The 72,089-nt window shown below is 43.3% G+C and overlaps 1 pseudogene; it reads left to right on the top strand.

Moving 5' to 3' along the window:
• The first annotated feature begins 54,195 nt into the window (after positions 1-54,195).
• LOC133759258 (large ribosomal subunit protein eL39-like) lies at positions 54,196-54,350 on the top strand (annotated as a pseudogene).
• The last annotated feature ends 17,739 nt before the right edge of the window (positions 54,351-72,089 follow it).

The raw sequence follows: 72,089 nt of genomic DNA, 5'->3' as shown, positions 1-72,089 counted from the left end.
CCTGTTGGAGGAATTTCTTCCCAGCTATAAGCTTGGTCACGGGTAGCACCACCAGTCCAGCTCGCAGCTGTAGAGGCTGAGATGTGAGCACGTGGGGTTCACAGCAGAAGGATCCACAGTCTCTTCTGTGGCTTGGGGATTTCTGCCCAAAGTCCTAGAATCAAAGGAAGATGAAAATCCCAGCTGTTTGGAGCCGGTCCAGTTCCATCTCTATTTGTGTCCTTTCCGTGCGGCTCTGGCTGACTCCTGCTGCTGCTCTCTGTGAGAGAGCTCTATCACTGTCCTTGTCATAATGAAACAAGAGCTCTGAAAACAAGTTTCCCATGACAAGCTGCAGAGAAATAAGTAAGAGCAAGAAAGATCTCTGCTACGGCAAAAAGAGTAGAGGGAGACAACAAAATGTTCAACACTGAACTTAGGGGTTATTTTATCCCTTCCCCTTATACTTCTTTGAATTTTCTGGATTTTAAACCTCAAAATCTTCTTCTTTCAGAGAGAAATGAAATATCTGCATATTTTAAATGATTTTAAAACCTAAAAATAAAGCAAGTAGCCACATGAGGGTTTTTAGGAAAATGTAGAAAATTGCGTTCAATTGCAATTTTTTCTAGTGTTCCTTCCTGGTGAAGAACCCCATGATTTAAATCTATTTTTGTAACCTGAAACATCTTTGCCCTACACTTTAAAGAAAACCAATAAACAAATATCTTAAAAATTCTTTTTAACTATCAATAAAGTGCACAAGCTGTTGACTGGCACAGCAATGACCTTTGGAATACAGAAACAGTCAGCAAACTTGGTGTCACAGGTAACAAGTCAGGCAAAGGTGATTCTAGCCCTAAAGAACTTGAATCCGGCTGATCAGAAACCTCAGCACAATCTGGAGTCCGTTTTACTGTGGCGCTGGAAACTCCAAGGGCTGAAATGTTCCGCCTCTGTCAATGTACAGCAGAGAACAATGGCAGACGCTGTGACACGTTGGGTTAAGCTGCCACTTGGGCTGTCTGCATCCCATATTGGAGTGCCTGGCTTTGAATCCTGCCTGCTCTGCTTCCCAACCAGCTTCCTGCTCCGTGAACCCAGGGAGGCAGCAGTTAATGGCGCAAATATGTGAGTCCATGCTGTTCACATGGGAAGCAGTGATGGAGTTCCTGGCTCCTGGCTTCCAGCCTTAGCTGTTGAAGACGTTTGGGGGATGAACCAGCAGATGGAAGACTGTGTGTGTGTGTGTGTGTTCCTTTTAAATAAAAATAAACAAATGAACTTAAAACCACAAGTGCAGAACATCTTTTCAGTCAAAGAGAGAAGCACTGGCAGTGTGATGGGAGATTATAGACTTCTTTCCTGGCTCTTCACATCAAAATAGTTGTGGCTATTCATATCAAAATGTCTCAGAAGGCTTTTCAGAGAAATTTAATAGATATTCCTCAAAATCTGCAGGATCGAGGACTGGGGAATGAAGCCACCCCTCTTTCGGATCCAAACGATGGAGAGCGTATGGCCATATCATAGAAAATTGTCATTGAACAGTGTTTTACAGTAGGACTTTAAAACTTGTATGTTCCTAGGTACCACCTGGGGATGGTCAAATACAGACTCTGATTCTGTAGGCCCCCATGAGACTTGTGAGTTCACATTTTTATCAAGCTTCAGATGATGTTGACACTGTTGCGTGTACACCATATTTTGCATATGTTGAACTTGACTCAGAATAGACTTGTAATGAAAACTGTCCTTTGATACCATTTTCCACCATCATCTCACCACGTACACCTCTCCTGTATGTAACAGAATAATAACTGTTGGCAAAGATATGGGTTAGCTGGGGTCTTCCCTCACTGCTCGTGGGAATATAAAATGTGACATTCACTTTTTAAAGCAACTTCGGCAATTTCTTAAAATATTCAACATGAATTGAGTTATTCCAGTGTCCTCATTCCTAGAATTATTGGCTCAGATATTTTCCTGCAATAAATATGGTTCAGCCAGATGTTTTCTGGGAAACTAACTAGAGATAGCTGTGGTGTAATGAAAAGAGGCCTTATCTTAGAGTCAGAAGTCCCAGCTCTGACTCCTAGATAATCTTTCTGTTTCTCTCTGAGGCTCGTTCTCCTTTTCTGTATAATCAGGATATGAAAACTTACCTGACACTGTAAGGGATATTCCCTTGAATTAAAGGCTATGTAAATGCCATGGACCTACACAAATAAGTGTTATTATCTAGGTTAATGTCTGTAATTTATTGAGTGGTGACTGAATGTGCCTGGCAGCACTGTAGGAGAGGAGACTAATATGGAAACTATGCTGTACAACACCATTTTTACAGAGAGATGGAGCAGGAAGAGGCAGCAGGTCTTAAAGATGTTGCCATGCAAAATAACATGGTGTGAACTGGGTGTTTAATTGCTAAAGAGATCCAAGAAACAGCTGGCTGAGATTGTGGGGAAATAGCCCATGAAGACTGGCAGGAAGTTGGTATTGAATGAGAGCCTGAACACATGGGGGATGTGGATTGACAAACAAAGAGCTTTAGCTATCTCTTTTTCTCATCTATAAAATTGAGATTAAAATAAAATCCCACAGGCTCTTGTGGGATGAAATGAGATGATGTATTTATAAGCTTAGCACAGCATCTGACACACAGTGAGTACTAGCTGCTTACATTTTTAAGTTCTTACTTTCTTTTTATTAGATTGGGTAATGTAAACCTATGATTCAACAGAACAAGCCAATTTAATAAAATATGCATTTACAAGTCTTGCTTTCATTTCTCTGCCTTTCCAGCAAACCCGCCTTTCCTCATAGACGAATACTCTCAGCAACAGATCCAACTTTACCGAGCTGCTTTCTGCAGATGCTGACACACGCAGACACAAAGCTGTGTTCTTAAGTGCCCCTTTTCTTACACAAAGGTAATATAGGAAACATTGTTCTGAATTTCAATTTTTCCCTTTCCTTTCATATAAGAAACTTTCAATGTTTTTACTGAAACTGAATGGTATTTTAACATGCGGCTACACCACAGTTTATTTATCCAATCCTCTATCGAAAGAAACTTGTATTTCACCTTATAAATATGCTACAGCGAATAACTTTTACATACCCACCATTTTATATGTGTATGCTTAAAATTATAGGTTAAATTCCCTGAAGTGGGAAAAATGCTTTTATGATTTTAATAAACAAATTTCCCATGATCCTGGAGTTGGTACCATTTGGCACTTCTGCCTATCAGCTTCCACACAGCCTTGCCAAGTTTGGATTGATACCACTGACATCATGGAACCCACTATACTCTTGTTAGTCTGTCTAAACTTTCCAGTCTATGTTGTGATTTGTTTGCCTGTTCAGGTATCAATAACCCTCTGCTTTAATTATTAAGGCTGTATAATAAGCTTTATCACCTGCAGGGGCTAATCCCTCCTCATTGGCTCTTTGTAGAATGTTTCTGGCTATTCCTGATTATCTATTATTTTTTCCATGTGTACTTTAGAATCAACGTTCCCAATTCCAGGAGTGGAAGGATAGGAGTATTTATGTTTACTTTTATTAGTACTGAATTAAATTTATAAATTAAAAGGAATTGATCTCTTCATGATTTTTCATTCTCCAATACATAAACATGATACGTCTTCCCACTTGTCAAGTTCCATACTGAGACATTACTGAGCACGTCCCAGGCTGAATGAAAAGGCTAGGAGACAAAGGCTAAATCCTACAAACGGAAAGGGAAAGCTGATTAAGTTGTCCGGAAATCAGGGAACCGTGGTTCTGAATCCTGGCAAAGTGGTAAAAGGCAGGACTGTGTTAGGAAGGGAAGAGTTGAAAAAAAGAAAGCCATGCTGCTTTATCTTGGTTATTTCACTTAATCCCCACTGCACAGATCATTACAATGTAATGATATGAAGACTTGCCCCTTAGGATTATTTTATACATAAATACAAAGCACTTAGAATAGTGTGTGCCACATGCAGAGTTCAACAAATGATAGAGATTACAATGCTAATGAGGATGAAAAAAAAGGGACGTACAAAATAATTTGCCTGATGTCTTACAGATCCCTACTTCAAACCCAGGTCATGCAGTTTCTGAAGCTCCTGCTCTGCACTGTAACATTTTTACCTCTGGGGAAGTTCATTAAATTCTGTTTAATAAGAGTTTATTAAATATCTGCCATAAACAACCTGAATGTTGTGTTCTATTCCAGAAGTCCACTGGTGAAATCTCATTAATTTATAAATAACAAAGCAACGTCAGCCTAAGTGTGAAAAACAGAAAGCATTTATCAGCTAGGGTAGCCAGTTATAGGGAGAGACAGAGTGCAGTGTCGGGGATCACTGGAGTATGAGCACATCAGGTTCATCTCTTCTGCCTCTCGCTCACCTCTCCACATTGCTGGGTCTCTTGGTTGCCCCTTCTCTCATCGCTGCTTCTCTGTGTCTTTGGCTTCCAGGCTGGCCTACAACCTCACCTCTAGCTCTTCAGTTTCAGTTAGTAAACTCCCCAGGAACATTCTCTGATCAGCCAGGCTTGGGGGCCATATCCTCACACTGAGACCACACAGCCAAGGTAACAGTGATTGGTGTTTCTCCTCCCCCCTCTCTCAGAATCACAAGGTTGAAGTGGAAGATGTATTGTCTTCCAGTTGAGAGTTGGGGGCTGTTCCCAAAATGTGAGGGCTGTAGGCAGGGAGAACAACTAATGACAATGGCAAAAGTGAACCGCAGCACAGCCATTCAATGGACTACCACACAGCCATTTAAAGTAGGCTTTGGGGTGTTTGTTTGGTGCAGGGGTTAGGTTGTTGCTTGGGATGCTGGCATCCATATCAGAGCACCTAGCCAGGTCTCAGCTACTCCACTCCTGACCCAGCTTCCTGATAATGGCTCCCTGAGAGGCAGCAGGTGATAACTCAAGTACTTGGATCCCTGCCATCCATTTCTTCCATGTCTTATAATTCTTCATGAGATATTTCTAAGACCCCCTCTACTGACTTCAGTTTTTTGTTATAATGTTTTCCATTTTCAGGAGTTCTGACTGATTTTCTGTTCTTTAATCATAGCATCCTGTAACTGACTTATGATGGCAGTATCTTTTCCTGTCTTTATGAGACTATACTATAGTTTTATTTGCTTGTTTGAAGTTTCCTGTTCCCTGGAGAATGATTTTTTTCTCTCCTAAAGTGTACATTTTTCCCTCTCTTGATTTTTTATTTTCTTTGGGGGTGTGGTGGAGTTGTGGGTTTCTTATGTGTGTGTGTGTGTGTGCCTCTTCCTTGCATATCTAAAGCTTTCCTGAAATACAGGATGGCCTTTTATTCCATGTTCACATTTCATTTCATGGCGAGGTGTTTATCAACTGTGGAGCTTCAGAATAGGGTGACCAGAGTGTGGGGTGGGGTGGCGAGGTGGGATTTTTTTTTTTTTTTTTTGAGGACTCCCAAATGCCAGTATGTAGCAATCTCTTCTCCAGAGAATTCTACAGTTTCCTGTCTGGCAAACTTCCTGTAGACAGACAAAGATAATTAGGCAGGGCTCAACATACTTCGAGGAAGAGGAATAAGTGGTGCTGAAGTCCCAGGGTTCAATACATAGGCTTACTCCTCCCCTTCCTAGTCCCAGCCCCTCTTAGGAACTTCCACTTCCTGGGGGGAGGGGAGGACTGGGAGATGTGTGGTCCCTTAGTCTGGCAGAGTGGACAAGGAAACTTAGCGGGAGGTCTCACTTCTCTGTGAAACAACCTTGTGACACTTTGCCTATTGCTTCATGAAACCACCCCGGTGTCTGTTGGATGAATTTCTGCCCTTGTCATCAGAATCCCTCTCTACAGCCACTTAAGCATGGCTACTCCACCTCCTCAGTCAATGAGCTCACCTCCATCTGCCTTCCGTCCCTCAAAGCTCGTTGATCTCTGTTCTTTTTGTCCTTCGAGGCTAATACTTTCTTTTTAAAGATTTATCTATTTATTTGAAAGTCAGAGTTATATATAGAAGGGGAAAACACCCAGTTAATACTTTTAATAGCACAATCATTTTGGTGGATTTTCTGTAGAGAAAATATACAAATACAATCAACCCATCACGGTTAATTTGAAGTCCTACTTCCTATCTTTATTTTTGAACTTTTAAAATGAGCACATACTGTGTTTATAATGGAGGGAAAACACTTTCACTTTTTAAGTGAGTAATTAAATATTTGTAAGAAAAAAGACCAAAACTTTAGATAGAAAAATTGGCAAAAGAGTTATTGTGATGTTTACATAAAAGATGTTTACAAATGGTCCCTAAATATGAAAACAATACTTCACTCCTAATAGGAGAACTACAATCAAAACTATACCTAGACACAATTTTTCGCCATTTTGTCAGCGTATACATTTCACTGATGTGTAAAAGAGAGTAACAACTGTGGAGGAAGAAATGAATTAATTGGAATCCTCATACATTACTGGTGAAAACATAAAAGTGTTTCATTTACTTTATAAAACACTTGGGCAATATCTTAAAATGTTAAACAAAAACTAACTATATACCCAGCAATTCCATCCCTAGGAATATAACAAAGAGAAATAAAAATACATATTTATACAATGTTTTATACATGAATGTTTGTGGCGGGATTATCTACACCGGCTAAAAAGGGAAACAAACCTATATCCATCAACTAGTGAATGGATAAAGACAAGGCCTCGTGTTCATGCAATGGAATACTATTCAGCGACAAAAAGGAACAATGTAGTAATGAACACTACAAGCTTGATGAACTGCAAATACACTACACTATGCGATCAAAGACAGACGGTAAACCACATATTGTATGACTGTGATAAAAATCAAGTTTAGAGAGATTAAAAGGAGATTATTGATTGCTTGAATCTGGGTGGGGAACAGACACACAGTTTCTCTTTTGTGGGATGGTGATGTTATCAAGTTAAACTGTAGCGAGAGTTATATAGTGCTGTAAATTTCCTTAAGAACATTAAATCATCCAATAAAAGTGATTGGATCCTATATTAGACTTAGTAAAGCTACTAAAGAAAAAGACGGGAGGAAAGAAGGGAGTGAGGGAGAGAGAAAGAGCGAGAGAAGGAAGGGATTGGGGAGGAAGCAGGGAGGGGCAGGAAAAGTTCTTGGATTTCACATTGTGAGAAGAGAGGAATCCAACCAGGAAAATCACCATGGAGTTAACATATCTGGTTTGAGAGGAAACAAAGAACAAGCTAGTTTTTTAGTGTGGTAAATAGACAATCTGTAAGCCTTCACAAAGGAAAGAGGCTCAGGTTTTCCTTGTTCTGGTCCTGGGGGAATTGAATAATTTAAAATAAAACATAACAGAAACCAATGTTTGGCTGAATTATGGCAACAAGTAGAATCTGTATACTTCAGATTAAGCCAGTCTCAGTGTGCGTAAAACAACAAGCCACAGGAATTTTTACGAAGGAAAATAAAAGAGATGAATGGCTCAAGAAGTGTTCTTTTTATGCATCTCGAAGTGGATCACACAGGAAGTCCCAGGGAACTAAATGAAATTTTAGAACTGATTATCACAATCTGTATTTATTGAAAGGGCCATGTCATGAGAGCTCATTTGGCTTTGTCTCCCTCTATTGGGGAGAGCGCTTGAGGAAAATGATAAGCCAACTCTGCCTTGAAACATTATAACAGAAAAACTACAGGAAACCGTTTGGGAATCCAAAGGGCAGAAAATCTTGTTGACAGACAGACTCTGCAGAGAGCCTGACAGATCATTTAGTGCAATGACTGCACTCGATGCTGCTTCTGCCCCACTGCAGAAGTCAGCCTGCTGGTAAATCCCCAACAACATCGTGAGTGCCCGCACAGTGACAGATTCCCTCTGGGGTCCTGGTTAGAGATGACGCCGTCCTCAGCTTCCCTGTTACACTAAAACTGAGCATCCTTGGGGTGAGTGCTGGGCACAGCTGTTAAGATATTGTACGGGGCACCTACATCCTGCATCCTGTATCACAGCACCTGGCTTCAGGTCCCAGCTCCATTTTCAATTCCACCTCACTGTTTTTGCACACTCTGGGAGGCAGCCAATAACAGTTCAAGTACTTGGGTCCCTGCCACCCATGTGAGAGACCCAGATTGAGTTTTGGGTTCCTGGCTTCGACCTGACCCAACCCCAACTGTTGTGAGAACTTAGAGAGTAAACCAGCAGATGGGAGATTGTGTGTGTGTGTATGTGTGTGTGTCTTTTGAATAAATTAGAGGAAAAAAAATGTTGAAGCATTTTTTTTAAATAGAACATTCTTTTTTCACTACTCAACTCCACCAAATGACCTCACTAGTGATGGGAATGTGTGCCAGTGTCCAATGACTGGGTTACAACCAGCTGTACCCCTGGCAAGCTGCACAGCCTCAAGGAAACCACTGCCATCCCAATTTCCTCATCTGTAACATGGAGATGCCAACAGTAGGACCTCCTTCCTCATAGGGTTGGCTGTGACAGTTAATGAGATAATACAGATGCAGTGTGGACAGAAGCACCTGACACCTACAAGAAATTCAGTAGTGTAGGGTAGGATTTCTCCCAGAAAGGAAATGCCAACAATGGTTATTATCTTCCACTGCTATATGAAAGGCGTTCTGCTAAATGCACATCACATCATCGAATTTTCTTAACAACTCTGTGACGCAGGCTCTGATCCCCACTTACAGATGAGAAAACTGAGAACCAAAGAAGTCAAGTGATTCACGATAGTTCGCAGAGGAAATATAAAGATGGGATTTGACCCTGGGTCTGTCTTATGTCAAATTCTAGCAAGCTTCTTGGAGATAAGTTTAAAAAATATATTATTACCACCTTTACAATTGATCATGAATGACCTTGCAGAATATAGTACAAGAATTTAATCCAATAATGAGAGAGGTCTTGCAGAGATCCTCTCAGAAGTAAAATACCGAAAGATACGCTGATGGACTGATAGGACCCACGACTTTAATTCAGGAGTAACCCAGGAGATTTCTGTAAACAGACATGTAAATGTAGCATATTTGGATGAAGCACAACAGAAACTGTGCTCAACAGAAGGACAAGAGAGGGATGTGGAAGCACGGAGGCGGAAGCAATTAATTCTGGTGGAATGATAAGGGAAGGCCTGGGGGAGAAACTGCAAACCAGCTGAGCCTGGTAGGTTGCGCAGATTTTGATTATTGGAGAAAGTAATGGGCATTCTGGGCCATACACAGGTGAAGAGGGAGGAACAGTCTGCCTGTTTGGGGACCAGGCAGGTGAACAGTGAAGGAGACCGCAGAATACGGTCATGGAAAATGAGACTAGAAGGCTGGCAGGGGCTAAGGGTTGATCACAAGGCCCCTAAATGCCACTTTAAAAGATTGAACTGTATTAAGAGGTCAACAGGGAGCCATTGAAAGTTTTATGAAGACAACTCTAGCGGTCGCCTCAAAGATATGTTGGTAAAGCGGATTAATGGAGAGAGAGACAGGTGAGAAGAAAGCAGAGGGGAGGGGTACCCAGAAAGCAGTCCATCGCTTCCTTCCAGGCAAGCACAGGTATTTGTGAGCATTTAGGAAACAAATAAACTTTTCATGGCTTCCCCAAGGGAAAGCCACTAGTGTTGGGGAAGTGGAGTGTAGGGTCCCTATTCCCTGTAAAAGCCTGCAGAGCAATGATGTTTGTGTTGTTTTACAAACTGCTGGTGTCACACACTGGCAATCAGGCCAGAGAGAGGAGAGAACACCAAGTGGGGCGTCTGTACTTTCCTGTGATAGGGTGTGAGCACAGGGGCTTTGTCCCTTGTTCGCTACTCAACCTAAGCATCTGGAACAGCAGGTGCTCAGTGTTTGTGATTTGAGTAAAAAGGGGATGGGCGTTTAGTGCAGTGGTTAAGACGCCACTTGGGATGTTCTCATCCCAGGCTTTGAGTCCTGGCTGTTTCCAGTTCCAGCTCCCTACTACTGTGCACCTTGGGAGGCAGCAAGTGATGGCTCAAGTACTTTTTTTCACCCCAGAAACCTTTTTTAATGATATACAAACTTCCTACATTTCCTAAACGCAGAATTAGGAACAAAATGATCCCTACCACCTTATGTGGGAGACCCAGAAGGAGTTCTTGGCTCCTGGCTTTGGTGTGGCCCAGGTCTGGTGTTGCAAACATCTGGAAAGTGAACCAGAAGATGGAAAATCAATCTCTGTTTTGTTCTCTCTCTCTCTCTTTTCCTACCAGTCAAATAAATAAATGAGAAATTTTTCAAATGAGCGAAAAAGTAAATAAAAATTATTTTTGTGATTTTATTTGGAAAAAGAAAAACTTTCACATAGGTAAGAAAAAGGAGAGGAAGAAAAAAGAGAAGAAGGTCTGGAATACCTCTTTGGAGATACCTGCTTTCCTCCTTTTCAGGAGACCCACAATTGTGTATAACAAGCCTGAGAGGAAATCCTTTCCCATATCTGAGCTACATGGATTTTCTTTTTCCCAGTTGTGTATAACGCTTTCCTCTCCCCTGCCCTTGGTAAAGATGAAGGCGAGTTCATCATAATAATTGTTTACTTATTGGAGGCAAAAAAAAAATGAAGCTGTTTCTGTTCTTGCTCTTATCACACACTGTTCACCAGAGCACGCCTTGTAAGCCGTGAGCATTAACAGTGTTCTCTAAGAATAGCATTTTCTGGGAGAAGGCGCAGGGATGGTTGCTGGGTAGAAGATACACATGAGACCACCCCAGTTAAGAAGTCAAGGCAATGTGGTGCTGCCTGGGTAGTTAGCCTGACCTGGAGCTTAGATCAATCCATGTGTCAGCTTTCTGACCTTGAATTCTTCTAAACCACAGGTTCCTCCATTATAATATTTGAATCATAGATACTTCTAGCCCTATAGGATTGCTTCATGGCATAGAGCTAAGTTAGAGCAAACAGCTAATGTAGTGCCCACACACGGAAGTGCCTAGTAAGTGGAACCCTTATTTTAATGTGCAAATGATACAGTGTACCAAAATGCTCATATTTCCTTCCATCGAAGTCAGAAAAGCTTTTTTTGCAAGATCACTAGTGATTTAAAACTGGAACAATTGCTCTGCACACACAGAGAAATTTATAAACTCAAAATTTAAAAGAAATCTCTACCATGTTGGGATACTTTAGATTTGTTATGTGGCAATGCCCAAAGGTACATAGGATGTAGGGAGTGGAAATGAAAATTGAGGTCCTAAGGCAGGGTCTGTTTAAGTTGAAACTAGGAGATATGTTGTGGTAACAACCTCATGGCTCCTTAAAGGGCTCCACACTTGAAAAGAGGGCCCCGTAAGGTTGACATCACAATATCATTCATTCGTTCAAATGACTACTTACTCCCTGTCAAGGTAATGAACAAAACTGGCCCAGAGGGTGAAAGGCCTCTGGAAAGAAGAGGAGCTGACAACCAGGGGAGCTGTTATGAGCTCAAAGAAAGCAGAACTGGTAGCAGACTAATAACACTCTAACTCAGCCAGTACCCTAGATACAGAAGTCTGGTACTGCCTTTTCCACCCAGTTCCTTATGGGACATTGCTGGTTGATTGAATCAGTGCTCCCAGTTCTCTCCATCTGCTGGTATCCACTGCACTTTTCAATCAGCCAAGAGACTAGTAGAGACTTGAAAGGCACTTGTATGGTAAAGTTAACTCTCTCATGCCAAGAGAATCTGCTCACACAGTTCCAGATCAGCCTGCTGGCCTCAGGTAGATAAAGGTGAAGAAATCAACTCCAGCTGATTCCCAAACATGGGCAAAACCAACCAAAATCACCTTTTTGGCCCAGTCAAGTGTAACCTTGACAAGTCCACATAAAAATTTATGAGAACACGTGAACTGTTGCTCTAAGCTAAATTTGGGCACAACCATTTACACACTATGTTTGTGGTGATGGCTAACATAGACACACTCGCTTCGCCATCACTATTTACTTAATTCCACTGTGCAGAAAAGAATCTGAAATTCATTCAAATTAAAGTCTAAAACACGGTTGCTAAAGCTGAAAAAGAATGACCCCACATGATATGAGGGCTTAAGCTGAGAACAAAGACGTTAGTTAGAATAGTGGTCATGTGTCATGCGGTGATAAGGACACATTCTGAGAATTTTATTGTTATGTGATTTTGTTATTGAAAGAACATCATAGAGGGTAATTACATATGCCCAGATGGTACAGGTCAATCACTTGTTATAACCTTGATGCAATCAACAGCCATGGTAAACATGAGATGTTTGAGGCTGCTGTTGGTGTAACCTGATGTTCTCTTACACTATAGAACTTCTTTTCTTAGAAATAGAATGAGTACATTCTAAAATAATGATAAGAAGTATACTATAGTAAACTCGTAATCTAGTGACATAGCCATTTCTTATCATGATCAAGTATTATGGCTTGTATGTAATTACACACGCTATATTTTTATATGGCTGACAGCGTGGTGGGCTTGTTTACAACAGCATCATCACAAACAGGTGCACAGTACATTGCACTATGATGTTGCAATGGCCTTGGCCTCACTAGGTTATAGGAATTTCTCAGCTCCAGTATAATCTTCTGAGACCACTGTCATAAATGAGATCCATTGTTGATCAAAATGTGGGCATGTGGTGCATGAAGATATTTTTGTGTTTGCAAGTGTGTGTGTTACAGGAGGATACTAGAAAGGGGCATGTGGTATAAAACCATTTCATTAAAGGGAATCTTCCCTAGAATTCCAAAGGGTAAAACTAATAAAAAGCCAGCAATCTGCTTGAAGACAAGGAGTCCTCCCCAGGAACCAAGATGATTCCTTCAAAACCATAAAGGTATATAAGGACAATTATAAAAATCTAACTCTAAGTAAGAAATTTATTTTAAGATTCAATGCCACAAGAATTTTCAATCCTATTGAACAATGCAGAATGAGGCTTAAGATGATCTTTGGATCTGAATCTGCTGGACAAACAAGCAGGTGTGCAAGGATCCGGTATTTCCTGGAGCTTAAGAGACCTTAACCTGGTGTAGATAGGGACAGGTTCATAATTAAAACAGAGCTGAGTAATCCTTTTTATTTCCCTGTCCTCTCCTCTTGGAGTGGAAATGTATACCTTGTGCCAGTCCCACCATTGTATCTTGGAAATGTGCGACTTGTTTTTGTTTGTTTGTTTGTTTGTTTTATTTTAACAGGGTTCAGAGCTAAAAGGTTTGCCTTGAGTCTCAGATGAAATTTTGGACTTTTGGCCAATGCTGGATAATTAAGACTGGGATTTTGGGGGGGATGGAATGGACACATTATGTGTTGTAAGGTGAACATGAGGGGCAAGTGCTGTGGCTTAGCAGGTAAAGCTGGTGCAATGCAGACATCCCATATGGATGCCAGTTCAAAACCTGGCTGCTCCATTTCTGATCCAACTCTCTGTTATGGCGTGGGAAAGTAATAGAAGATGGTCCAAGTCCTTGGACTCCTGTACCCACATGGGAGATCTGGAGGAAGCTCCTGGCTCCTGGCTTCAGATCGGCACAGCTCTGACCATTGCAGCCAATTGGGGAGTGAACCAGCAGATGGAAGACCTCTCTCTCTCTCTCTCTCTCTCTGCCTCTCCTTCTCTCTGTGTAACTTTGACTCTCAAATAAATAAATAAAACTTTTTAAAAAAATATGAACATGAACCTTTGGAGACCAGAGGCAGAATGTTATGGTTTGGATATTCTTAAAGGTCCAAGTATCAATGGCTTGATCCCCAAAAACTTATATAGATGAATTAAGGGTGGAAATTAATCCAATATGGTGCCTGAAGGTGGAGCCACCCAATCTTGGATTTGAACATCTAAAACCATGAGCCAAAAACAATATTATTCTTCCATAAGTAATTCCTCCAGGATATTATAGTTAAAGCATTAAAAAATAAAAACAAAAAACTGTGGCTGGAGCCGTGGCTCATTTGGTTAATCCTCCGCCTGCGGCGCCAGCATCCTTTATGGGTGCTGGTTCTAGTCCCAGCTGCTCTTCTTCCAATCCAGCTCTCTGCTGTGACACGGGAAGGCAGTGGAGGATGGCCCAAGTGCTTGGGCCCCTACACCCACATGGGAGACTGGGAGGGAGCACCTGGCTCCTGCTTCGGATTGGAGCAGTTCCAGCTGTAGCGGCCATTTAGGGGGTGGACGAACAGAAGAAAGACCCTTCTCTCTGTCTCTCCCTCTCATTGTCTATAACTCTACCTGTCAAATAATACAGTGGGCACCTACACACAGGCATGGACCAGTTTGAGGACTCCAAATCTAATAGGATAGAGAAGCTTCCAAAAGCTGATAGTCTGGCCCAGAGTTTCAGAATTTGAGTAGGGCAAAGAGGACACCTTTATGGGAAAGAAAAGTGAGGACATGGGTGAAAAGCTGATGTAAGCAGGGAGCTTGATAAAATAGATATATCAAAACTGACAGAGCCAGGTTTTCATTGCTGAAGAAGGAAGTTGCAAATAGCAACAGAAGGAAAGCTACAATAAACTCAGTGGTGTAGGACTGGACTCAGATATCTTTGTGTGAACTCAAGAATTTTACTATATAGAAATTCTACTATATGGAAATATGCCTTCCAAACGGGCAGTGATACTCCAACTGCAATGAACACATCTGGCACCCAGATCTTGGATTCTAAATACCAATATTACAACTGATAGGAACCAGGGACTCCTTGGAGAACTGTCTGATTCCAGAAGTGAGACAGGGAAAGTGAAAGATGAGCTCACATATCCTATTGTTCCAGGAAGCAAGAAAGCATTCAAGAACACTGGAAACAAGTCCAAAGACACCAGAGTCTGTTTGCAGGGATCCTCACTGGGGAGAGGGAGGACAACTTCTGCTAAACTAAAAATGAGAATGGTAGATTATGACCAACTCAATACCATAGGCTCCCATAAGCCTATGCAGATATAAATAAATGATAGATAAATCAGAAGTTTGGGAAGAAATGCATATTTATGCAGTCTCATAAAGCCTCCCTACAAATCATTTTTAAGTAAAAAGGAGGAACAATAACTTTTCAGTGGAGAAATCTGGCAGACATTATCACAGTCAGGTGGTCAGAATAACTCATTATTACCAGAACAAATAAAATTATGTACTACCCGATAAGATATAGAGAGAAGAGCAGAGCAACTTAACCCAGAATTGTGGCATAGCTGGTGAAACCACCACCTGCAACATTGAAATCCCCTGTGGGTGTCGGTTCGAGTCCTGCCTCCTTCATTTCTGATCCATCTCCTTGCTAATGTGCCTGGAAAAGCAGAGGAAGAAGGCTCAAGTGCTTGGGCCCCTGCCACCCACACAGGAGACTCAGATAGACTTCCTGGCTCCTGGCTTTGGCCTGGTCATTGTGGCTATTTGAGGAATGAATCAGCAGATGGAAGATCTCTCTCTCTCTTTCTACCCCTCCCCCCAATCTCTGTCTCTAAAAACAGAAGATCAGAGTATCAGTTCTGTGATCTTCTTGCAAAAAAAAAATGCATAAATAGAATCTAAGTGTGAAGACTCATCAGTCATACCTAGACTGAAGGTCATGCTATGAAATAACCAGCCTGTTTCCTCAAAAATGAGATGAGATTAAAGTCAAGAAAAGCTTAAAGAACTGTGTTAAACAGACCACTAAAAAGCGGGAAAGCCAAACGCATCTGGATCCTTTTGCTGCAATGGCATTGTTGAAAAACTGGGGACTTAAGGGTTGGATGATAATGTAGCAGTGTTCATGTCTTTATTGTGAGGACTGAGTTCTGGTTTTACAGGAAAATTCACATTGATAGGAAAGATTCGGTAGAATATTTGGAGGATTATATTTCAGATTCGCAATTTTCTGCCCGTTGGTTCAGGCAGAGAATGTCCCTAATTCTTGTTATAAGTTGTATTCATTTCGCAATAAGGAACATTAAAACAGAACTTCATAATTAATATCATGGAGAATCTCTGCCTCCGTGTCGGTGATAGTTAAAGAGAGGAGCTGTGATCACGATAATATGATTCAAGTAAAATAAGACCTTTGCCCCACTCGCTTCTGGCAAGAGTCCCTCCGTGCTTGCGACTCCCTGAGCTACCACACTTGCTGAAGTGTCAATATTCCCCAACCTGCCCTTTCCTGTATTGCTGAGAAAGATATTAACCAACACAGCTCTTTAATTTCTTAAGAACTTATGTCAACAAGATCATGTTTTTTCTCAAGTCTTTCCACCAAATGCAAGTGTGAACTGTGGTTTCTTGTTCCTTTGCTCTAAGGCTCAATCAAATTTCCTGAGGCTTGTAATTTTGTTCCTCAGAATGCAACCCATGAAAAGATCCATGTGGAAGATCTTGGGGCTGGACTGTGCCTTCGGGGGTGTTCCTTTAGATTATCTATATGGTGCTGCTGACCCGGGAAGGTCAATGTCATTCCTGAGAAAACATGAGAGTTCAGCACGAAATCTGAAATGGAAGGCGTAGGCCGGTGAGAGCAAGACTGGCACCCAGGAAATTTCAGAGGGCAGCATGGTAATGTGAGACAAGGGGCAGGAAACTCATTCAAGGGCTCTGACTCTCTCTAGTTTAACTGACCCCTGCCTTTGCAGAGTCCATGAGATATAGACTGGGCTGAGCAGCTTCAGGCGGCCAGATGACACGATGCACCTCCTGGGATCTCTTTCTCTTTAAGACAGAAGAAGCCACACAATTTACCCAAGTCCAACTTGGACCTAGCTTTCAGGAAGCCTGAAATCAGAACTGTGGCCAGCAAGCCCTCTCATGAGCTGACCTCATCCCTCTTTACAGACACACAGGTCAGAAGACAACACCCCAAACCCTCCCAAATTCCTCTGCTCTTCTGCACCCAGTAGATTTTTGCGTATCTCCTTCCTTCTTTCCCATAATGTGTCTCATCTATTGCCACTGTCCTCTCATTTCCCATATCTCCATCTATACTCCCCAGTTACCCCGACTCTCCTAGCTTTAAATTTCTCCCTTTTTGCTAAACTTAATGGATTATTCTCGAGCTTTTCCTTTAATTTGCCTTTTCTACAGGTCTCCTTGAATTTTTTTTTTTTACCTTAACTTTTGGCTGTCTACACACTACTGGGTGCTGATTTACCTCATACTCCTTCAGCCAGCCCTTTTCAGTCTTTTTAATTTTTTTTTAAAAGGAAAGAGAGAAAGAGCAAGAGAGAGGAAGAGAGAGAGAACACTGTGTTCCATCTGCTGGTCCCTTTACCAAATGCTCAAATGGCCAGGCTGGACCAGGCAAAATCAGGGAGCTGTGAAACTCAGTCGAGATCTTCCAAGTGGGTGGCAGATACATAACCACTTGGAGCCCCCACTGTTGACTTCCAGGGCACACGTTACCTGGAAGCTGGAATCTGGAATCAGGAGCCAGAGTCAGGACTCAAACCCCAGGTGTTCCAATACGGGCTGCAGGTATCCCTAAAGACGTGCCAAACACTCACCTCTTCAGCATCTTTTTCAGGTTCCCTTTCCTCTTCCTAGTCATCAATTCTTACTGTTCACAGGTTTTAATCTCATCACCTTTTCTCACTCCATCCAGGCTCCATGCACCTGGTTTGATCCCAAAAAAACATACAAGTCTCCAGGTAATATGTACACCTTGGGGGAAAAAACAACTATATATATATATATATATATATATATATATATATATATATACATGTATATATATATAATATGTAAATCACATATATATTACTATATATACATATATGGTACACACACACATATATAAATATATAATATATACTTACATTTGCTTCTTCCAATGAGCTTTCCTTTCCTCTTATTCTCTCAGGAGTCCATGGAAACACGAAGACAAGAACTCTGGCATATGTTGCTGTTCCATAACCCATATGTCCAGGTCATGTTGCTCCCTGAACTCCAGTTTGTATCTCCAACGCAGACATCTCTAAACCACCATGTCCCGAATGAAATGCATCCTCTTCCTCCCCAAACCTTCCTCAGTTCCCCCATCGCGGGAGCAGAACCACCAGAAGATACCCCAGAAGACCTCATGGAGTCACTTGGACTCCTCTCTCCCTCTTCTCAGCTCCATATCCAACCCAGCTGCAGAGCCTACCATTTCTGCCTCCTTTACATTCCCACTGCTCTGCCTCCATCAATCTCTAGATGTAATTTCACGCTGCTGTCACCCCTGGAGCCACTAAGGTAACTTCCTATAGTCCCTGTGCCAGGTTTGAGCTCCTCTAAACCATTCCCACACTACAACGAGAATGATCTTTCTAAAATGCTAATGGGCTCATTTTCTTCCCCTTACTCAAGACCCTTCAATGACAGTACCTTTCTCATAGAATGAAGTCTAAATTTTAAAGATGGCATAGAAGGCACAGAATAGTGTGGCTTCAACATGCACTTCAGCTGCCATTCCTTCAATCTCTAATCACTATGGTATCTAATTCACTATGGCGCAGCCCTGCTGAGCTTTTTACAGATCCAGCAAGGTGCCATCCTGTTATTCACTTCTGGGACTGGGCACATGTTATTGCCCTAGGACTCCTCAACCTCCACGTTCACATCCAGTGAATAACACGGAGCCCAGAGCATGGATTGATAAGATGTGGTGGTTTCATGCTTTGTCAACTTAGTTAGGCTGGAATTATTCTTCCCAGAATCCCTACTCTGCATTGTTCCAGGTTAGAGGTGACAAGAAGAGAGTTTAAGCAAGATTTGGAAGGTCAAAGTGAAGTGGTAGCCATTATGTTCCAAAGGTTATTGAGAGATGGAGGAAGCAGTATTGTTGGATGCCAGTCTGCTCTTGCTATTTTCTGTCCCATCTCCCAGCTCTTCTTCCTGATTCCCATTCCTGCTGAACCACAGAAACCCAATACTACAACCAGGCTGTGAGCTCATAGAGACAGCAGCTCTGCAGAGACAGCCTTCGTAGACGTCAGGAAACTTCCACAGTCCAGCTGCTAGCTGGACATGCCCAGCGTCCAGATCTTCCTGCAAGCTCTAACTTGTCATCCACACCATCCAGACACCTAGTTAATCATTTTTCCTCTGAATTTCCAAATCCCATCTTCAGGTCTTTACTTCCCCCAAACTTTTCTGCATTGTGTAAGGACTAATTCTTCAAGTAAATTCCTTACTCCCTGATGATCACAGTGCTTCCCCTAATTGAACCGCTCCCTTTTGTTGAATAGTCAGCTTGGACACATCCTTTCATATGGCCTCTTCCATATGACAGTGGCAAGCCTCTGTCACCCCAAGGCTCCATAAAGAGAAGAATGGAGTGATTCCTTGTGGCTGCAATTGGTGGGTACCCAACCCAAGTTAGGAAAACCCCAGCTCTGACTCTTGGGACACTCTTCCTGGGGATAGAATGTCTGGGTGACCACACTAGCTCCTTGTAATCCATCTGCCCTGCAGGTAGCTGGTCACTGACTGGGAGCCTCCCCACACCTCACATCTACTACAGGATGGAGAAAGAAGAGACACAGGAAGTGCTGGGGACACTTTTCTGGTTGAAAACTACTCTGAGAAGATGTACTTCAGGTCCACATGGGTCCTCAAAATGCTGCATCTAGGAACAAATGGCCAGTGCCCAACCTCCCGGAGATCAAGGTCAGGTGTCCACCAGGAGCTGAAGATGAGGGCTAATGGGCTGCTGCACCCCTGGAGGCAAGCCCTGTTCAAACACAGTCTACTGGGGGCCTGAGAAGACATTGAAACACCCTCAGGCTCTACTAACTTGCAACTCAGAGGCCCAGTTCTCTGCTCCTTTTATACCCCGACGCCAGCCCTGCCAAAGGAGAAAAACATGCCTCACTCCATCATCTTTCAGGAGCATCTCTGCCTGGCTTTTAAGCCCCATCACGGTGGTGCACACAGTGACCGCTATACCGCCATGCTCTTCTTATTTATTTATTTGAGAGGTAGAATTATAGACAATAAGAGGGAAAGAGAGAGAAAAGTCTTCCTTCTGTTGATTCACTTCCCAGATGGCTGCAATGGCCAGAACTGTGCTGATCTGAAGCCAGGAGCCAGGTGCTCCTTCCCAGTCTCCCAGGTGGATACAGGGGCCCAAGGACTTGGGCCATCTTCTACTGCTTTCCCAGGCCATGGCAGAGAGCTGGATTGGAAGAGGAGCAGCTAGGACTCAAACCGGTGCTCATAAGGGATGCCGGCGCCACAGGCAGACAATTTACCTACTGCACCAAGGTGCCAGCCCCCACCCTGCTCTTTAAAGGTGCCATTGGAGACTGTGTGAGTTCCCCAGGGACTGAGGCCATGCCTAAGACCCCTGGTTTTCCTCCCATCTCTGGGGAGGCAGAGCAATATAAGAGGAGAACTCTGGAGAATAAAAAACCTGCAGTGGAAGCTGGCTGCCGATTGGGACGCTGCACTGGGCATGGAATGAACAAAAAGCGGGGAATCCTCATGCCATCGTGTGGGGTCTGGAGACATTTGAGTTTGTTACTTTTGACGCCCTGAATGAGTTAGATGAGCTTTTTTGAAAATGAGTCATGAATTCTGGGAAGGAATGAAGGTGTAGGCAGAGGGAGGAAAGAGAAAGTAGAACCCGAGAAATGTGGTTATCTCCTCTGTGCTGTACGTTGCTACCTTGTGTCCCGGATTTTTGAATGCATTTCCACAAAACCACCCTGGGAGCAATTCTGTCACTAGAAGTGACAACAACATAGAAATTCCAGGATAGACATGGCCAACGTGGAATGTTTGGGAGCTGTTGGAGCTTGTTAAGTTGCATAAATCATTCTGCTTCGAGAGCCTGCTGTGTGCCTGGAGACAAGAGAGCAAGGAGAAAGACTCCACTTCTCCTTAACTCCCAGGTTTTATTTTACACCCTCAACTCTGGTCAAAAGGAGAAGTATTTTACATACTCATTATAAAGAGAGTGAACTAAGTAAGGCCTGGAGATATTTGTGACTTGACTAAGGTCAGCAAGTAAATCGATGGGGTTGGACCCAAGCAAGTTGGCTTTGGATATAGAGCACAGGTGGCCTTGAATGAGCCTCAGGGAACGCCAAAGCTCTGAGTTTCAGTGGCTCCTTTCAGGCTGAGCAGAGAAGCCTACAGGTCACAGACAGAAAGCCCTCGATTTTCTCCAAAGTCCGCTGAGCATTGACTTTGTCAGCACAAGGCTGCTGTGCATGGCCCCAGTTGGTTTGACTTTATACTGCACCAAGTTGCACGAGATCAGCCTGGCACTTTTGCTAGCTCGGTGCCCCTTTTCCCCACTTCCCAAGCAGAATAACACATACTTCCTCAACAGAAGCGACCCCATCTGCTCCAGCACCTAGCTTCAGACTAATAAAAGTCAACATCTTCGTACAAACCTGTGACCACACATAGCTTGATCCCTTGTAACTTGAGGCGCCAAAGCCCCTCCCCCTCAAAAAAACATGAGCTCAGGGGCCCTGTGTGTGTCCATTTTGCCCTACACTAAGTACCAAGTGTGAACCCATCACCTGATGAACAGCAGGTGCTGATAAACCATCAACAAATGCCTGTGCGTGTGGGTGGGGTTTGTGAAGGCCCAGAAACTTGTCCATTGGTGGCTGCCCCTCCCTGGGAGTATCTTCCTGTTCAGAGTCCAACTTATGCCACAGAGAGCATTTCAATGTCACTCAAGAAATGGCCCTTTTCCAAAAGGCCTTGCCTCCTAGAAATTTTCCTTGCTCCACTTGATGTTGACTGGCTATCCCTGTTCTTAGCTTGTCATCACACCGGAGAAAGAATAATATTTATCTATGGAAAAACAATTTGGCACAGCCTTTGGTTTTCATTAGATTTGTACTGGGGCAAGGCCCCGCCTCATCTAGATTAACTGTGCTCTACTACCACTCAGCACAATTCCCATTTAATAATTTTATTCATTGCCTTAATGGTGGTCTACTCCCACCGCAGGCAAGGAGACCCTGCAGCATGAGAATCTCAGAATAAACTCATGATTAATGTTTAGAGGCAGTGTGCTATGGTAAAAAGAACCAAGAAGATTAAGTCTTGAAGTCTAATTAAGTCTTGAAGACTAATCTGAACTTAAATCCTAGACCTGTCATTTGAATACTAGGGCTCCAGGTCAGTCCTTTGGGCACTCAGTTTTCTCATCTATAGGGTATGGTATTACATGTCCAACAAGAGGCTGGAGGAAGAAACTGCATGTGATAAGTCCCTGGCTTATGGTTGTAGCCTCTCGTAACAGCTAATATAATTGTTTAAGTTGAATCTAAGAAAATAATATGAAAGAAAAGTTAAATCCTAAGGCTATCATGATAGCATTCTTAGGAAAAGAAAAAAACATTTTCAAATTTAACCATGCAAAAACAAGAGAATGGCTAACTGTAATAGTGATTCCTTCACCCCAGAAGTTTGACTTTTAGGAATATCCTAGGAAAATATTCCCATAAAACAAAAAGTCCATGAGTACATGTATAAGGACACTCATTGCAGGATTAATTGCAATATAAAAAATGGAAGAAATGCTTGAAGATTTACACATCCATTTCTAAATATGGGAGAATATTCATGGTATTTGTTGAGTAAGAAAAAAATAAGCAAAAAAACAAATTGTGGGAATATAGGTATAGCATAAATTCATCTTTGAGAGAAAGAAATTCAACAGAAGACCTTATATATTATGGAGGTATATCATAGAGAAAAGTTTGGAAGCTTAGATAATAAACTAGAGCATGGATGGGATTGGTAATTTCTAATTTTATATACCTTCACACACTTTGAATTTTATAAAAAGTATCTATGCTTTTATATTTTTAAGCATACAATTATAATAGGAAAAAAATAAAGCTTTTGAAAAAGGGTCTCTGGACAAGTGAACACCAAAACTTTGCAAGGAGACAAGATCCAAGAAGAGAAAGTGCTGTGTCATATGTGAAAGCCAGAGATCTTTCATCACAGAGAATGACACAGCTGATGGCGCTCCTTAGAAGTAACCACACACTGCACCCTGACTTCTGCTTCCTAGGCCCGGCAATAAACATCAGCAACACGTGGTGTGTACCTACCACACTCTGGGAACTGTGCAAAGTCCATTGAGCATCACTTCATTTCATTGTCGTGGCAACCCTAGAAAGTGTGTACCACCATCATGTCTTTGACAGATGAGGATGTTGAGGCTCAGTTATGGGTATTAAGCAATCAAACCAAAAATAAAACCCGGATCACTCCAAATTTCTAGCCCAAACTCTTCGCCACTGAATTCTAAAGCCCTGTTAATGTGGACTTTCGAGTCGTTTACCATTGGCGAGGCTCATGCTCCTAGCACTGATATGGGACAGCTATAAAAGTAAATGCCAGGCTCGCATTGTAACATCATGTCCACCCTCCAGAACAACTCTCTTCCCTACTGTAAATTTCTGGGGAAGCTGCCACAATAGAATCAGTGACTACAAGTTGGGTAGTTCAGGACATACTTCATCCCAGCCAAGTGCAAACTGGATGACAGGAGCAGGAGGCTGAAGAGCAGAGTGGCTGGGACCAGAGTCTGGAGACAGAAGGGCCTGCCTTCAGACCCTGTGCCCCCATGATCAGCGACTGGCTTGGAAAACTCCCTGGAGACTGATTTCCCCATCAATAACCTGTGGACAATGATAGCTCTAGGTCATGGGTTTATTTTAAAGATTAAATATAAAAATCTGATAAATCACTTGAGTATCTTTAGGGCCCAACATGGAATAGATATTCAGCAAATGCAATGCTAGAGTTAATATAGCCCATGATATGACAGAGTTGTACTGCCACTCTTGTCTCCACAGGGCTGTGCTGAGGGGCCACACCCCCCATGTCTGTCAGTAACAGGCTCTTGAGCTTACAGAGGATGTGGATAAACCTTTCTTCCCACCTCGTCTTGTCATATTCTCATACAGACCACCCCCTTAGCTCTGGTCCCAACACTATTGACCGGGTTCTAGCTCTCCATGGAAACCTGCTCATCTCCTGAATAAACCCCAGGTACCTTGATTGGATTCAGCTATCTGCCAAGTCTCACAAAACACCAATTAGGGACTTCTCGTCTTTCAAGACCAGCTTTCTCTTCATTGATTTTAACTTGGTCTCACTTTCTAAGCGTGGCATCTGCTAGCATTGCTAGGTTTGGCGATGGAATAGATCGGACAAGCACCATAACCCGAAAGCTACAGATTCAGGGCTATTTTTTGTTTGTTTCTCTCCCTCCCTTCCACCTTGCAAGGAGGCCACAGACAGGAAATGAGCTGGCTGTTCTTACTCTTCCTGGACGACTGGAAAAGTGCCGTGCTCAGCAGGAAACACTGGACTGTAGATGATTTATGTATGAAAGATGCTTCCAAGCTCCTGTCTGATGTTTCATCCCAGAGTCACCAGGTCACCATCATCCTGGTCCTTGTCCCCTCTGTAGATGCCAATCCACAAAGTCAGATAGAAAGGGCTCACATTCTGAAGCTCCTGGCCCCATGGTTCTCAGTGCCAGGGAGAGAGAGAGAGAGAGGCTTGGCTGCATGGGAAAGCACCGGGGAGCAGGCTGAAAAGGTGGGTCCCCAGCCAACAGCCTCACCTCCTACTGATCCAGAATCAGTAGGACCGAGAGGGGCCATGGAACCGGTAATTTCCAGCTGCTCTTGGGGCCTCAGTGTGCAACCAGGTTTGGGAACACGGGGCTCCGATCCAGCCTTTGTATTGCAGAGGATACTGCAGCTCCCAGAAATGATGAGGCTGACTTAGACAAAGGGATCCAGAGGGCAAGGAGCACTTTTCTGACCAAAATATTACCCGTAGCCAAGGCATTAGCATAAATATTCCCCCACATCACCCGAAAAGAATGCTCATGTGTCGCACAAGTGGAGAAAAGATGACTCAGAGAAGGCAGCCACCCAGAACTCTTGCTCCACCGCCACATTTCCAGGCTCAGAGGCGAGAAGTCAGCGTCCTCCATCTGCAAGGGCAGGGGCTACTCCTGCCAGTGCCTTTAACCATCTCTCTTCCCTTACGGAGCCACATAGTCCCGTTTCTATTTGCTCTTCCAACACCTCTAGCTCTTGTTTGGCACAAATGGGAAAAAGCCGTCTTTTGTTGCCATGGCACCACCACAATAAGCTGTTTTGAGTGTTAGATATTCTGAAATGACAGGCTCTGTTTCAAGAGCAAGAATACTAGCGGGGTGAGCAGAAATTCCCCGACCCTTCTCTGTGTCCCGTGTTGTCTGCATCAGCAGTGTCACCACACCAGGGATTGATCCCTGAGACCAAGGGGCACGCATTCTGACAATCCACCGCACGCCTGGGTCCCGAGAGGGTGTGGGCACGGTTCTAGCTTTGGCTGTGCCCCTAAGAAAGAGGCCTCAGCCCATCAGTGGCCACTTCTAATTGCCCGTTGTGCAGCCCAGGCTGAGTGACACGTGCTCAGACTCACCCTCAGATGGGAGGTCGAGGTTGGAGTCTGGAGTTGGAGTCAGGTTGGAGTCTGGAGGAAATGTTGGTCCCATGGAAAATAGCCAAGCATCACTGTCATTCTCCCTTGTTTGCTCTTTGCCTCATTGCCTCCTCCCCCTCCACGGAATTCAAAGACACACTGACTTCAAGCCTCCAGTCCAGGCACAGAGGGACAAGCAGCTCTTTTTTTTTTAAATTTATTTATTTATTTGAAAGGCAGAGTTACAGAGAAGTAGAGGCAGAGAGAGATCTTCCATCCAATGGTTCACTCCCCAGATGGCTGCAATGGCTAGAGCTGCACCCATCTGAAGCCAGGAGCTTCTTCCGGGTCTCCCACAAGGGTGCAGGGGTCCAAGGATTTGGGCCATCTTCTGCTGCTTTCCCAGGCCATAGCAGAGAGCTGGATCAGAAGTGGAGCAGATGGGACTTGAACTGGCACCCACATGGGATGCCAGTACTGCGGGCAGCAACTTTACCTGCTACACCACAGTGCCGGTCTCCCACGCAACTCTTACATTGTGATGCCTATGTTCCAGATATGACCTGAGAGTGCCATGTTCTGGTTCATGGCCCCATCCTGTGTGACATATCCATGGGCCTTTCGCCATGCATTGCTCACCCCTCAACCCCACAGGTCATGGTTTATTCCTCTCCACATCTACCACAGTGCCTTACACATGCCAAGCACTCACCAATGTTCATTAAGAGTTTGAAGATTGCATTTGAAAAATAAAGAGGTGTGTGTGTGTGTGTGTGTGGTGTGCCACATGTGCGTTCTGGAGGACATGGGCCCAGCTTAGGGAGAAGACAGTGGAATAGAAAGAGAGAGAAATCTTAAAGCTGTTTTAGAAGCATTTCCAACAATAGTTGTTAGCAAACTGTGATTGACATCGGAAGTCCCCAGGAGTTCATGAGGCAATTCTAGGTCCCCATACCCTCAGTTTCTGATCCATTTGGGATGGGAAATCTTCTTAGTGTAGGTCCCCAGAGCATTCTGATGGACACACTAAAGAATGCAGTGGAGGGTTAAACTGAAGGTTGTCTAGACGTTAATAGTGTACCTTTAAGTAATTTATAGTATTTATTATGAGTTAAAAGCTATGTGTGTTAAACAATTAGGCATGAAGAGAACACATTAAACATGGGTGGGAGAGAGGGTAGGGTGGGATGTTATCACTATGCTCTTAAGTCTGTATATATAAAATACATGAAATTGGTTCACCTTATATAAATACAGATTTTTTAAAAAAGAAAATTACACACAATAAGCAATGTGCATAACAATATGACCCAGTACCCAAATTGGAGACTCAAATAGTAACCATCACTTGTAATTCTCAGGAAAGATTCCATGGAGAGGTAGGAAAAGAAAGGGAAATGAGCCCTCATGGTGAGTAGAACTCCCTTGGCAGAGATGGAAGGGGCATTTCAGGACAGAAAGTTCCTGAACTCTACCATGTTTTGAAATCCTACAGATCTATGAGCAATAATTTAATCTCATGAAGACCAGACCAGGATGGCAATCTTATGCTCCTGCCACCACCTGGGCGGTTAGAGATTCTCCAGTCGGTCTATGAATTCCGGCCCCTGTGTCCAATTGCCTAGACATTCAGTATGTCCCGTCTGCTCCCAGGCTGCCGTATTCCACATCAGCCAAAGTTTGACATGGATATTAATATAGATGTAAACATGGGCATGGACATGTCACCACTGTACGTGTAGTTGACACAGCTATGGAATGGGGGGGGGTATTCAGCCTCAACCACAGAGAGAAGAAGCCTCCGTGAACCCCCTGAATGTCCTGACTGTGTTTTAAGGGATCCACTCGGAGAAGAACAAGGGACACCTTTTTTTAAAAAATTTTATTTATTTGAGAGGCAGTTACAGAGACGTAGAGGCAGAGAGAAAAAGAGGAAGGTCTTCTGAAACCGATCTGCTTATTAATATTTCCCATATTAATAAGCTGTGTGGGTTCTTGCCACAAATTCAGAGAAGAATTCTGAATACTGGCTCAACTAGACCAGATGACATGGTAAGGTTTTCAGCTTTTTATTCGGCGAGAGAAATGCATAGGAGAGTGAGGGCTCTATCTAAAGGAGAAAGGGAAATCTAGATCCACACCAAGCAGAGAGCAGGCCAAGAGCCACGTGCAGCAAGTGTTTGGGTATGAGCAGCTTCTAGTCACTTATCACGGGCAGCGAAGCAAAGGCAAAGAACACAGGCTAAAGGCCATGGATTCCGGAGGCACAGAGCAACTAATGGGCCCAAAAAGAGGAAAAAAATGCTGGGCCCATGATGTTCCAGGCCTTTTATCCAGTTCCAAAGGGGAGTGGTTATGTAGCCCGACTGGCAGGTGGGCATACAGGTGGGGTCAGGTAGGGGCATGAGATCACACAGAGGCATGGTGAAGGCATGGTCTTCCAGCTCACAAATCTAATCAATTTTATCCTATCTGCCTGCCTACATCACTTCCATCTGCTGGTTTACTCCCCAAATGGCCACAACAGCTGGAGCTGAGCCAGTCCAAAGCCAGGATCCAGGAGCTTCTTCCAGGTCTCCCACATGGGTGCAGGTGCCCAAGGACTTGGGCCATCTTCTACTGCCATCCCAGGCCATAGCAGAGAGCTGGATCGGAAGAGGAGCAGCCTGGACTCAAATCGTGCACCCATATGGGGTGTTGGTGCTGCAGGCGGAGGATTAACCTACTGCACCACTGTGCTGACACCAAGGCATGTCTTTTAAGGTGAAAGCAGATGAAGGGTAGCAGGAGCCTGAGAAGAATGGAGAAAACCCACGTGGCTTTAGAAAAAAAAAAGCATCTGACACCAAGGGGTTAAACAGCCCTCTGCACTTAGAAAAATCATTGGGAGCACGGTAAGAATCTGCTGTGTCAGTGAAAGCTTACTGAGGACGATAAGGAGCGAGGGATTAGGAGAATAATAAGGGTTTTTTTTTTTTTTTATATACCTACTGCAGCATGAAAGGAAAGATTGTGCAGAGGTTAGCCCACTGACAAAAGGAAGGCCTATGAAATAAAGGATCAGGACACAATGATCCTCACGGTAAGCTTCCCTCATGGAGAAAAAGAAAAACAAGGAGCCTCGGACAATTAAGAGCCACAGTGATGGTGTCAGAAAGCCTTGGTTGGGGAAGCAGCACCTAGGGAGGGGGAGGGAGAGGGAGAGGGCAGCTGGGATGCAGGCAAATTAGCAGGGCTCCCATTTCCAGAGAGTCCAGGGAATTGGTAATGAACTTGGACCTGCCGAAGCTGACTCAACAGAGGCAACAGCGAGGCGGGGTCCCAGGGGGCTGCAAAGAGCAAGAGCGCACTCCCAAAGTTCTCAAGAGGCCAGGAAATGAGTGGTCAGTGCCAAGAAGCACTGTGTCTGTGAGAGTGACAATCTGTGGCCTGGAGTGTAAATGCACCTCTCTGTGACTGAAGCCTGCCCAAGGCAATGCTGATCTGTTTAAATGAATGCATAAGTAAATAAACAGGACAAAGCATGGCAGTCATAAAATTGGCGTGTTTTAAAGTTGGGCTACCAAGATGACCAGTTAGATCAAGCCCTTCACCAGAACTCCAGAACTCACTGGGCCTGAGCTGTGTTTCCCCTCGGTATTACCAACACCGCTGTCACTGAGAACAGTGACTTTTAATGTACCACCGGCCACAGGCCACACAGTAGTGGCAGCAATGGGTACACAGCACCGTTTAACCCTCAGAGCAGGCCTGGGGTCTAAGTTGATTCTTATAAAACAGACTACCCAACCCACATTGCTGGGTGACTGTAGGAGAAAGACAACACAGCTCTGCCTGCCACTGTCTGGCTACCAGCTCTCAGAAGAACCCTGAACAGCTCTCCTCACCTGCTGCTGCAGCCTTAGTCATTTTTTTTAAGATTTATTTATCTATTTGACAGGCATGGTCAAAGAGAGAGCTCTTTCATCTGCTAGTTCACTCTCCAAATGGCTATAATGGCCAGGGCTGGGCCAGACTGAAGCCAGGAGCCCAGAACTCTATCCAGATCTCCCACGTGGGTTGCAAGGCGCCACACACTTGGGCCATCCTCCATCAATTTCTCAGGTGCATTAACAGGCAGCTGGATCAGAAGCAGAGGAGCCAGGACTCGACCCAGCTCTCATATGGAAGGCAGGCATTGCAGGTGGTAGCTTAACCCTCTTCGCCACAACACTGGCCTCTGCCTTAGTCATTTTTCATCTGTGATGTGCAGTGGGGTGGGGCTGCCACTAGGAGTCCCCAGATTGCATACAGGTCACATCTATGGCAGAAAGAACAGTGTTAGAATTTAAAGACTGGTGGGGCCGGCACTGTGGCGCAGCAGGCTAAAGCCCCGGCCTGAAGCGCCGAAATCCCACATGGGCGCTGGTTCTAGTCCCGGCTGCTCCTCTTCTGATCCAGCTCTCTGCTATGGCCTGGGGTTGCAGTGGAGGATGGCCCAAGTGCTTGGGCCCCTGCACCCACGTGGGAGACCTGAAAGAAGCTCCTGGCTCCTGGCTTCGGATCCGCACAGCTCTGTTGCAGCCAACCAGAGGATGGAAGACCTCTCTCTCTGTCTGTCTCCGCGTCTCTGTAACTCTTTAAAAATAAAATAAAATAAAATAAATCTTAAAAAAAAAAAAGAATTTAAAGACTGAGTTTAGGTTCTTCTAGCAACATGATGTTGGTAACCTACCTACTCAAACCTCAATTTCCTTACACAGAAATAAGGAAACTCACAGCTGATGTACAGGGCCCTGTGGAATCCAATGAGGTATTTCAGTAGGTGTCTAGTAGCTTTAACAGTGATTTTATTCTAGTTGTAAACTGACCTGACTATAATTACATGAAAATCAAATGAGAGGCTGGCACCAGGGCTCACTAGGCTAATCCTCCGCCTGCGGCGCCAGCACCCCAGGTTCTAGTCCTGGTCGTGGCACCAAATTCTGTCCCGGTTGCTCCTCTTCCAGTCCAGCTCTCTGCTGTGGCCCGGGAGTGCAGTGGAGGATGGCCCAAGTGCTTGGGCCCTGCACCCGCATGGGAGACCAGGGGAAGCACCTGGCTCCTGGCTTTGGATCAGCGTAGCATGCTAGCCGTGGCGGCCTTTTGGGGGGTGAACCAACGGAAAAGGAAGACCTTTCTCTCTGTCTCTCTCTCACTGTCTAACTCTGCTTGTCAAAAAAAAAAAAAAAAGGAAAGAAAGAAAAGAAAATCAAATGAGAAAATGGCAATTCAGAAATGAGAAACCTTTTTAAAATTAATATAATAAGATAAATTTATTGGAAAATATCTATTAGTCTAAATCTATTATATAAGGTGATATGCTAGAATAATAAATTATTTTAAAGGGGTAAATGTTCAGTCTTGAATCTTCCATACTTTAGAGAGAAAAGTTATGAAGGTTTTGTTCCCCTAAATCATTCAAAATAGAATTCCCAATCTAACAGCAAATTCTAGAACCTCTGAGGATAATGAGGAAATTATCTTCCAAGGGGAATCTGTTTTCAATGAAGTAAAATATCATGTGTTACCCAGTCACCTCCAACAAAGGAGATGTGTTCGTGTAATAGGAATATTTGAAGAAATTTATGCAATTTTTCCTAAGACAACAAGCATTTACTTTTTTAGACTCAGTAAGCATTTATCTTTGCAACCTCTTGCCCATACCAATTTTAAATCCTTTATTAGCTCATCAATTTCTCAAAGACAGCAGACTAAATCACAAATTAAATTTAAGGAGTTGCTTGATATCCTTTATTGTTCTTGATTTGGCCAAAATCACTCCTCTCTTTAACCAGTTATTGTGGAATCCTCACATGCAAGAAAACAGGAAGTGCCAGATGGCTGAATTGGAACAAAAACTGAACTTCATTCCCCCAACAAAAATGTGGAAATCAAAGGAATTCAATAGCAATGGAGACTGACATCCACTTGCCAATGATGAAGCTGTCTAAAGAACAATTATTTCAGCCGGTATTTAGTGAGCACTTACTATGTAGACTTTTTCTGAGGGTTAGCAATCACAGAGCTCAAATGCACAGCATACCTGATGCTCACAGCAGCCCCATGAGGTGAGTGCTGACTGCTATACCTGTTTACAACTGGAGGAGACTCAAGGAAAGATGGACACGAAACTTCCCCAAATGGCACAGTTAGAGGGAGGTAAAAAGGCATTGAAAGCCAGGCAGTCCTGCTCCAGAAACCAAGCTTTCAGCCTAATGCTGTGTCTACAACATGTCCTGAGCCTAAGCAGGCAGGACTAAATCTTGTCCTGGCTTGTACTCATCATTAGAGCTCCCTTTGGGGCCGATGCTGTGGCATAGTAGGTTAGGCCTCTGCCTGCAATGCCAGCATCCCAAATGGGCACTGGTTTGAGTCCCGGGTACTCCACTTCCAATTCAGCTCCCTGCTAATGTGCCTGGGAAAGCAGCAGAAGATGGCAAGTGTTTAGGGCCCTTGCACCTATGTGGGAGGCCCGGAGGAAGCTCCTGGCTCCTGCCTTCAGATGGACCCAGCTCCAACCATTGAGGTAATTTGAGGAGTAGGCTGGCAGATAGAAGGTCTTTCTTTCTGTCTCCCTCTCTTTAATTCTGCCTCTCAAATAAATAAGTAAATCCTTTCAAAAAGAAAAAAGCTCCCTCTAAGATTTTGATTGTCCCTTTTATAACATAGTGTTTTTATTGATAGTAATACTACTTGTATCTGTGTGGTCTATTGCTATTCACAAGACACTTGCTATACTGTGCACCTGTTTCCTGGCCCTTATGGCATGGGCAGGCACTAACAGTCACTTCAGTTGATTAAATGGAGCGACCTGTCACTCAACTTGCCAGTGGCATCGAGGGAATAAAAATCCTGGCTTTGTGAGTCCAAATCCAGGGGTTTTGTTTGTTTGTTTGTTTGTTTTCTATATTAACCTTTTCTGGAAAAAAAATCAAGTTCTAAAATCTGGAATCTGCTGGTGGTTCTGTACCTACCAGGAATTAGCACCTCACAGTACTTCTTGGGCATCAATGCCTCCTCATAACCCTAGGATGTGAATTCAGTTACTCGTGTTTTCAAAGTGAGGAATTGGAAGCTTATACAGATACAGCAATTCATCCCAGGCCACACTGCCCCTAACTGATGTAAGAAGCACTTCACCCAAGCTGGGCCTCATATTTGAACACTCATCTATGTTCTTCAACAAGCTTGAAAAGGCCGGACATGGAAGTATCCTTCTGAGACCTGCAGAATTGCTGACCTGGTCTGTTTTCAGCATATCCCCAGTGTGCCATGTGATTTACATGTGGATGTATAACTATAGCATGACAAAGCCATCAGTTCAAACCACAACACAGGTACTGTCATACAGCGTTTGTGGGTCAGAAATTCAGACACACGCTGGTTGGATCCTTGCAAGACTGCAGTTAAGTGCCTATCAGGGATGTGATCTCATCTCAAAGCTTGACTGAGGAAAGATCCATTTCCAAGTAAGTACGCGTGGCAGTGGGCACGATGCAGGTCTTTACGGGACATGAGAATGAGGGTCTCAGTGCTCACCAGCTGTTGGCCCGGGGTTGCCCTCAGTTTCTAAATGGTTTTCAGCTAGAAGATGTGCTCACTTCTTTCACATGGCCTCGCTCCTCCTCACACACATCCAGGTCTCTCAGCACAACACCTTACAGTCTTATAGCAGCACAATCATGAAAGTAGTAAATCGTCATCTTTGGAGTACTCTGTTGGTAGGAAGCTGAGGACAGGTCCTGGCCACAGTCAGAAAGAGGAGATGACACCGGCATGGGTATCAGGAGACAGGGATAATTAGGGGCTATCCCTGAGTTTTGCTAGGGCCAATCACTCATTAAGATGAAACATACAAATCTATGCCATGAACAGACTTCTGGATGAACAAAGCAGCAAAAACGGCGATCTTCTTTCTTAAGGAACCTTAAAAAATTAAGCAAGAAGCAAATTGATCTCACTGATGAAACCAGGATGTGCTTAGCACACCTGCAGCACGCTATAAAGGGAAGCTCACAAATTGTAGTGAATATCTCACCAGGGGGCATGTAGGATCAAAGGATGCTCTTGGCTTTAGCAATTAAGCAAAGTGAGTAGAAAAAGAGTTTGCAAAACATGACCACAGCCTAAGGGACGAAACCAGTCTGGAAGACGGATTTTCCATAGAGGCTTTTGGTACAGAACGTTGAGAAGTTGTGAAGGTAGAACTGGATGAAGAATCACCAAATAAGGCCTGTTTGCAAGAAGCAGTCTGTCAGGATGGCAGAGAGAGAGAGAGAGAGAGAGAGAGAGAGAGAGAGAGAGAGAGAGAGAGAGATTCTATATTGGGAATATCCTGCTGTGCCAATCTACCTTGGCTGGGAAGGAGTGAAGACAAGAGGAACACACACAGCTGATCCCATCATCAGGAGGGCTCCTGCCCGGGCTCTGGCCCCTCCCACACCCAGATCTCCCAGATCTACCCAAATTCATCCAGAAAGAGCTTCTGTGAGTCAAGGATAAACGCTTATTTTAAGGAAAAAGTATTTGTACAAGATCCCAAAAGTCATGATAAGAAAAAAGAATAAAAGCAACAGGAAAAGCAAGAAGCACTTGAAAATATGGGCATAAGAAAGCTGTTGGAACAGAGCAGATGGAAATTTTGGCCAATTATCTCCCAATTTAAAAATGATAACAAGGAAGTCATCACCTCTGAGAAAACAAGCCTTTAGACAGAGATGAAAGAGTTTAGAAAGATGTAGTAAGATAATAGAAATTGCTTTATGTGTAGGATGAAAAGTTCTGTAGATATCTGTTAGATCCATTTGGGCTATAGTGTCGTTTTTTTTTTGTTTGTTTGCTTGTTTGTTTGTTTTCTATTTTTTTGACAGGCAGAGTGGACAGTGAGAGAGAGAGAGACAGAGAGAAAGGTCTTCCTTTGCCGTTGGTTCACCTTCCAGTGGCTGTTGTGGCCGGTGTACTGCGGCCGGCGTGCTGCAGCCGGCGCACCGCACTGATCCGATGGCAGGAGCCAGGTGCTTCTCCTGGTCTCCCATGGGGTGCAGGGCCCAAGCACTTGGGCCATCCTCCACTGCACTCCTGGGCCACAGCAGAGAGCTGGCCTGGAAGAGGGGCAACTGGGACAGAATCCAGCGCCCTGACCGGGACTAGAACCCGGTGTGCCAGTGCCGCAAGGTGGAGGATTAGCCTATTGAGCCACGGCGCCGGCCCTATAGTGTCGTTTAAATCTGCTGTCTCCTTGTTGATCTTCTGTCCTGTTGATCTGTCTGTTTCTGAGAGTGGAGTATTGAAGTCCCCCAGTGCTATGTATTGGAGTCTAAGTCTCCCTTTAAGTCCCTTAACAAATCTTTTAAATAAACTGGTGCCCTGTAATTAGGTGCATATACATTGATAATCGTTATATCTTCCTGTTGAATTGATCCCTTAATCATTATATAGTGCCCCTCTTTGTCTCTCTTAACAGTTTTTGTGGTAAAGTTTATGTTGTCCAATATTAAGACGTCTATGCCCGCTCTTTTTTCATTTCTGTTGGCATGGTATATATTTTTCCAGCCTTTCACTTTCAGTCTGTATGCATCTTTGTTGGAAAGATGTGTTTCTTGTAAGCAGCAAATAGATGGGTTTTGTTCCTTAACCCAATCAGCCAATCTGTCTTTTAACTGGACAGTTTAGGCCATTAACGTTCAATGTGTGACTATTGATAAGTAGTAACTTTGCCCTGTCAATCGCCAAAGATATTTTCTAATATATGCTTTGAATGAAATATGATCTGGGAAAAAATTCACAAAACCAGAAAGCCAAATTTAAAGCCCCATAAATGCAAAGAAATGCTGTTGAAAGCATAGCAAAGAACACGAAGGAAAAGACAGAAAAGGCAAACAAAATGAAATGGCAATTTTAACAATGAAATCAATTGAATATTTAAGGAGAATTAGAGAAGGGAGAAGAAAAAAATGGCAGATTTGCATAATAAATGACTCAGAAGAATGCATTCCAAATAAAGAAACAAAGACACTATTTAAAAATGCAGTTAAAGGGTGGGCATTCTGCGTAGGGGTTAGGGTGCTGCATGGGGTGCCTGGGGACAAGTCTTTGCTCCACTTCCAATTCCAACTTCCTGCCAACGTGCTCGCTGGAGGGGACTGGTTGATGATTTGAGTGGATGGGTCCCCGCCACCCAAGTGGGGGACTTGAATTGAATTTTTGGCTCCTGGCTTTGGCCTGGCCAAGCACTGGATATTGTAGGCAATTGGGAGTGAACCAGCAGATGCAGGATTTCTCTGTCTAACTGTCTGTCTCCCTGTGTTTCTGCCTTTCAAATAAATAAAATAGAGATATATTTAAAGAAAAGTTGACATTAATTAAAGGAATCTAAAATATTAGATTGGAAATAATCTAATAACATTTATAGAGTTCATATGAACTCTATTTTGGCAAATATGCTAAAAAATGAGTCACCTTAACATATTTTAATAAAGGCTAAATAATAAATGGGCTAAGCAATGAATAAAACAATAACAGCAAAACCAGAAAAGTGGTAAGGGCTTCCAAGTCCTTGAGGAAAAATGTGACCCAAGAATTTTACACCTTGACAAAGTTAGTTCAAGTATAAAGATAACACAAAAAAAAATTAGTATGTGGATTTTTAACTCAGAGAATACATACCAGAGAAAACGTAGCATGCATGAGTCCTGCTTAGAGAAAGAAAGAGGAAAAACTTCAACCAATGAAGAAATAAATGAAGAAACGGCAGCAAAAGGCGAGCAGTGACCGCTGAATCCATAACATTAAGACAGTCTAAGTCACATGTGACATCACAGCTCTGGGACAGAAGGAAGCCAGGAGTCTATGACGTAGAGGCGAGGTAACTGACTAACTTCAAGAGGGAAGTGAAGCAGAATGGTGGCCAATAATGGAAATATTGTGATCTCCTTATCTTGGCGGTCAGGTGAAAAAATATGCTACCTGGCCTGCACCGTGGCTCAATAGGCTAATCCTCTGCCTGTGCTGCCGGCACATAGGGTTCTAGACCCAGTTGGGGCGCCAGATTCTGTCCCGGTTGCTCCTCTTCCAGGCCAGCTCTCTGCCGTGGCCCGGGAGTGCAGTGGAGGATGGCCCAAGTGCTTGGGCCTTGCACCCACTTGGGAGACCAGGAGAAGCACCTGGCTCCTGGCTTTGGATCAGCGTGGTGTGCCGGCTGCAGCGTGCCGGCCGTGGCGGCCATTGGAGGGTGAACCAACGTTAAAGGAAGACCTTTCTCTCTGTCTCTCTCTCTCACTGTCCACTCTGCTTGTAAAAAAAACAAAAAGAAAAAATATGCTACCTAAAGCTGCCAAACAGGCCAGTGCTGTGGCACAGTGGGTTAAAGCCCCAGCTTGCAGCACTGGCGTCCCATCTGGGTGTTGGTTCTAGCCCCAGCTGCTCCACTCTGATCCAGCTCCCTGATACTGTGCCTGGGAAAGCAGTGGGAGATGACTCAAGTATTTGGGCCCCTGCACCCACATGGGGGACCTGGAGGAAGCTCCTGGCTCCTGGCTTCAGATCTGCTCAGCTCCAGCCATTGTGGCCATTTGGGGAGTGAACTGGCAGATGGAAGACCTCTCTCTGTCTCTACCTCTCTTTCTAACCCTGCCTTTCAAATCAATAAAATAAATCTTTTATAAAAAGATGCTAAACTCGCGGTGTGCCGGCCGCAGCGCGCCAGCGCGGCGGCCATTGGAGGGTGAACCAACGGCAAAGGAAGACCTTTCTCTCTGTCTCTCTCTCTCATTGTCCACTCTGCCTGTCAAAAAAAAAAAAAAAAGATGCTAAACTAAGCCACAGATATATAAGAATACTGGAAAAAAGGAAATAAAATTGTAAGAAAGTTGTATAGAATTTGGAAATTGAAAGGCAGGGAAGAGAAAGGATAAGAGTAAAAAGAGGAAGTAGGATAATTTTCTTGCTTATTAAAAGATAATCAAGACATCATCTGTAGAAATAGAAGACTGGTATATTAGACTGAATTATAGATGCAAAAGTTACTGCTGGAACAAATATACACAAATTTTAAAAATATAAATATATGGAGCCGGTGTGGTGGCACAGTAGGTTAATCCTCCACCTGAGGCATCTGCATCCCATATGGGCACCAGTTCTAGTCCCAGCTGCTCCTCTTCCAATCCAGCTCTCTGCTATCGCCTGGGAAAGCAGTAGAAGATGGCCCAAGTCCTTGGGCCCCTGCATCCATGTGGGAGACTGGAAGAAGCTCTTGGCTCCTGGCTTGGGATCTGCGCAGCTCTGGCCATTGCAGCCATTTGGGGAGTGAACCAACGGACAGAAGACCTTTACCTCTGTCTCTCCCTCTCACTGTCTATAACTCTCTCTCTCAAATAAATAAAATAAAATCTTTAAAATATATATATATATAAATATACTATGTACATGCATATAATATAACAGAAATGCTATATATAATTATATAGTTGTGATGCTTAATTTTATGTGATAATTTTCCTAGGCCATAGTGCCCAGATACTTGGTCAAAAGTTATTCTGGGGTCTGGTGCTGTGGCGCAGTGGGTTAAAGCCCCAGTCTGCAGCGCCTGCATGAGTACCAGTTCAAGTCCCAGCTGCTCTACTTCCGATCCAGCTCTCAGCTTTGGCCTGGGAAAGAAGTATAAGATGGCCCAGACACCTGGGCCCCTGCACCTACATGGGAGACCTGGAAGGAGCTCCTGGCTCTTGGCTTCAGATCGGTACAGTTCCAGCCATGGCAGCCATCTGGGGAGTGAAAAATGGATGGAAGACCTCTCTCTTTCTCTCTCTCTCTCAGCCTTGGCCTCGGCCTCTCTGTAACTCTGGCTTTCAAATAAAATAAATAAATCTTTAAAAAATGTTATTCTGAATGTTCCTGTGAAAGTGTCCTTTGGATGACATTACAATTTAAATTGGAATTTAAGTTAATTAAAGTGGATTTTGAGTGTACCACTATTATTCTCCATTGTGTGGGTAGGCCTTATCCAATCAGGTGAAGATCTTAATGGAACAAAGATTGACCTCCTCCAGGGAAGAAGAAATTCTGCCAGTAGATGGTTTTTGAACTTGAATTGCAATACTTTTCTAGGCCTCCAACCTGCTGCCCTATCTTGTAGATTTGGGATTTATGGAGCCTTCACAATCACATGAGCCAATTCTTTAAAACACATCTCATGTGTGTGTGTGTAACCCTGCCCTTCAAGTAAATAAGTGAATCTTGAAAAAAAAAGAATAAGAGGCATATACATGTGCTTTTGCATATGCATAGGATATGACTGACAGGACTCAGAAGAACTTGACAGTAGCAGGTGCCCTGGGAGAAGGAAACTCAGTGGTGAGTACTAGAATGGGAGACAGTCCTACCATTTACTGTCAGCCTTTATGAACACTTTTACTTTCACATCATGCTCATGTATTATTTACTTAAAAATGACTGGATGCTTAAAATAGAGAAAATCATACCAGTGCTGACCGTGGGATTTGAGTATTCAACAAGTTGGTACTGAACTATTTGCCCCTGGGTTTTATGTTTAGCATGGTGGTCAAATCGCCCCCTGGGATACCGTATCAGGGTGCCTGTTCACATCTTGCCTCCTCTGCTTTCAATCCAGATTTCTGCTGACGTGCATCCTGGGTGGCAGAGATGTTGGCTTAAGTGCTTGGGTTCCTCCCTCATGGGAGACTGGGATTGAGTGCTGGGCGCCTCGTTTCCACCTGTGCTGGTGCTGGCTATTTGTAGGCACTTGGGGACTTAACCAGCAGGTGGAAGATTTCTCTCTGTGTTTCTGTCTCTCTGCTTTTCAAATAAAATAATGAATAAAATTTTTAAAAGTTAAGAAGAAGTATTTATACCCATGCCCCTCTACCACTTCCATGGTTCGAGATCCATTTCTTCTTGGGTAGATGCTTGGCCTGGCCATTAACAGGTTGGTTTGGAAGCCCTGACCCACACAAAATACTTGTGTTCAATTCCCAGTTTCTGCTCCTGATTTGGGCTTCCTGCATGCTAATGCTGACGCTGGGAGTCAGCAGTGATGGCTCGAGTAACTGGATTCCTGCCACTCACAAAGGAGATGTGGATTGAGTTCCAGGCTCCTGGTTTTGGGCTCTGGTCCAGTGCTGGCCACTGCAGGCATTTAAGGAGTGAACCAATGGATGGCTCACTTGCTCTCTGTCTATCTGTCTCTGGGCTTCTCAAAAAATAAAATGAACTCCATTTCCTGATTCTTAAGGACTTGACAATCAGTCCTATGCAGCTTTGAGATGTGCCAGTTAGCCAGTTCTGTGGGTCTTTCACTTAAATCCCACCAGTTCTGAGTCTATTACAATATCATTGAATCTTGATACCAAGGACCTAGGGAGATAAGGAGACATAAACTGGACACTCAGGAGGAAATCTGGGAGAAGAGGAAGTCAGAAGGCCTGTGGCAGGCCAGTTACCAACTCTATTTTCTTGAGAGACTGCTTAGTGAGCTGCCCACCTTTCCAAAGGAAAGGTGCCCCACCTCATTTTTTTTCTCTCTCCCTTCAATCTAACTCATCTTTAAGTAGATTGAAGGAAGCAAGTACTAAAACAGTGTCCTTTCTCTAGGGTAGTAAACATCATTTATTTTGGTTTTGTTGATTCCAAGAGCCATTGTCTCCTGAAATCTAATTTACTATATGCCCTGCGCTTATTTGGGGCTCCATGGAAGAGAAATTAGTGCAAGGTAGCAGAGTCTCCACGCAGGCCCCAACAGGAAATCAGTCAATTGTAGTAATCTCATTAATGATCAGGAGCCCATATGAAAACAGACAGCCTGGTTGGGAAAGGGTGGGGACATTTTTTGAAATGTCCTCTGCTATTTTTTTTTCTGCACATTATTTGCACCCAAAGTTTAGGTTTTTTTTTTTTCCCCTTTGATAAAATTTAATCCTCAGGAGCGTTAGCTATTTTTCTCTCTTTCAGAGCTTCCATCAGCTCCAATAAAGCAAGCACAATTATCACAGAGCAGAGAGATGCACAGGCCCAGGGAGAGAACAATTCTAGGAGGCTCAGAGAAATAGCGCATGGTCACAGCCCCTTAGCCTCCACTTGCTTTAATCTCTGGATTAGAATAACTAGATCAACTAAAAATAGGCTCTCAGAGATAAACTGCTTTTTGACCGTCGGCTCCTCAGATCCAAGAGTAGGTGTAGTCTTGAGTTTGTGCTGCGGAAAATAGAAACATAAGTTCATCCTTTCATCCATCAAAGAAAATACAAAGCACACATTGAACACTGGCAGGTGAAAGAGAGGAGGCTCGTAAGGTCTATCCCTGCCCAGCGGGAAGTTTTAGTCTCGTTGGTGAGGAGTAAAGGCACACATGAAAACAAGCAGAGCAGACAGGCGTTTGTGCTTGCGTCCTAATTGACTTCACGCATCCACATTCAGCCTCAGCCAAAGGAATCTCCAGAACTGCGGGCACCCATGGGCCTTTACCAGATGGAGGACCCTGCAAAGCCAGGCTGCAACACCGTTTCCAGAAAGGACCCTTGGCAGCAGGGAAAGGGGACACGCAAGATCGCCAAGAATAGGTGCACTGTTTTTCAGCCTGTGAGGGAGGTCAGAGGGTGAAACGCACAAGCATCCTCACAGTGGCAAGCTGACTTGGGATATCCATGTTGCAAGTGGCAGCTTAACCCACTGTGCCACAATGCCAGCCCAAATCTTCAAATTCAAATATACGAAAATGGGAGAGGCAATCCTATTTCAGTGTATGTGTCTTTTTTCTTGAAAAGATTCTTACAGTTATAACTCTGTTCCCTCCATAGTGTCCAAAGCAGGATGCCCCGTGGTCACTGCCACCAGAAATTTGCTGCTTTCCAAAAGTCTTGGAGGGACAGAAAAACCTTTCTGAATTACACAAGTACAGGCTGCTGCTTACAAATGGCATGGCAGTGCCCCCAACTAGAGGCCGGCAGCCTTGACGGCTTTACCATAGGACAAAACAAACACCACCCTTTAGTTTCTGTGTCCCCAGGGGTCTAAGTCTACAGTAGTCCCCCTTTACCTGCAATTTTACTTTCTGTGGTGATCAACTGTGGTCCAAAAAGATCAGAGGGGGAATTCCAGAAATAAACAACCTTGGGTTTTCACCTGGGCAGCGTCCTGAGTGGCATGAAGAAATCTTATGCTGTCCTGCTGCATCCTGCCCAGGACGGGAAGCATCGCTTCATCCTGTGTGTCCCCAGTCTATATCCTACTGACTCACCACCCCACCCTGCATTCTCACCACTTAGCAGCTATCTCAGTTACCAGGTTGATGGCTGCAGTAGGACAGTGCCAAGTAACCCCTGTTTTGCTTAATAATGAATCCAAGTTCAAGAGCAGTGATATTGGCAATTTGGTCATGTCAAAGAGAAGCTGCGAAGTACTTCCCTTAAGTGAAAAGGTGAAAGTACTACAGAATATTTTGAAAATGACAGATCACTTTTACCTAACTGTTATTACAGTGTGTTGTTATAATTGTTCCATTTTATCATTATTTTTGCTATTCTTTAACTGTGACAAATGTATAAAACAAACTTGATCATAAGTGTGTATGCATGCATGTGTGGGAAACAACATAGCACATACAACATAGGATTCAGTCCAGCTGCTCAGAGCTCCGCTGTGATTTTCACGAGTCCAAGGAACATTTGCTTTCCTGGGCTCCTTTCTATACACACACACACACACACACAAGATTTAAATTATGTTTTATGCATTAGTATAAAGATGAATCATTAAATGTTGCACGTTAAAACACTTTCTTTGATCTAAAACTTCATTTTTTTCTGACTTTTAAAAAATAAAACAATTTTATGGACCCCAGGCACCATGCCTAAGAAGCTTAGCCCAAATATTTAAGCCACCTTCCGCTGCCTTCCCAGGTGTGCTAGCAGGAATGCTGATCTGAAGGGTAGTAACTGGGATTCGAACCAGCACTCTGATACAGAGTGCCTTAACCCAATGCACCACTTTGTCATGATCCCCAAACACAGTTTTACTTTATCAGATGCGAAGATCATCAGGTTTTAAGAACTTAGTCATTTTGCATTCAGAAAGATTATAGTTTAATGCTGTGCTGATCACTTGTCAGGCACAAATGCTTTTCTGATTACTTTGCATTTGTGTATCTAACACTGGTACTCTATGAATGCTACTTGCTGCAGTCGGAGTTGCCAACTGAGTTATCAAGTAATGACTTTATTCTCTTTTTTTTTTTTCAAGTGTGTGTAGCTGCTGTCCATCCATGCAGGCAGACTGGAGAAGGTTTCACAAAGAGGAAGGAGAAATACAGAAAACTGTATATAGCACCATCTAAAATTGTTCTAGTAATACATCCCAGGCCTGTGTTCTTCTGGCTAGAGATATAAACACAACCAACACATCCAGCACCTTCATCTGCCAGCCAGGCACATGGAGCTCCCTGGAGACACTGAGGAAACCCAGAGTGTGGGAACCCATCTGCTCAGCCATGTAGAGCAGGAGAGTGGCTACCATATGAGGTGTTCCTTGGTGTGGGTCGTGAGGGTAAATTATTTTTTGAGCAGTCTCAGTGTCAATAGCCAACAGACTTCCCCTACGCAAACCCAAATGGAATGGAATGGAATGGAATATTGACTCCCTAGAGGAAAGAAAGGGGGCATTTCTAACATACATTAGTGCTATAGCTTCCCCCATAGGAGCAGCACTCCAGACCTGTGCTGTTTGCCTTAGTATCAGGGCACTTGCTCTGATCTGTCTTCCCATTTGTGGAAACAAAGTTATGTTGACTCATCCTATCTTTATCTCCCTCTCCCTCTCCCTCTCCCTCTCCCCTCTCCCTCTCTCCCTCTCCCTCTCCCCTCTCCCCTCTCCCTCTCCCTCTCCCTCTCCCTCTCCCTCTCCCTCTCCCTCTCCCTCTCCCTCTCCCCTCTCCCTCTCTCCCTCTCCCTCTCCCCTCTCCCCTCTCCCTCTCTCTCTCCCTCTCCCTCTCCCTCTCCCTCTCCCTCTCCCTCTCTCTTTCTCTTCCTCTTCCTCTTCCTCTTTCTCTTTCTCTTTCTCTTTCTCTTTCTCTTTCTCTCTCTTTAACAGAGGCAGACTGGCATGGGGGGCAGATATCATCCATCAGTGCGTTCACCCCCTTAAAATGGCTGCAATGATGTGGCCAGACCACATGATTTAATGGTTCTAATATGGCCTGCAGCCTAGACATTCCCCACCCCTGCTCCTACAATAAGGAAACTGAGGCTTGGAGATGAAAATGATTGAGAGGGAAGAAAGGCGTGCAAGAAAAAATGCTGTCATTCAAACTATTGCAACCAAGGAAAGTTCACAAATGAGAACATTGGGAGCGAGGTTGGGTTGGAACTCCCATGTGGAAGACAGGGGCCCAAATACTTGGGCCAGTTTCTGGTGCTTTCCCAGATGCATTAGCAGGGAGCTGAATTGGAAGCAAAGCAGGCAGAACTCAAGCCATAACTCCTATATGGGATGCCAGCATCTCAAGTGCTGGTTTAATCCGCAGCACCACAATGCCAGCCCCTACCCTCTGTCTTATAACCAGTTCCTATTCCCACCACTTACTGCAGCAAGATTGCCTTCCTCTATGAAGGGGCTATGAGGGGCTAATACCTAGTGATTGCTTGGTATTTGGCCTACGCTGTTATTTCCCATCATTATCTCTGTCATCTGCATCTCACGCAGAGATGAAATTGTAGTCCTTAGGGTAGGGAGCCATTTTTGAACCAAAGGCCATCTGGATACTTATGACATCATTCATGGGCCATACAAAATTATCAACTTAAAAATTAGCCTGCTATAGATTTATTGAATTTTGAGTCCAGCCTGCAGTTGCCTTAGCAGGGCCAGACCACATGATTTAATGGTTCTTATATGGCCTGCAGCCTAGACATTTCCCACCCCTGCCCCTACAATAAGGAAACTAAGGCTTGGAGATGAAAATGATTGAGAGGGAAGAAAGGTGTGCAAGACAAAATGCTGTCATTCAAACTATTGCAACCAAGGGAATGTTCACAAATGAGAACATCGGAAAGCACAGGAGGAGCACCTGGGGTTTTACACAAGTCTGTGGATAAGCGAACCATCCATGAGTCTCAGGGGAGTCTTGAAGAAGGCTGGAGATGGGCCCACCCTGGAACATGCAAGGGCAAGGTAGTCCTTCAAGGTTAGCAGCTCCTAGGACACAAAGGCGTGGGGAGCATTTCTTACTTGGTGCAACAGACTCAGAAAATACTCATCATTGTCAGGACAAGTGTCATTCATTACTGAGTGGCTCATTCCAAGGATGGTGAAGCAAAGTCTAAGGACTAACCTCGTGAAGACTGCTCTTGTAAAACCCTTTGGACCTTCTGCTGAGAGTAGGAGGATGAAATTTTGTTGTTTTAGAGTTCTGGGGATCAAGCATCTTGAAAGAAGGCTACCTAAAATGTAAGAGAAAAGTGTTAATGAGTATTAATATGAAAGGTTGCATTACAATGAAGAACTAGGAACTCAGTTTGATGGGTAGCCCATCTAATGGATTCCAAAAGCTTGGTGGAGAAAACTCTGGGTTATCAAGCATTGTTCCCAAGTTTGTTGAAGCTCTTGGGGTTGGGTTTTGGCATTCTTGCGATCTTGTCCAGAGTCTTGGTCACCTCTTGAGAAAGGGCACGTATGGGCTGAGCATCACACTGGGGTTTCCTTAGACTAGAGAGAATTCTGATGAATTCTTTGGAAGCTTATGTCATACTGTTAGGCTTTGGCTTGCAAAGTTTCAGGTCCGAGGGGAAAGGCCTGTTGCCAAGTCACCTGCAGTTATGGTAGGGCTCTGGGCAGTCAGGCTCAGTTCTGATCCTGAGTCAGTAGCTTCATCCAGGTCTCCCACATGGGTGGCAGGAACTGGGCCATCTTCTGCTGCTTTTCCCAGGCCATTAGGATGGAGTTGGATCAGAAGTGGAGCATCCAGGACTCGAACTGGAGCACATATGGGATGCCAGTGCCATAGAAGGGGCTTCACATCTTACAAAGTAACTGAAATTACAACTAACACTATGCTGCTGTTGTTTACTAGCAAACAAAGCAGCACCAGAACTCTGATCAGCAGAAACATATCACAGACAATGAGGGCACTGATGAAACTGTAGGAATTCTCCTATGGCTTATGCTTCTGAAATATTTATCTTAATAACATTACCCATAAAACTGAGCCCAGGAAAGGCTAAGCAACTTTTCTGACCTAGCAACTCCTTGCAGTTAGTCAATATTCACAGGAACATACCAAATAAACTGTGTTATTTCTAGCACCTCTGTCTTATAAGGTGAAAGACCAAATCCTCTGTGATTTCCCCCTAGGAAATCTCAAAGCCATTTTTAGGTGCATCATTTGGGATTCAATTTGGAAAAGGCAGAAATCAAAATTTATTAGGAGATTTGACTCCATGGGAAAGGAATTGAATCATGGCTGCCTGAGAGGAATTTTACTACTCATTTCAAAGTGACAATAAAACATTTAAAAATAAACCTAGACGGTAACATCACTATAAAGAATTTTACCCTATTTCCTAAGTGAGAAGCCTTTGTATTCTTAAAGCATCAAGGATATAATAAAATTAACCTAAACCATAGAAGATTATTCTGTTAAGTCTTTACAATCTTTCTTTCTTTCTTTGCCATCTAGGCAAATTATACAGAAGATAGAGTATTGTTTTATAATCTCATCATATTAGTCCAGTTTCCATTACTATAATGAGATACCTAAGGCAAGCTAACTTCAGAAAGGAAATAGACTGAGCCCATGGCTTTGGAGATTGCAAGTCCATAATTAGGCAGTGCCACTGCTCAGTCCTCTGGAGAAGACGTTATGGCAGACACATCACAGTGAGCGCATGGGAGGAAGAGACATCTTTAAACAGGAAGTCAGAGAGCTGGGTTTCTATAATAACCCTTTCTTTTTGTTGTTTTTTAAAGATTTATTTATTTATTTGAAAGACAGAGTTTCACAGAGAGAGAATGAGAGGCAGAGAGAGAGAGGTCTTCCATCCAATGGTTCACTCCCTAGTTTGCCACAACGACCGGAGCTGCACCGATCCGAAGCCAAAAGGCAGGAGTGTCTTCCGGGTCTCCCATGTGGGTGCAGGGGCCCAAGGACTTGAGCCATCTTCTACTGATTTCCCAGGCCATAGCAGAGAGCTGGATTGGAAGTGGAGCAGCCGGGATGCGAACCAGCGACTATATGGGATTGTCGGCACTTCAGGCCAGGGTGTTAACCCACTGCACCACAGTGCCGGCCCCTATAATAACCCTTTCAAGAGAATTAACTTCGAGGCCCCCAAGAACTCCCATAACCTGGTCCAAATGTGGCACCTGTCTTTCCCCACTCCAATCCAGCCTAAGGGCCCTCCTTGTAGGCTCCACCTGTTGGTGGTCCACCACCTCAACACTGACAGCCAGGGGACCAAGCCTGCAATCTTCAAGCCCCTGAGAGCAAATCACACCCAAAGCACAGAACTCCCATCAAGAGGAGATCAGAGATCCAAGAAAATGTTGCCATTTTACCAAAGATAAAAAATTTACTTTTTTTGCATCAGTATAATATCTGATGCTAAAGCTCTTTCTGAAACCTCACTCCTCACACTCGAGCTTTGTCCACAATAGATAAAATTTCCTTTCCTCCAACTTTCTCTAAGTTTTCTATTCATTCAAAGTTGGTCCTTCTCTTTCTTTCCTCTTTCTCATTCCACAACAACCAGTCATTTTGGTTAAGACCAAAGTACTCTACATTTTCATTAACATAAAAAAAAATCCTGGAGCCAGTGATGTGGCATAGTGAGTTAAGCCACTGCCTGAGACATGGGCATTCCATATGGGCTCAGGTTTGGGTCTTTGCTGCTCTACTTCTGATCCAGCTCCCTGCTAATGCACCTGGAAAAACAGCAGAGGATGGCCCAAATGCTTGGGTCCCTGCATCCACATGGAAAACCCAGATGAAACTCTTGGCTTTGGCCTGGCCCAGCCCTGGTTGTTGTGGCCATCTGGGGCATGAACCAGCAGATAGACTTCTCTCTCTCTCTCTCTCTCTCTCACTCTCACTCTCACTCTCACTTTCTAACTCTGACTTCCAAATAAATGAATCAATCTTTAAAAAACAGAAAAAACTCACACATCCAGCCTATCGTGCACACAAAAGTATTTCTTTGCGAGTGCTGCTCCTAGTAGAATATCATTCACATGTATTGATGATAGCTTTTAACCACAGTGACTCAATGGAGGAAATCAGGAAGCAGGCAGGTGGAGACTATGAGCCATCTTTTACCCACCAGCATTTTGCAGCAGATTACAGAGCTCACAACTTCCTGTAACCACACATAGCCCCTGGACTATGAGGTCTCAAAGTGGATGAACACGTTCAGTAACACATCTAAAATATGTAGATCCACTGCAGTGTTTAAAAATAAGTAGACTCACTCAGTATTTAAGTGTATATATGAACTTAAAAATAGGATTAATAATTAATATTTCAGTACTCTATTTAACTTAGAAATAATGTATTTATCCAGTGAATGTTTATGAATGAGATGAATTTAATATAAGTATAAGGTTTTAAGTTACCAAAATTCTTGGAAATTATTTTCAAGCTCACCTACTATAGAACATAAGTACCGTGAAGATTAGGTTTTCAGAACAGTGATTCAATACGATTAAACTTACAGGTTTCATAACTTTAAATAGAGGCAATGCTAGTTTATTTGCTGTAAACATGTACAGTTTAGAGGGACCTTAGCCAAGTAGAATAAAAATCTATGCTTCTATTATACTTAATGCTGATGACTCAAAAACATCACTGTTTATATTAAACCAGAATTATTAAACTAGGCTTATTTGTCAAATAGTTACCATATTATGTGAATTTTCAGTTTTTCAGTTAGTTAACATAACAATATCTCTTTTTCTATCTTGCAACAATTTGAGGCTTAATTTCCTTAATTCTTATGAATTTTAGGACTATTCAATTTATATAAACAATTATTTGTCTCTATGTCAAACAGAATAGAGCACCTTGAAAAGGTTTTATAATCTAACATTTGGTAATGCCACCAAAGGCAGGAAAATATACACACTCATACAATGAGCGGTAAAAGACTTTCAATTATGGACATAAAAATGTACAGACACACACAGAGAGAAAGCTTACAGCTTGAGTCTAAAAAATTATAGCCATGGGTCAAATATAAACACAGAAATAGAAAAGTCACTAGTTTACACCCAAGACCTGTTCTCTTCCCAGTGGATAGAAATTCTTAATTGATTTGAACTTAAAACAAATGGAAAAGACTAACAAACCAGATTCTTTATCATCTTTCACCCAACAGAGAATACATCTGTTTACATTGCATCTGTTCCATTTACATTAGTCTGTATTCAGAGAACACAGCTGTGTCAGACCATGAAACCAAGAGAAGCCAGGACCAGAAATCAAGCAAAGGCTCAAGAAGAATGGAGGCAAATACTTACCCATCTTATGAACACGCAAGAGTTAGAGCACAGGACCAGAGGTTGGCCCCACTGTCGGGTCTCCAAACCACAAGTCAGGAAGGGGACTCAAGAGCTCCAAGAAGCCTCACCACAGATGGAGTCAAGGAGGCTTTGAGGGTGAGGACCAATCCTATTCAAATCAGCACCCAAATTGTGAGAGACAAACAGCACCAGACATGAAGGAGGTATTTGCACGAAGGCTGTTCCAACAGGGAAAGCCTTCTTTAGGGGGCTGTGGCATAGCTGGTAAAGCCGCAGCCTGCAATGCCGGCTTACCATATGGTTGTGGGTTCAAGTCCTGGCTGCTCCACTTCTGATTCAGCTCTCCACTGTGGCCTGGGAAAGCACTAGAAGATGGTCCAAGTGCTTGGCCCCTGCACCTGTGTGGGAGACCTGGCTTTGGGTCTCCTGGCTCCTGGCTTTGGATCTGCCCACCTCTGGCTGTTGCAGCCATTTGGGGAGTGAACCAGCAGATGGAAAGCCGTCTTTAGTGAGCCATTGGCAGGGAAAAGGAAGAGGACTTGAAATTGTGTAAAGGCAAGTCAACAAAGGCCTCATCACTGGTGGTGTAGGAGTTCCAGAGGAGCACAGAGACTCAGAATACGCAACAGCATGGTGATCCTTTGTGGTTGGCCACTCCCCACAGTGGAGAGATGTCTTCGCCACATCATCAAAAGCTTTGTTCATTCAAAGCTTAGGACCTTTCCTTCGTTCCCCTGGACTTGCTGGTTCAGGTGGAGCCAAACCCCTACCCCTAATGCCTTTGATGTAGACTTCATCATGCCCCAGTTGCTCTCATTGTGATTGCAAGTCAACTCCTTACTAAAGATGAACTCACTAATTTAAAGGAGTGGCACAAGGGTAAGTCCAGCCCCACAAGAACCAGAACCACAAAGACTCAGAACTCAACTATCATCTCTATAGTTAACGTCTTAATGCTGGACCTAATTCTGAGAACTTCAGAGAAACTCACAGGCCCTAATAAAACAAAGTATTAAACTTAATTTACCCATAGACCCCAGACAGCCAAGAGCCCTCTTTCCCATTGCAAAAGAAACACAAGGCCCTCCTATCACTGACCAATCAAAGGAAGGCCACGAGCACTGTGAACCAACCAGAGGCTGCACATGAGGTGATCATGCACCATTCAACCAGCTTTGATCTGTAAGATTCACCACACTTAATCCCTGGAGGAATTCTGGAATTGAATAACAGTTGCCTGATTCCTTGCTTTGTGCCCCCCCCAAAATAAATTTCTACATGCTTCCACCAGTCCAGAGTCAGTGATTGGCTTGCTGTACATCGGGTGAGTAGACCTAGTTTTAGGGACTCTATAACATTGGTTTTGGATCTGAGCAGTTAGAAGCCACATAAAAAATGCTTGTTGATATTTCCTCAATTGGCGGTGATGATGGAAACATTTCCATCAGGAAAGGTCTGGGGAGGAAGGAAAGTCTAGCAGGAGGGGACTCAGGTCAGGTTCTGAGTGGTAACTGAATAAATCCACGCTTGGAGTGGATACTTTTCAAGGGTTCAAATTTATGCCACAGGAATAGAGTCAGGGATTCATTGCTTTCCATCCTTAAAACAGAAAGATCATAACATACTTGATAGATTTCTCTCAACCTTCAGAAATAAAATAACAGTAAAATGCCTGATGTATGTTAGGCACTCAGTAAATATTTCTTCCCTTTGCCCCACTGTCACCCCACCCTGTTTTCAAAGCATTTTCTTTCTTTTTAAGATTTATTTATTTGAAAGGCAGAGATAGAGAAAGAGAAAGAGATGAAAGAGAGAGTGAACCGTCCACTGGTTCACCCCTCAAATGGCCACAATGGCCAGGACTGGGCCAAGGCCAAACCCAGGAGCCAGGAGCTTCCTCCAGGTCTCCCAAGCAAAACACTTTGTTTATAACTCAGTGCAACCCCAACTTGATGAACTGGGATCATTCTCTCATGTTGGACTGTCTAGACAAGGTGCATATAAATGCCCTCTGAATCATGTTTGTACAGTGAGCACACTAAGAACCCAGTAAATGCCAATTCCTGTGTTCTACAGGCAAACATTGAGCTGCTACAACAAAGAGCCCCAAAATAAGGTGACTTTAAAGAGCAGGCATTTATTTCTTTCTCATGAATTAGTCTGGAGGTAGAAATCCAAGCCGATGCATTGGCTCTACTCCATGTGACCATTTGAGAGTCCAGCTCTAGATACCTTGTGGATTTGCCTTAGGAGCCAGCAAACTATACCCCATGCATAGAAACACTGCAATGCCCATTGTTTATATATCGTCCTTGGCCACCTTTGTGTGAGCAGCAGAGCTGAATAATTTCTGCAAAGATCAGGTGGCATACAAGCCCAAAGTATTTACTATTTGTTACTTAACAGCTGACCCTACCCTAACCGCACTGTCCTCATCTGCCTGGTGTAAGCGGTTTTATTGCAAGATCTGTGTTCCAAGAAGGAGAACAAAGAGTGGTCTTTGTTTTCATTAGAGATGAGTCAGCCTTTGCATGTATCATTTCCACTCTGCTCTCATTAGTCTGAAATTTGCACCCTGGGCACCATGAGTTGCAAAGAAAGTTGAAAAAAGGAGTCCCTAGCTGGGCAGTCATGTGCTAAGCTTAACCCAAAAAAGTTCAGTCATTAAAAGAAACTCAAAAAAGACTAGCGCCTAGAACATATCAAGAACTCTCCAAACTCAAGAAATGATTTTTTTTCAAAGCAAGCAACCTGATTAGAAAATTGGTAAAAGACATGAACAGGCATTTCATGGAAGAGGATTCACAGATAACAAATAAGCTTATGAAAATAGGCTCCACGTCATTAGTCATTAGGAAAATATCATGTAAAACCACAGGAGCTATCTCTACATCCTTATCAGAATGGCTAAAACCAAAAACAGTGCCACCATCAAATGCTGGGGAGGATGAGGAGAAACTGGATCAATCGTACACTGCTGAAAAGAATGTAAAATGATAAAAACCACTCTGGGAAACAACCTGGCAGCTTCTTACAAAACCAAATATGAAACTACCGCACAATCCAGCAATTACATACTTGGGCATTAGCCCCCAAAGAAATGAAGAGTTTATTTCCTTCAAAACCTGAAGACAAATGCTCACAGCCAAAACCTGTGAAACAATTAGATATTCTTCAGTGAGTGAGTGCTTAAACAAGTTATGGTACACCCATACCATGGAACACTACTTAACAATAAAAAATGAATTATTAATACACTCAACAACTTGGATGAGTCTCCAGAGAATTACACTGAGTAAAACCAAGCCAGTTTCATAAGGTTATATACTGTATGGTTCCATTGATATAAATTTGAAATAACAAAAGCATAGAAATGGGAAGCAGAGCAACAGTTTCCAGGAATTAGGAACAGTAGGAGGTGGATGTGGCTATAAAGGAAATATATGGGATCCTTGTGATGTTGGAATTGTTCTGTATCTAAGTATATGCACATAAAAATGAGTACAGCAGAACTTGAGGAATCCGTAAGAAGAAAGGAGGAAGGAAGTGAGTGGGGGAGAACTAACAGCCTCTACAAGTGTTACTGTTTTGGTGCCGTGATAGGCAGGAAGTAGTCTCATCATTCTGACTTCTCTGTCCAGTTCTTCTGAAAGCTGCTACATGGTGTGAGAACTCTACCATGTGACGAAGAGTATCTCCTTCGCCCACTCTCCCCCAAAATAGAAGAAAAGATGAGAATATCGGCTGCTTCTTTGCTAGTTAAATAAGGAATTTTTAGTATCCCCTAGGAATGCCCCATGGAAAACATTAATTAGAGATAAACCCCCAGTTTTTAACCAGGTAATGAAATAATGTGCTGAACACTTGAGGGCTTTAATAGAACAAATAACAATGAAGCTGTTTTCTTCTTTGTAAAACTTGGGTGCATGAATCATTGAAATTGCAAGAAGAATTCTTGGAAATAGCAAATATAAAACTCTTTTAATCATGCAAGCTTTCCAAGGCAACAGAAACCTCATAATAATGTGGAATTAAATAAGTCAGGTTAAACCAAACTGAAACAAGTACCGTGTGCTCTTGGAATGTGGGCAAGTAAAGGTTAGCTCAGGGCCACCCCCACTGTCCAGGCAGGGACAATAAATGCTCCATCTGATGGTTGTACTCATTAATGCAGAGTGTTCTTTCTTTACTGTCAATATGGCATAAAAAGACTCAGTTTCTGCTGTAAGCTCCTTATGGGTGGAAGTCAAGGGTTTTGACTGAAAGGAGAATGGGTGCTAGATCCATTCTGGCTGCTAAACTGGGAGGGAAGAGACAAGGATGGACTCTGCAGGATCTTAAATGGTGCTTTCTCTCTGTGGCTTCTTTCTGCTCGTTGAAGCTCTATTCACCAGGCATAGTACCTCTGATGTTGGAGCAGACTCTCAGGGTAGAAGAGGATTCTCTTCTCTCTTTATTGAGTGTAGATTTATCTCCAAGTGATCTGAGAAAGACTCCAAACCAAGGGTATAAACAAGGGAGATTATCTTCCTGGTCCCACCTTATCCATACATCCCACAAAATTGAGTATCAACTACATGGCTGATTTCATGAGGATCGGACTAGGCTGAGGTTAAACCCTAAGGTTACTCTGACACCTACCATTATGGGGTCTCTGACCTTCATGTCACCAGGACCTGTAGAGCCTGAGGGTGGCTGGTCTACTGTGGCCCACGTGAGCGAGCTCAAATCCTGACTGTGCTTTTGCATCCTTTCTTACTAACTTATTTTGCCAAGGGTTTCATGTTGAAAATGGTGCAATACATTTTTTTACGTAATTGAGTATTATTTGTGTAAATTAGTGGTTGCAGTGTGTGTTGTACATCAGAGTCACCAGAAGGGCTGTTTAAAACATACTCTTGGGGCTGACGCTGTGGCGCAGGGGGTTAAAGCCCTGGTGTGAAGCACCCCAACATCCCATATGGGTACCGGTTCTAGTCCTGGCTACTCCTCTTCTGATACAGCTCTCTGCTGTGGCCTGGAAAGGCAGTAGAAGATGGCCCAAGTCCTTGGGCCCCTGCACCCATGTGGGAGATCTGGAAGAAGCTCCTGGCTCCTGGCTTTGGATCGGCGCAGCTACAGCCATTGCAGCCACTGGGGAGTGAACAGCAGTGGAAGAACTCTCTCTCTGTCTCTACCTTTCTTGTAACTCTGTCTTTCAAATAAATAAAATAATCTTTTAAAAAATAAAAAATGCTCTTTCTCCTTTTCTCCATGTTAGTGAGTCTACCTCACTCCTCCTTGCCATGTCTTCTCATAAGACCTTCAGAATCAAGAGATTCCTAGCCAAAAACCAAAACACAGTCACCCCATTCCCCAGTGGATTTGGATGAACACTGGTAATCAAATCAGGTATAACTGTAAGAGGAGACATCGGAGAAGAACCAAGCTGGGTCCATGAGGAATTGCACTTGAGATGGAGGACACATATATTTATGCCATGTCAAGCTCACTATCTTATTAACCATATCAAGCAGAAGTGTCACCATCACCCAGACAGGATTGGGGCTATGACTAGTGGGGTTGGTTCAGAAATAAATATATAAGGCCTTTTGAACACACACACACACACACACAGAGTCTGATTCAAGAGAGCTAGGGTAGAGCCCCAGAACGCACACGTTTAACAGGCTCCTTAATAAGGTTAATGCTGTTGTCTGAGGACCACATTGTACAGGCCACTTACAGTCATCATCCCCAAAGATTCCCCTTCTACTTTTTAGCTCATTCTTAGCCATGCATGATACAATGTTTGGAGAGGCAGAACTTGATTTTTTTCTAAGCTAGCAACTTGGCATAGCTTCTCAGTGTAGGTGGAAGCAGTAAGTCCTTTTGACATAGAAATTCATGAGTATTAGAGAAAAATCTCTTCTGGAATGATCCCTCTTGGTTATGTAACTCTAAAGCTAGAAGGCACCCAAGAGAAAAACATGAAAATGACTCTGGGATTTTCTGTCTTTCCCGACCAGGTCTTTTTTTGGTGTGCAGAGCTCTGGGAGGCAATAGATTTGTATAAAGAGCCTAGAGTGAAAAGGCACTGTAACCCCCACATGTTGTGGGTTTTGATCACTACAGAACAAATTACCCAACTTGCAGCAGCTTAAAACAAGTTCATTCATAGGGAATTTGTGGTTTCTGAAGGTAAGCTAAGTTCTGGCTGAGCTAAGTTCTCTGCAGAGGGGCCCAAGGCAAGGCCAAGACTGGGCTACATTCCTTTCTGGAGTTCAGGGTCCTCTTCCGAGCTCACACAGTTGTTGGCAGAATTCAGTTTCTGGAGATCCTAGGACTGATGCCCTCATTCTCTTGCTGGATGTCTCCCAGTGAATCTCAGCTTCTGGAAGCTGCTTCTGGTTGTCATGTTCTTGAAGGTTAGTGGGAGAGCTTCTGACTTCTTTTAAAGGTTCTTTTGATGAGGTCAGTCCTATCCAAAAGAAAGAAAAAAATCTCTTTTTGGTTGACTTAGTCAATTGATCTGTAATGCAATCATGGAAATGACATTGTATCATATTTCTAGATTCCCTCTACTCTCAAAGGGAGAAGATCTACATGGCATCCACCCAGAGTAGGGGTGAAGTTTCAGGGCCATCTTAGAGTCCTGCCTAGGATCCTATCCTTCACCCTGAAATCCAAAATTACTGAAACACATTGGGGTCAAGGTGATCCTCATCAAGATCAATCTGACAAGTATGTCAAGGGATACAAAAGGCATTCCCATAGGAGAAAGAGTTGGGATTGATGGTCTGTTCACATGAAAGCTTTAAGCTCCTGTGAGGCCAATGTTTCTGGTCCAGCTATTGCCTGAGCCTGACCTGTGACTTGCTGGGGAACAATGACCAAGTGAAACACAGTAGTGAGGGTTGGGAGGGAAGAAGAGCCCAGATACTACAGATACTACATCTGTCCTGAAGGCACATGGGAGCCAGGTGTAACTAGGTGGATAGTGGCCTTGCCAGCCTTCTGTTTTAGATGATCACTCTGGGGGCAGGTGTGTGGCACAGGGGTTAAGTTGCCACCTGAAATGCCTGCATACCATATCACAGTGCCTGGTTCAAGTGCCCACTAATCCACTTCTGATCAGGAGATGGAAGATGATGGTTCAAGTACTTGAGCCCCTATCACTTATGTGGATGACCCATATAGAGTTTCAGGCCATCCCCTGTTGTGGACATTTGGCGAGGTAAATCAATGGCTAGAAGATCTTTCTCCATCTATTTCTCTCTCTCTCTCTCTCTCTCTCTCTCTCTCTCTATCTCTCTGACTTTTGAATAAAAAGTGAAAATAAATAATAACCATTTAGATGATTTCTCTCCCTATAGTGTAAGGAATTGATTGGGTAGTGACAAAATTGGATTACTTTAGTAATCACCCAGGTGAGATAGCCCAAACCAGAAGACAGAGATAGGAACAAGAACATTCAACATGGCTTGGTATGCCACCAATAAAAAGATATCACCATTATTTGGTGGTTGATGAATATCAATGTCTCTGCCTTCATTACGGCCTCATCCTCTCTGCACTTGGCTGCATCTACAGCCCACTTCATTCCTTGCACAGCATGTCTGTTAGTAAAGCCAGGTTCAAGATTCTTGGCCTGGAATTTAAGGCTCTCTGTGGCCCAGCCTTGCTCCCCCACCATCTTCAGTGTCTGCTTTTATCTACCGTGGAGTTACTTGGAACATTTCACTAGTCCCTGAACAGGTGAAGGCTTTGAATAGCTTACATAGTCAGCCAAGAAATTTGCCAGAACTTCTACTCACCCCTCCAGACCTAGCCCAGATGCTCTTAGCCTCATTATATAACCCCATGGTGGGATGCATCATAGCCCCTAAGACTTGTGAACACTAACATATAGGCAAGAAGAAATTGTGCAGATGTGATTGAGATGAAGAGATTGCCCTAGATTAAAGGGGCCATAAATGTAATTGTGAGATTTCTTAGGAGACAGATGGATATTTGACTACAGAAGAAGAAGTGGGAGACATGATGACGTAAGCAAGACGGATTGCAGAGGTCTCGGGAGGCTAGAATAGGCAAGGAGACAGGATCTTCTCCGGAGCCCGCCAGTACCTTGCCTTTAGCTCAGTGAAACTGCTTTGAGAGTTCTGGCCTCTAGAACTGCAGGAAAACAAATGTGTGCTGCTTTAAGCCACTAAATTTGTGCTCATTTTTTACAGCGGCAATAGGAGACTAATACAAACTCCCTCAGCGGTGACTCACCAAGCCCTTTATGTGTCTATTAAAGCACAACTACGTATTCCAATTACTGGCTTTTAAAAATCTGCTTTCCCTACTGGACTGAGGCTTTTTCAAGTGTGGAGATTGGTGGCATTCATCCTTGCTCAGTGTTTGGCACATAGTAAGGCCTCAGTAACTTAAGAGATAAAATGAAATGAATGAATCCAGGGCCAGCGCTATGGTGTGGTGGGTGGAGCCACCACCTGCAGTGCCGGCATCCCATGCGGGCGCCGGTTCAGGTCCTGGCTGCTCCACTTCTGATCCAGCTCTCTGCTATGGCCTGGCAAAGTGGAGGAAGGCCCAAGTCCTTGGGTCCCTGAATCCATGTAGGAGACTTGGAGGAAGCTCCTGGGTCCTGGCTTCAGATCAGCACAGCTCTGGCTGTTGTGGCCAATTGGGGAGTGGACCAGCAGATGTAAGACCTCTCTCTCTCTCTTTCTCTCTCTCTCTGCCTTTCCTTCTCTCTGTGTGTAACTCTGACTTTCAAAAAAATAAAATAAAATAAAAGAATGAATCCAAGGAAGAACCTTTCTATTATGCTTGTACCCTCCCCCCATCCCCCAGCCTTTATTCTTCCCTTCTCACAAAGTCTTTCAGCTTCCTTCTGACCCGCAGGTATCCAGGCATCCCAGAAGTCCAGACTAGGGTTCAGGAACTGAAGAGCAAGAGAGGAAATCTGCTTACTCTTCAAGGAAGCAGAATAGTAGAATTAATTATCAAAAGTCCCCTTGGGGAAACCAATGCCCCAGTAGAGAAACACTGGACATTTTCCTTTTTTTTCAAGATAGTCCATCATTATTTGTATTTATTTATTTTTATTTATTCATTTATTTGAGAGTTACAGAGAAAGAAAGACAGCTGGCCCTCATCTGCTGGTTCACTCCCTAAACACTCTCAAAGGCCAGGGTACCACCAGGCCAAAGCTGGGAGCCAGGAACTCAATCCAGGTCTCCCAAGTGAGCAACAGGATCCAACTCCTCGAGCCATCCTTGCTACCTCCCAGGTACACCCTAAACCAGCAAGATGTTGGAATAGGAGTGGAACCAGGGCTCAAACCCAGTCACTCTGACATGAGATGCAGGCATCCAAACCTGCTTCTCCACTGCTAAGCCAGATACCTATCCTACAACCACTGGCCTTGAGAGGTGCTTCCTCCAGGCTATAGGAAATCTGTGCTACAAAGACTTCATTGAAGGCCCACATCCCCATAGCTGTCTCTGGGAGGGTCTGACAGCCGTTTCACCTCCCAGATGCAATGTATCCTGGCCATCGAAATAAAGTGGTGCTTCTAGAGGATAATTAAACACGTTTTCTGTAGTGAAATCCAAGGCTGAGGACACACATCATAAGGGTTTCCTAGTCCATCAGCAGTACATAGGCAAAATGCTTCTCAGGATGGTGTCCCTCTGGCATGGCCAAGTGCGTGCACTGTGTATTGAGGCTCCCTGGTTTGTCTGTACCACATTCTGGGACCAACTCACTACAGGGACAGATTCTGATGTTTTGTTTCTGAACTGAACCTGACCGGAGCGGGATTCAGCCAGGCAAATGCTGACAAGTTTGCTGGGCACAATCTGCCCACTGTTGGGACTGGAGGCGGAGTTATTACATGGTTAAGTATGCATAAGGATTATCTATTTTATATGTAGGCTAGTATCAAGACACTGGGAAGGCATTTTTTGGCACTGGCTATCTTTAAGACAAAACAGACCCAGGAAGGCAAATTCTGGAATCAGGGGACTATTTGGTCAGTATGAGCCTGCAGGTGGGAAGTGGTGAGCTCTGCAGAAAGTTACTAAAGGAAACTAGATTTTACAACCAAATGAAATTAGACAGTCTCCTGCACCAGTCAAAACCTGTGGTTCAGTTGGGCAGTAGCCAGAGACACTGAGCATCAGCGTAAAAATTTAGAAGCCACAGTGGAGCGTGTGACATGGCGGGGCTGTTTTGCAGGTCAGAAGCGATTCTGACACAAAGTCTGGTCATGCAGACTGACTCTAGGAGCACACAGCACACGACGTCTCCATTCTGCATAGGTTCCAAGCAGACAGCACCGTTGTGCTTTTCTTATGTCCTTCCTTTCAGCTTCCGTGCAGCATTCAATAAATCTTAATGGATGCTGTTTAATTGCACCAGGATGCCAACAGAAGAGAGTAATTATTTAGTAGATGAGGAAACAGAGGCTCAGACTTGCTTACCGACCAAGGGGCAAAGTCAGAACTCATAAGGCCCTGAGTCCATTTTTCCTTTCTGTACAAATTAACGGGGGTCACGTGTCTTCCTGCAACTACACTTTGGCTCTCACTTTCAAATTATGCCATCCTAAATCATTTTACTGGAGCCTCTGGTAAGTAATAAAATGAACATCTTTCATTTTCCATTCCTTTTTTTTTCCCTAAGGAGAAGCAAAAGGCATAGGTTAAAAAGGAATTCGGTAATAGTGCATTGAATGATCAAGAGACGCATTTCCCCAGGAGAACTGCCCATTTATAAAACCAGGTCAAAACACCAAAGATTTAATTCAAGGGAAGCACCTTCGCAAACCAGCACACACAGATGCTGCTCTGTCTGGGTAGGGCCAGCGGGCGCTGTGAATGAATGGCCATCTTGGGGAAGGTGAGATTCACCCCAGTTCTACAACTTTCAAGCCATGTGACCTTCAATCAGTCCCTAAATGCTCTCAACCTAGTTCCTTACCTTCAAAATTGAGCTAACACTATTTACTTCACAGGGTCATGGTGAAGGCTATGTGGGAAAGGAATTGAGACTTCCGGCTTCCAATCTGGCATGTAAGGGGCTTGGAAGCCATCACTCTATCCTAGCAATTGGTGAAAAGATGAGTAAGCTACAAAAATTAACAAGTTTTCTTGATGTCATCAGACAAGTAGCCTCCAAGGCAAGCTGCTGCCACTGAAATTATAGAATTTCAGAAATTCTATTCAGAAAATAACAATTTATCACAGCAGAAATCCACAAGTAGACACCTCCCTGGGAACCAGTGTTAGGACAGGGAGACCAGAATAGTAACTGATGAACTTCTCCAGATATGTCTAGAGACTAAAACTCTAAGGGTGGGTGGAGTACATATACCATGGGACCCTGGTACTTCTGTGAGTTTTACCTGTAACGATCCTAGTGAAAAAAAAAAAGTAGAAAGAATGAAAGAAAAGATGAGCAACATAAGCCAAGAGATGGAAACTCTAGGAAAAAACAAATAAGTGCTAGAGATCAGAAACATTACAATAGTAGTAAGGAATGCCTTTTATGAGCTCATTATTAGACCATTAGGGGAAAATCTTTGAGTTTTCATATGTGTCAGTAGGAACTTCCAAAGCAGAAAAGCAAAGAGAAAAAAAGCCTGAAAAAAAATGGAATGAAACGTTGAACAACTGTGAAATAACTATCAAATGTGTGATGAGTAATGAGAATAGCAGAAGAAGAAAGAGGGAGAAAGAAACAAATGCAGTGTTTGACACAATACTGCAATTTTTCCTATATTAATGTCAAACACCAAACCCCAGTTCCAGGAAGCACGGAGAACATCAAGCAGAATAAATATTACCCCAAAACCCTACACCCAAGTGTATCATACTCAACCTGCAGAAAATCAAAGATAAAGAAAATCGTGAAAAAAGGCAGAGGAATAAAGCATCTTATCTATGGATAAGAATTCTCATCAGAAACCGTGAAAAGCAGAGAAAGAATGGAATATAGCACTTCAATTATTGAGAGGAAAAAAGCCCACCAAGCCAGACTCCTTCATCTTGTGAGATCATCCTTCAAAGGTAAAGGGGAATTTAAGGATTTTCTCAGATAAGCAAAAATAAAGGGTATTTGTGGCTATTAGATTTGCCTTACAAGAAAGATGAAAAAAACTAATTCTTGAGAAAAAAGGTAAATGGTAAATGTTTGGGATTTTCTTCTATGTACAGAAAGGATAAGCATAAGCCAAGGTAAAATAAAAAAATTCTTTCCCATTCTTTCTTTATAGAAGATCTATTTATTTATTTGAAAAGCACAGCTATAAAGAGAGGGGGTAAGAGAGGGGATAAGGGGGAGAAACAGGGGGAGAGGGAGAGGGAGACAGAGAGAGAGAGAGGGAGAGGGAGAGAGAGAGAAACCTTGCATCTGCTGGTTCACTCCTCAAATGGCTGTAATGGCCAGGGCTGGGCCAAGCAGAAGCCAGGAGCCTAGAACCCCTTCCGGGTCTCCCATATGGATGGCAGAGGCCCAGGCACTTGGGCCATCCTCTGCTGTTTTTTTAGGTTCATTAGCAGGAAACTAGATTAGGAGTGGAACAGCTGGGACTCCAACTGGTACCCACATGGGATGCTAATATTGCATTCAGTGGCTCAACCCACTACACCACAATGCTGGCCCCATCTTTCTAATTCTTTGTTGATCTAACAGATAAAAATTTGTTCAAATTATAATAGCAACAACGTATTTGATAAGTATGGCTTATGAGTAAGTGAAATTAATAGCAAAAATAATACAAGAAATGGGAAGAAAGAATTAGTGGTGAGTTGTTGTTATAAGGTACTGCACAACCTGGTAAAGCCATGCATTCTTTCTGACAGTGGAATTGGATTTCTTGTAAACATATACTAAAAACTTTACAGCAGTCATTAAAAATATTTTTTAAAAAGTATGATTGACATGCCAAGAAAAGAGAGAAAGTGAAATCACATAAAATTCTTGATTAAAATCACAAATGTTGGGGCCAGCCTTGTGGCATACCAGGTAAAGCCGCCACCTGCAACACTGGCATCAAATATGGGTGCCGATTAGAGTTAGGTCGTTCCACTTCTGATCCAGCTCCCTGCTGATGCACCTGGTAAAGCAGTAGAAGATGATTCAAGTACTTGGGGCCTGCAGGCACATGGGAGATCCAGAAGAAGCTCCCAGATCTTGGATTCAGTCTGGCCCAGCCCTGGCAATTTGGGAAAGCAGCCAGCGGATGAAAGACCTCTCTCTCTCTCTCTCTCTCTCTTTCTCCCCCTTCCTCTCTGTAACTCTTTCAAATGAATAAAATAAATCTTTTTTAAAACCACAAATTTCAGAAAAAGCATAGAAATTTAGAAAAAATGAACAAGGGCAATGAATAGAAAATATTTATTAATATCATAAACATTAATCCAACTATCTCAATCATCACTCTAAGTATCAATGACCAATTAAAAGACATAGATTTCAAAAACTAAAGACCCAATTATATATTATCTACAAGAGGCTCACTTTAAATATAATGACACATATAGATTAAAAGTAGAGATGAGGTAAAATATATCACACAAACAGTAATCAAAAAAGAACTGAAGGTGGCATTTTATTTTTTTATTTTTTTTAACTTTTATTTAATGAATATAAATTTCCAATGTACAGCTTATGGATTACAATGGCTCCCCCCTCCCATAACTTCCCTCCCACCCGCAACCCTCCCCTCTCCCTCTCCCCTTCCATTCACATCAAGATTCATTTTCAATTCTCTTTATATACAGAAGATCAATTTAGTATATATTAAGTAAAGATTTCAATAGTTTGCACCCACATAGAAACACAAAGTGAAACATACTGTTTGAGTACTAGTTATAGCATTAAATCACAATGTACAGCACATTAAGGACAGAGATCCCACATGAGGAGCAAGTGCACAGTGGCTCCTGTTGTTGACCCAACAAATTGACACTCTAGTTTATGGTGCCAGTAACCACCCTAGGCTCTCGTCATGAGTTGCCAAGGCTATGGAAGCCTTCCAAGTTTGCCGACTCTGATCATATTTAGACAAGGTCATAAAAGACAGAGTGAGGATAGTAACCAATGATCCTAAGAGTGGCATTAACCAGGTCTGAACAATTATACAGCATTAAGTGGGGAAGAGGACCATCAGTACACACAGGTTGAGAGTAGAGCCATTGGAGGTAGAGTAGAGGTTATGATTACGAAGGAATGAGGCCCAAGTGCGCTAGACAGGGTCTAGAACAAAGGACAGAGTCATTATTAGAGGAGCTAAGAAAGGTGCTGTCTAAGCTACTATTAAGTTTTCTGATTGAGAACACAATAGACCAATATAGCAATTTTAATAATAGTTTTTAAAATCTTTAACTCTTTGTAGCTTGCCAATTGGTTTGAATTGCTTTTTGTTTTTAGTAACCTCAGTTAACCATACTTTCTCTCAGTTGGTACTGTTAACACCTTATTGGCTTCATCTGTTTACAGAGCCATCCCAAAGTACTGAATACAATAGAAGTGGCTGGAAAAAGTCCATAGGAACCTATAGGAGGACAGCTAAACACAGAACCAACAACGCTTTAGTTTTATGAGCAGCAAATCATATATAACTGTGGATGACAAAAGACTTTAAGTTGCCATGTTTAAAATTATAAACTCATCAACCAACAAGAGGCACTTGCTTACTTCACAGTATTTTTGAAAGCACCTGTAGGATTTTACAAGTATTTAACCCTTTAGGCCTCTGAGGATTTCTCATTAAGATAACTATCATGTCTAGTAACACAAGATCATTAGACTTTTTAATTCGCAAACATTTGTATTAATAGCATTTTCCATTATAGAAACTTAAAATTTAGTACCACATCACATCTTGACAGTACCTCTAATATAATCCAAATAGCCTGATTAGTTGGTGTCTTTATAAGATGAGAGACATAGGTCCTTCGATTTTTTCAGTTGGGCCCAAACTTGAGAAACCAAAGTCCAAGATTCACTGGAAATTTTAGAGACCAGATTGTTTGGAACTTTGATTTTTTGAATGCCTGTCAAGAACACCAAGAAGGCTCAAAATCCAAAATATCTGGTTGAAAAAAATTCCTTAAAATCATAACATAACATAGACCAAATTTGATCATTGTTACAAGGTGATTATTCAAATCTTTGAAAATAAGCACATATTTAAATAACCCATAGCTCTTAATAAAAATTCAGCTGTTTTTGAACAATTAGAATTTAACAGACATCAAGAGAACATAATAGATTACTTTAACACATTGCTTTAACAGATCATCAGAGTTTAATTCTGTGTCAAAGAGAAATTGAGCTTCCTGTGATCTTTTGCTGTGAGGTTTCCTTCCTTTACCTTCTTTCATATTGGTGACCATGTTTCTGTGTTTCTGTGTGTAACACATCTTTAAGCATCTTTTGCAGGGCTGGACGAGTGGCGACAAATTCTTTCAATTTCTGTTTGCTATGAAAAGTCTTAATTTCACCTTCATTCACAAATGAGAGCTTTGCAGGATATAATATTCTGGGCTGGCAGTTTTTCTCTCTTAGTACCTGGGCTATGTCTCACCATTCCCTTCTAGCTTGTAGGGTTTCTGATGAGAAGTCAGCTGTGAGTCTAATTGGAGATCCCCTGAGAGTAATCTGATGTTTCTCTCTTGCACCTTTTAGAATCTTTTCTTTATGTTTCACTGCGGTGAGTTTGATTACAACATGTCGTGGTGAGGATCTCTTTTGGTCATGTTTATTAGGGGTTCTATAAGCTTCCTGTACTAAGATGCCTCTGTCCTTTTCCAAACCTGGGAAATTTTCTGCTAGTATCTCAAAGGCCTTCTAATCCTTTCTCCCTCTCCATGCCTTCAGGAACTCCTAGAACCCGAATGTTAGGTTTTTTAATAGTATCCTGTAGACTCCTGACAATATTTTTTAGATTTCTAATTTCCTCTTCTTTTCTTTGGTTTGCCTGTTTCCTTTCCTGTTCTCTGTCTTCTAAGTCCGATATTCTCTCTTCTGCTTCGCCCATTCTGTTTTTAAGGCTCTCTAATGTGTTTGTCATTTGATCTATTGAATTCATCATTTCGTTATGATTTCTCATCACTATCACAGTTTCTTGTTCTACTAGTTGTTTCATTTCATTTTGATTCCTCCTTAAGATTTCATTTTCACGAGAGAGATTTTTCTATCCTGTCCATTAAGGATTTCTGTAGTTCAAGAATTTGTTTTTGAGAACTTCTTAATGTTCTTATCAATTTTTTGAGATCCGCTTCTTGCATTTCTTCGATCTCATCATCTTCATAATCTTGGATTGGGGTGTCTTTTTCATTTGGGGGCATCATAGTGTCTTCCTTGTTCTTGTTACCTCGGTCTTTGTGTTTGTTGTTTGGCATGTTAGAGATATTTGGTTTCCTCACTGTGGTGATTTTTCTTGTTATACTATGGCTCTATATTAAGTGGACTGTCTGCTTTCGGTGGAGCCTTAGAGGCTTGAGATGAGTGTGGCCTGAGAGCTCTGTTTTGTTCCTCAGGGTTGAGGGTTTGCCAAAAGTGACACTCCCAGTTTAGGCGTGGTAAATTTCTCTTTCTTTCATTCTTTTTTTTTTTTTTGATTCAAAAGGGAAGTAATTCTACACAGCTGAATGTAATTGGAGGTAGTTAGCAGGCGAATGATATACCCACAGGAGCCAGAGATCGGAAGCTCTTTCCCAAGGACCACACAGGGAATCTCTGCTGCCCTCAGTGTGGGCTCCAATTCTCCTGCAGTCTCCCACTGGGTTGCCAGGTTAGATGCTAATCTCCTGTTATTTCACCCCCCCCCCAGAGTCAGGTTTTTCTGCTAGGCGCAGGGACGGTGCAGACTTGACGTCGCCCTGCTTATGACGTATGTCCAAAATGGCGCCTGCTCTTTGTCTTGCTCACTTTGGAGAGGTGAGTGGAGAGAGAGAAACTCGTGTCTGTATCAGTCACTTTTTTTCCCCTCTCTCTCTTCCAGTTAGCCTGGTGAAATTTTCCCCACGGGGTTTCAAGCCTCATTCCCTCTAGTCCCCTCTTTCCGCTTTCCCTCTGGTGTCTTGGGCTATTGAGGTTCGGCTCACCTCGCGTTCCGGCGCTGGTGTGTTGAGTCTGCCGCTGGTGTCCCGAACTTGGGCTCCCACGCTCTCCACACAGGTCCACTGTGAATCACTAGTTCCAGAAGAGTTTCCTCTGCTGTTTCTTCCCCTACTCCTCCTTGAACCTGCAGTATCTCCACTTTTATTAAACTGTCTCTTCCTGGACTATCAGTGTGCTCCCTTCCTATTCCGCCATCTTGCCCCATAAATGAAGGTGGCATTTTAATTTCAGATAGAGCAGAGTCCAGAACAAGGAAAGTCTTGGGAATAAAGAATTGCATTACAGGGGCCGGCTGTGGCATAGCAGGTGAAGCCACCACCTACAGTGTCGGCATCCATCCCATGTGGGCGGTGTTTCAACTCCTGGCTACTCCACTTTTGATCCAGCTCTCTGCTGTGGCCTGGGAAAGAAGTAGAAGATGGCCCAACTCCTTCGGCCCCTGTACGCACATGGGGAACCCCAGGGGAAGCTATAGGCTCCTGGCTTTGGATGGGTGCATCTCCGGCTATTGTGTCTAGTTCGGGAATGAACCAATGGATGGAAGACTGCTCTCTCTCTCTCTCTCTCTCTCTCTGCCTCTCCTTCTCTCTGTGTATGATTCTAGCTTTCAAATAAATAAATAAATGTTTTAAAAAAAGAATTACAATACATAACAATAAAGGGATGATATTTCCAAAAAGACATAATAAACATTCATGTGTATGTGTTTACAAATAGAGCAGCAAAACACGTAAGGAAAAATTCATGGAATTTCAAGAAAAAATAGATGAATAAACTATTATAATTGGCATCTTTCAATAATCACAAAATCAGTAAGGACATAGCTGAATTCAACAGTAACATGAATGGGGTGGCCATGTGGTGTACTAGACTAAGGCTCTGCCTGTGATGCTCACATTTCATATGGGTGCTGGTTTGTGTACTGGCTGCTCCACTTCCAATCCAGCTCTCTGCTGTGGCCTGGGAAAGCAGTGGAAGATGGCCCAAGTCCTCGGACACTTGTACCTGCATGGGGGACTTGGAAGAAGCTCCTGGCTCCTGGCTTCGGATCAGCCCAGCTCCAGCCGTCGAGGCCTTTTGGGGGAGTGAACCAGCAGGTGGAAGCCCTCTCTCTGTCTCTCCCTCTCTCTGTAATTCTGCCTCTCAAATAAATAAATAAATCTTGAAAAAAAAAAAAACCAGTAACATGAATCAGCTGGATATATGGACTACCTCATCTAACAAGGGCAGAACATACATTCTTCTCAAGCTGATATGGGCCATGTACTAGATACATGCTACTCTCTGTCATAAAGCACACCATCAAATGTAAAAGGATACAAATCATATAATGTCTGCTCTCAGACCACAATTGATTTAGCTAAAATTCAACAACAGAAAGATAGCTGAAAAATTCAAAATACTGGAGGGTGAAACAATAACTAAATAACTTCTAAATAATGTGCATTAAAGAAGAGTCTCAAGAGAAATTTTTAAAAATTTTGAACTGGAGGCCGGCGTCGCGGCTCAATAAGCTAATCCTCCACTTTGCGGCGCCAGCACACCGGGTTCTAGTCCCGGTCCAGGCACCAGATTCTGTCCTAGTTGCCCCTCTTCCAGTCCAGCTCTCTGCTGTGGCCCGGAAGTGCAGTGGGGGATGGCCCAAGTCCTTGGGCCCTGAGCCCGCATGGGCGAGCAGGAGAGGCGCCTGGCTCCCAGCTTCAGATCGGCGCGGTGTGCCGGCTCAGTAATCTCCCGGCCATTGGAGGGTGAACCAATGGCAAAAGGAAGACCTTTCTCTCTCTCTCTCTCACTGTACACTCTGCCTGTCAAAAAAAAAAAAGAAAGAGGCCGGCGCCGCGGCTCACTAGGCTAATCCTCCGCCTTGCGGCGCCGGCACACCGGGTTCTAGTCCCGGTCGGGGCACCGATCCTGTCCCGGTTGCCCCTCTTCCAGGCCAGCTCTCTGCTGTGGCCAGGGAGTGCAGTGGAGGATGGCCCAAGTCCTTGGGCCCTGCACCCCATGGGAGACCAGGAGAAGCCCCTGGCTCCTGCCATCGGAACAGCGCGGTGCGCCGGCCGCAGCGCGCTACCGCGGCGGCCATTGGAGGGTGAACCAACGGCAAAAGGAAGACCTTTCTCTCTGTCTCTCTCTCACTGTCCACTCTGCCTGTCAAAAAAAAAAAAAAAAAAAACTTAAAAAAAAAAGAAAGAAAAAAGAAAACTAGAAACCAATCATAGCATTCATGCCAATAAATACAAAACTCATCAATAAAATGTTAGCAAACTGTATCAAAAAATGTGTAAAAAACCAAATGGGATTTATCCCAGGTATGCAAGACTGGTTCAACATTTGAAAATCAATAAAGATTAAAAACCAATTTGTCATACAATAGGTGAAGGAAAGACATTTGAAAAAGTCCAGCACTCATTCATGATGTTAAAAAAGAACACTCAGCAAACTAGGGATAAAGGGGACAAATAAGAAATACAGAATATCTACAAAAAACTTATAGGCAACATCATACTGAATGATGAGAAACTAGAAGCTCCCACTAACATCAGAATGAAGGCAAGATGCCTCCTCTCAACACTCCTTTTCAACCTCATACTGGAAGTCCTAGCTGATGCAATAAGACAAGAAACAAAAAGGTATATATTTTGGAAAGAAAGAAAGAAAGAAGGAAAGAAAGAAAGAAAGAAAGAAAGAAAGAAAGAAAGAAAGAAAGAAAGAGAGAGAGAAAGAAAGAAAGAAAGAAAGAAAGGAAGGAAGGAAGGAAGGAAGGAAGAAAGAAAGAAAGAAAGAAAGAAAGAAAGAAAGAAAGAAAGAAAGAAAGAAAGAAAGGAAGAAAGGAAGGAAGAAAATTATCTCTGTGGATGACATGATTGTCTATTTAGAAAATTCTAAAGAATATAACAAAAACCCTCTTAGAACTAATAATACAACAAAGTTGCAGGACACAAGATTAATACACAATTCAATTGCTTTCTTAAATACCACTAATTTACAAATTGAATTTAGAAATAAAAGCATAACATTTGTATTACCACCTCACAAATAAAATACTTATGTATAAATCTCACAAAATACATATAAGGGAAACTTTAAAACTCTGACGCAAGAAATTAAAGAATAAATAGAGTCTATGTTCCTGAAGAGGAATATTGAATATGGGTAAGATGACAGTTTTTCCGAACTTGACTTACAGGTTCAATATGGTCCTAGCCAAAATCTTTGCAAGTTATTTTATGAATATGAACAAACAAATTCTAAATATTTACATTGAGATGCAAAAGACTCAGAATAGCCAATAAAATACTGGAGGATAAGAACAAAACCAGAGGACTGAACTACCAGACCTTAAGACTTACTAGAAAGCTACAACAATCCATATCATATATTAGGGGTTCAAGAATTGACAGTCAGATCCATGAAACAGAAATCAGAGCTTACAAATAGACTCACATAAATACGTTAACCAATCTTTGACAATGGAGAAAAAATAATCTTTTCAGCAAATAGTGCTGGAACAATTGAACTTCACTCAATTGGGAAGTGAATCTGAAACTGCTCTTAAAAAATAAAGGCTTAAAATAACAACAGTAGCCAGCATTCATGAAGGGGTTACCTTATGCCAAGCTTTGTGTTCAAGAATTTAATAATAACCATTCCAGTATTTGTAGGGTCTTTATTCAATGCAAGACTATACTAAGTACATCACACACATAGCTCATTTATCCCTCCCCAAATGCTGAAAATTAGATCTTGGTTTCCTCATTTCACAGGACTTGAACAGATTAACTGATTTGACTAAGGTCACAATGCCAGTAAGTGCCTGAGCTTTTAGTCCCATGCTCCTAAACTCTACAGAAAATTCTCCATGACCTAACCCACAGCATGAAACCAGTGCATAAAAAAATTTAGCCCCCATCCTTCCTCCCTTCTGCTCCAAGTCTAAGGAAGATACGCTTTTGGATCACAGCTTTTAGAACAGAAAGTCGAGATGAGATTCTTTGAACTAAGCATGACCTGGAAGTCCAAAAGGCCTCCAGGATGGACCCAGAATTCTGCAAAGACTTCACACAAGTCAAAGACAACCAGAATCACCCTGGTGGGAAATGTGATTTCTCTGTCACACGGAGAAATAAATAAGCTGTCAAAAATGAATGAACTACAATGATAAAAGGCAGATAAGTTAAGAAGTGCTTTCTGATCCAGTGCTTGACACCAGTCAGAGTCCCAAAAGATGGTGAGAGTGGATACACTTCATCAACGACAGGTGGATCTGCCTCATGAGATTCCCAGCTGTCCCATCAGACCACACCTAACCCAACAGTCACCTGGCCTCGGCTGCCCTAGTGCCTGGCTCATTCAGTGCAGTATCAGGCACAGCTTGTCCCTGGGAATACTCACCCCTAAACCTGTTGGTTTTCCAAGATTCACTCAGTCAACTGATAAATCAGTTATTTCAATGATGTTTTGGATGCCTGAGAAGAACTTGAGGAACATGAAAGTATTCCATTTGCCCCCTACCCTCAAAGGTTGTATTTGCAGTCTGGACCTACCCCAGGGTTATTAAGGCCGGAGAAGGAGGTAAGATTTTAATCCAAAGGATAATTGCGATGCTATTCAGACAAAAAGAGTAGGGGCATTGGTGCTAGGCAGCAGCCTGCAAATGCTGGCCACTGAGGGGCTCTGGATTCATTGGGCCTCTCCATCAGCTAGAAGGTCATCTAGAAAAAGAGGGACATGAAATCATGGAGAACTTGTACACAGCATACATCAAGTGCAGCGATCTAGCCTGCCCTGTTTCACTCAGGAACCTGATCTGAACCTGCAAGACAGCTGACATTCGCCCTTCCCATTCTTCACCACTTCCTCCTCCTTACAGAGGGCTTCAAGAACATATTTTCTGCAGCTGGAGCAACTATCATGGGCCACGGGTAAAAGCAGGGAATGAAGACCACATTCAATATGAAGAGACACAAGAAATCTGTGTCCCTAGGGTCTCAGAAAGCAAAGCCACCAAGCCAGCCCTGGACAATCTACTTGTGGATTTTTACATAAGAAAATGTGAAGCCAGTGTTAACTTGAGCTTCCGCAACTTGCAACCAAATTTCATCATAATTAATACACTAACTATAGGAACTTGAATGAATTTTTTTAAAAATTTTATTTGTTTGAGAGGTACAGAGAGAGAGAGGGTGAGAGAGAGAGAAAGGTCTTCCATCCACTGGTTCACTCCCCAAATGGCTGCAATGGCCAGAGCTGAGCTGATCTGAAGCTAGGAGCCAGGAGCTTCTTTTGGGTCTCTCACGCGGGTTCAGGGGCCCAAGGACTTGGTCCATCTTCTACTGCTTTCCCAGGCCATAGCAGAAAGCTGGATCGGAAGAAGAGCAGCCAAGACTAGAACCAGTACCCATATGGGGTGCCGGCACCACAGGTAGAGGATTAACCTACTGTGCCATAGCACCAGATTCTTGAATGAATTTTTTTAAAAAGCATAATGATAAGTACAATCATCCCTAATTTCTCAGATTGTTGTGTGTACTGGTTTAGGTATCAGATTAACAGTGTTGGTAAAGTGAGTGCCTAATAAAGAATACTCATGAGAGCTAGAAATATTCTTGTCCTACAAGCCATTTTGGATTTCCTAAGAGTTCGGCAATGAAGGGAGAATTTCCTCAGGGTGGTTGGCTGCTGGACCCCCAGTTTTTTTCTGTAGCCCTTCGAGTGTCAGCTCCTGCTCGGAAATGGCTACACCAAGAGATCATTCCTTTCACCTCTTTTCCTTCCCTCACCCTCCCCTGATAACTTCCTTCCTGTTTCCCGGAGAAAGCAGAAGCCACCAGAAGAACCTGTCCATGTGCTTCTGCTTCAGCTGCAACCCACCCACCTGTGTCTGTGCCCTGTATCTTCTGCTTTGCCTCTGTTGCCATGGATAGATGAGTTGTGCATCCTGCCATCCACAGCTAAGCCCTGCTCCACATCTCCTGCTGTCTCACCCATGCAGAAACAAACCACTCTCCCTCCAACTCACCTATGTTTTTTTTTTCTACGTCCTTTAATCTCTTGACCA

This window comes from Lepus europaeus, chromosome 5 (genome assembly GCF_033115175.1).
Source record: "Lepus europaeus isolate LE1 chromosome 5, mLepTim1.pri, whole genome shotgun sequence".
Lineage (NCBI taxonomy): Eukaryota > Metazoa > Chordata > Mammalia > Lagomorpha > Leporidae > Lepus > Lepus europaeus.
This window is presented reverse-complemented; position numbering and strand designations above follow the sequence as displayed.